At 36.5% G+C, this 61,007-nt stretch overlaps 3 protein-coding genes and 2 pseudogenes across 4 annotated transcripts; 3 read left to right on the forward strand and 2 right to left on the reverse strand.

The window, feature by feature from the left end:
* Positions 1-9,647: 9,647 nt before the first annotated feature.
* Positions 9,648-19,467, forward strand: LOC143553758 (putative (S)-N-methylcoclaurine 3'-hydroxylase isozyme 2; annotated as a pseudogene). The gene is made up of 4 exons (XR_013138894.1): positions 9,648-10,525; positions 10,672-10,865; positions 11,808-12,063; positions 19,271-19,467. The product of XR_013138894.1 is annotated as a putative (S)-N-methylcoclaurine 3'-hydroxylase isozyme 2 (transcript).
* A 14,385-nt stretch (positions 19,468-33,852) lies between these two features.
* On the reverse strand, positions 33,853-35,339 carry LOC143553736 (large ribosomal subunit protein eL24-like). Its single transcript, XM_077043656.1, has 3 exons — positions 35,242-35,339; positions 34,220-34,368; positions 33,853-34,132 (listed from the first exon to the last, which is right to left on the reverse strand). The coding sequence occupies exons 1-3, from the start codon at positions 35,263-35,265 to the stop codon at positions 33,985-33,987; spliced, it is 321 nt and encodes a 106-aa protein (XP_076899771.1). The 5' UTR covers positions 35,266-35,339; the 3' UTR covers positions 33,853-33,984.
* Positions 35,340-38,461: 3,122 nt separating this feature from the next.
* LOC143553763 (uncharacterized) lies at positions 38,462-39,829 on the forward strand. Its single transcript, XM_077043676.1, has one exon. It carries the CDS (start codon positions 38,462-38,464, stop codon positions 39,827-39,829), a length of 1,368 nt encoding a protein of 455 aa, XP_076899791.1.
* A 238-nt stretch (positions 39,830-40,067) lies between these two features.
* On the reverse strand, positions 40,068-43,985 carry LOC143553764 (uncharacterized; annotated as a pseudogene).
* A 5,852-nt stretch (positions 43,986-49,837) lies between these two features.
* LOC143553737 (protein ROOT PRIMORDIUM DEFECTIVE 1-like) lies at positions 49,838-51,842 on the forward strand. Its single transcript, XM_077043657.1, has 2 exons — positions 49,838-50,446; positions 51,122-51,842. The coding sequence occupies exons 1-2, from the start codon at positions 49,872-49,874 to the stop codon at positions 51,840-51,842; spliced, it is 1,296 nt and encodes a 431-aa protein (XP_076899772.1). The 5' UTR covers positions 49,838-49,871.
* The last annotated feature ends 9,165 nt before the right edge of the window (positions 51,843-61,007 follow it).

Genomic DNA, 61,007 nt, shown 5'->3' on the forward strand with positions numbered 1-61,007 from the left:
GCACCCAATGAAAGAGCATACAACTCTGGGTGGAATTCTAGAGAATTTTGTACTTTCATCGAATATAACAAACAAATACAGAATAATGCATTACTTCATCAGGTAAATGCAAAACTAAATGAAAGGGGAAATACTTAACAGATTATATGGATAACCTTCTCGAGAAACCACTTCGGAAATTTGGTTTTGACGTCATCTTGGGGATGTTCATATTTGAATTCACTGCATTTATGACAAAAATTTAGCCCCAATAAGGAAAGAGAAAATACTTAACAGATAATTAAAGGTTAAAGAGAAGAACACTTACTATATGTAGTCTCTAACTTCTTGACCACTATCGAGGACAAACCATTCGAAATTGAGATTTTCGTTGATAGTAAGATATTTGACCTTCTTTGCGCTAGCTGGACGACATTTAGACTCAACACCCACAGCTTAGTTTTTTTTACAACGGCATCTTCGTTTCTGTCGGGGCGATTAAACCGAGTTTGAACATCTCGAAGGTACATCGAACAATATGATAGAGCCTCTTCAGCAACATAACCTTTAGCTATAGAACCTTCCGGCCTTGCCTTGTTTCTGACATAATGTTTTAGTTTTTTCATATACCTTTCAAACGGATACATCCATCTCATACAGACTGGACCTCCACAAATTGCTTCATCTGGTAAATGCAAAACTAAATGAACTATAATGTCAAAAAACGCGGGAGAATATATCAACTCTAACTTGCAAATATCAAAAGAATGGCTTTCTTTGCTTTCTTCATATCACTTACCAACAGTGTTCTTGAACAAAGCTGCTTAAACAACGTGCAAAGGCCTACTATAGGCATATAAATATCTTTGGTCAAAAACCCTCGAACACCAATCGATAGCAAACATTGCATGAGAATATGAAAATCATGAGATTTCAACCCAGTAATGTTAGTATTGTTATCCATGACTCTTTTGTTGATATTAGATCCAAACCCATCCGGCAGTTTAACATCTTTTATAGACTGACAGAAAAGCTTCTGATCACCGACCTTTAATGAGTATTTTGGGTGGGGCTATACAACTTTTTACCCTTTCGTTTCAACCATTGTGTTCTTCGAATCTTTAGATTTTGCAAGTGGACTCGTGCATTTGGCGTGTCTTTGGTTTCATATTTCATTAGAAGAGTACCCAGTAAACTATCGCACACATTTCTTTCTATATGCATTACATCTAAGTTGTGCTCCAGCTGGAGAGAGGACCAATTAAGGTACTTTTTATCAAATTCTTTCCATGAAGATCCATCAACAGGATGACGTATCGTACCATCTTCTGATCGTCCGGTACTATGCCATATCATTTCTTTTGCCGTGCGCTTTGAACAATACAAACGTCTTAGTCTGGAGGTCAAAGAAAAGTATCGTAACACCTTATGAGGTACCCTTTTGCCCTCTGTTCTTGTATCAACCCACCGACTCTCGTTACAAACAGGACAATTCTGCAACGATTGGTGTTTTGCCCAGAAGAGAGCGCATTCATTTTTTCACACATTTATCGACTCACACCCTAAGCCAATCTTCTTTAATGTCTTTTTCTCTACATGATGCGAAGGGGGAATCTTGTTGCCTTCTGGATGTGAAGATTGCAACAACTCGAAGAGCTCATCGAACAAACTATTAATCCATTTGTTTTTCACCTTTATATGCATAAGCTTTGCTAAAAAGTCGAGGGAAGAAAACTTGGTACAACCAGGATATAATTCTGACTGGGCTTCCTTTAATAACTCTTAAAAATATCACGGACATCGCTACTGTCTAACCCAAGTCCTTATCATCAAGGTTGGTATCCTCTTCCCTACGCTCATCCATAACGTCGGCCATATCGTTAGTTGGCGTAATCTCGTCTACAATCACAACTAGAGGAATTAAACTTTCGCCATGATAGATCCACTCAGTGTACATCCGACAAAAGCCATATGCACGCATATGAGCTTTCATATTTTTGTAAGGTATTAATTCAGAATTCTGACATTTTGCACACGCACATCTTACAAGGCCTCTGCTATCAACATGGTTTTTGTACATCTCGATAAAAGACTCAAGTCTTTGTTGATACCCAGTTGATCTAATGCTTGGATTGGTAATCCAATTTTTATCGGCTGGCATGATCATGCAACTGAAACATAATTTAGGGTTTCAGGCTACGGGAAAATATTAGAAGATTGTTTGGACAGCGGGTTGAGTATTTACAAGGGTAGGCTGCTAAACCCACCTTTTGAATACTTTATCTCATATATGAATATGTATTACACGATTGTTTGTTTAAGAAAAATTTGGCAGCATTTCCCCTTAGCTCCCAAGTATGTGTGTGTTTGTGTGTGTGTATTTGAGGAGCAAAAGGAAAATGACAACCGAATCTTTCTTAAATAAACAATCATGTAATACATATTCACATCCTAAATGAGATATAGTATTCAAAAGGCAATCCCAAAACCGGGACAACCCAAAACTGATTTCTAAATCAATTTTGGGCGGGTATTCTAAGTTGTGATGATTAAAATGAGTGGAAAAAATGTAAACAAAGATAAAAAAAATATATCAATTTCGTAACAATGAAACTTGACTATAGACCATTTCAATCAATGGGTTTCTCTTTGTATACATGAAAACAATAATCGTTTCTCTAATACCAGCTTGCTGTAAATGGATCAGGATAGTTTATTAAATGAGCTAACACACAAACCATGTAAACAACAAAAACCCTATAGTTTGCCATATATATAATTTCCATTCATGAACCAACGATACAATGACAAATGTCACACTCAAGTACTACACTTTTTTTTTTGTTTTTCTACAATATCTTTTAAAATATGAGGTTTTAAAAAAATTCTGGACATATCGTTATGACATGCTCGTGACTACTTAATTCTAATAGCTTGGTTTTAATTCTGTATGCCATGGGCCTTGTACAATTGATTTATGTCGATCCTTGTAAAATATGATTGTATTTGAATAAGGATTTAGGCCCTTTCCTTTCCGTCCTTTGTTTTTATTGTTTTTGGCAATTGTTTACACCGGTAAAATCAACTACAAACCACCAAAATAAATTCATCACAAAAGAAATTAAACACACAGATTCAGTCCAAAAATCAACTACAATCAACAAATTCACCCCCAATAGCCCTAAAATTTTACATAAACAGAGAATTTCTTACAGATGTTGAGAGTGGCCGATAGCGTCGTAGTGGTGGCCGGCGTCGGAGGAGCAGCACCTAACGGAGTGGTGGCCGGCATCGGAATAGCGGAGTGAAGGCCGGCATCGGAGTGGCGGAATGGTGGCCGGTGTCAGAGTAGAGGAGTGGTGGCTGGCGTCGGAGTAGTGGAGTGGTGGCCGGCGTCGGACGGCTTTGGAGACGAAGAGAGAGAGAGAAAGAGTTGCAGCTCGATTGTGAGATGAAGAAAAAGAGAGGGAAGATGATATATTTTCCCGGTTTGTGCCAATTATTTTTAGCGGCGACAATTTTGAAAATTACCCTAGCCGTTGGATCAAAACAGTTATCATCACCCCAAATGTGTTTATTAAAAAAATTGCGGATCAGTGTTTGTCGCCGCTAAAGAGCCTGTCGCCGCTAATACTGTCACCGCTAATACGCAACTTTCTTGTAGTGAAAACTCAACTTAAAAATATTAAGTAGCATGGTTAACCCGACTAACCCGAACCTCGAATCTTAATAGGGTTGGGTTGCAAGTTAGATTTTATTTTGTAAAAACCCGTCTAACCCGAAACCCGATCGGGTTGACCAGGTTAACACCCTTACTCATATCATTAGACTAGAAAACGAATTCAATAATCATTCCATTAATCGACTAATTTCTAGGTAATATGTAATATTAACTTGTAGAAACAAATAGGTTCAATATAAAAGAACAAAACATAAAATTAACATATTTTCAAATGGCAATTTGTAAAAAGTATATATTAGAGTAGATGTATTGATATGAATATTATATCATTTATCATTATCTATGTCGATGGCTTAATTGATCTATTTAAATATTCAACACTATTGATACTAAAACTACCTTGTTAAAAGTGTTCTTTTAATATTAGGAAGAGGAATCTAGCCTCATGCATTGTAAGTATATTGTTTTTTATATTTAAAAAAAGTATATTGTTTTATTAAAAACTAGGTAAAAGAATATAGAATCATATGTAGTGTCTTGGTGTCCACGAATGATACGTGAAATAAAATGCATTGAGAATAGATGTTTGATTGTTCAATCAATCAAATTGCATATTACACAATGAATCACATTATCATTAAACACATCAATAAAGCACTCCTCATTCCTCAAATTGAAAATCCCTATTCTCCCATTTTGACCAGACTATGTTGTCTTAACCGGATTTATGATGGCTTCAGAGTCTGGCTTAGACGTTCCTCGGAAAACCATACAACCGGCTTGCAGCATGTTATTTTAATACAGACTAAATTATATATATATATGTGTGTGTATATATATATAGGGTTAGGTTAGAATAAAAACACACTTGAGTTATGAAAATTTTATAAATTCATTCTCAACCACATGTTTTTAAATAAAGATTAAATCTTGTGGTTCACAATTAAAATTAATAAAAAAATGTAAAAGTTAATTTACATTTCTCTCTCCTGAAAACATATATAAAAATTAGCAAAAAAATAGCAAAACATTTTTTTTATGTTTTGTATTAAATGTAACAACATATATTACATGTAACAAAAAGGAAAGAAAAAAAAAAGAACCGATGTTGCATTGAGTTTTCACGGGTTTTCACAACTCAAGTGGGTTTTCATTCTATACTTTGCCTATATATATATATATATATATATATATATATATATATATATATATATATATATACTTATTATACTAAAAGCACTCATGGTAGGCTGCCCTTATTCATCCCTCAAATCTTATTAAAAACTAGTATTTACACCCGGCGTTGCGGCGGAGGTGTAAAGCCGTGTATTTGCACATCCAGTCCACTCAAAAGCATGAAGTTACCACCATCGCCGCCTTCATTCATCATCCCCTCTTCCACAGCCAGCGACTAACGTTAACCATTAAGAAAACTGGACAAAAAGTAGACGTAAAAACGTAAAACCACACACGTTCATTGCATCGTGTTAACACACAAAAATTAAACCAAAACATAAAATATAGAAAAAAATTACTAAGTCAACTTAACATTTACGCATTGCCATGGAGCTGTTGAACGGGAAACTAGACATAAAAACGTTCAACCACACACATGTGTTGCATCGCGTTAACTCGTTAAATTCAAACGTAAACGTTAAACAAAAAAATTGTAAAAGATGAAAAGTATAGGACACCAAAGTTGGAAGTGAAAAAATATTGACGACTAAAACTAAAATATATTTTATGACATATTTGTAAACTATGAAAAAGCGTAGCGACCAAAAGTAAAAAAATGAAAGTTATATAAAAAAGAATATAACATGATACAAAGTGAGATGCATAATATACAAATGGCTAATGCATAATCCTTTCACTTTTATTATTATATAAATCACTATCTTTTAAATGTATCTCCTATTATTTTAAAACCTTCCGCATCTCACTTCACACATAAATTACTATTTTAATTAAATAATACTTCTTTATTTAATTTTTATTATAATTTCTCTTCATTACACTCAAGCAATCACCAAAAGATATTAAAAAATTGGTTAGGACCGGGTGAATAATTTAGATATGATGTTGTTTTCCTTAAAAGTCTCGGGATTGAGATGAGGATGAAATATTTGATGCAGTAGTGAGAACAATTTTTTTTTATTGATCTTTCAAAATAAAATTCTTTTAAAATTTAGATATGAAGTTCTTTATGGGCGTCTATTGTTGAAAGTCTTAAATTCTTAATAATAATGGAAGGAATAAATAGTAACAAGTTGCAAGTAGTAAACTGAATATGTGGCTTAGACCATGTATAGTGAGCTATGAGTAAAGTTATGGTTCATAACTCTCTCTCACACCATCTCTTCCAAAGTTATGGATAAAGTTATATATATAATTTTGAAGTGTGGTGTTTGTTGGCTCAATTGTTGTTTAGCCTAAGTGTAAGGCCCAGTCTAAGAATTATTAGGGTTTATTATATTTGGTAATGTCTTAGCTAGCAAGTTTGGTTAGTCTATATAAGCCGAGTTATGGTTAGACATTAGAAAAAGAGAAGTTGGTGTAACCGAGTTAGGGTTCATCAAGAGTCAAACCGAGTTAGGGTTTGAGAGTTTGTAATCAGTTTTTTGAGTTATATTTTCTGATTATAATAAACAAGAGTTAGTCGTTTTATTCGTGCTAATTATCGATCTGGGACTTGAATCGGTATCAGAGCCAAGTTCAAGAAATCGATAATCGGTATCGTGATCGGCGGCGAGCGGTGGCTTGAGGAGGAGCTATCATCGGCGTATATCGGAACCAAGTTGGGTTTCCGAAATAGGGTGGTGAACTTGGAGAACAAGCATGTTCCTTCAAGGCTTCAATCGGTTTGTTGTGTGGAAAGCAGTTTCCGGTAAAGGTTTGAGATTGCGAGGATAATTGTTCTTTGATTTTTTCTTCTATTTTGTGATATAAAGAAATTGAAAGGTGTTACAAGAAGTCCAACGAATTCAGATTTTTGGAAGGTTGCAATACTCTTTAATTTTTTATTAGCTCAGGTTACGAAGGAAGAAAAAAAAAACCACATTATATATATATGTGTTGCAATTATAGTTTTTGCATACAATTTGGTATTTAGAGAGATATTTGTGATCGGTTATTTGCGAGCAAACGGTACGGTTCTGAAAAGTTGTTCAGATTATTTGGTTTGTGTTTGTTCCAAAGAAGTGGAGCAAAGGGGGTTTGTCGACGTCAATGGCAGGTGACGAAGAAAGACTAATAATCCAACCCAAAGCGAGCGGGGGGATATCTCTACAGGTTCCAAAGTTGAATGGAACTAATTACATCACATGGGCGATTGTGGTGGAAGCGATATTGGATGATCAAGACCTAATGGAAGTTGTTCAACCAGAAGAGGGTACGATTATTGATGCGAAGAAGAATAAAACGGCAAGATCGTTTTTATTTCAAGTGGTGAATGGTGATATTCTTCTTCAGATTTCTCAATACAAGAATGCCCGGGATATATGGACGGCTTTGAAGGCACGGTATGTTGGGGCCAAGCGAGTTCAAAAGGCTCGACTGCTAACTTTGAAAAGTGAATTTGAGAAACTCAAGATGGCGGAAAACGAGACTGTTGACGAGTTTGCAGGAAAATAACAAGTATAGTTTCAAAGGCAACGAGTCTAGGTTACGTGTTCGAGCAAGATGTCTTGGTGAAGAAGTTGTTGGATGCGGTTCCATATAAGTACTTTCAACTCGTAGCCTCAATCGAGCAAAGTGTTGATCTCGATAGTTTGATGTTTGAAGATGCTGTTGGAAGACTTAAGGCGTTTGAGGAACGTCTACGAGGGAGAGAACGCGCTTCAAATTCACAAGGTCGGTTACTTTTCAATCGATCGGAAAGTAGTTATAAAGGCAAGTCGTGTGATCAGTCCGGTAGCCGAGGTAAGGGTTAGCCGAGTTCACAGGGGCGTGGAAGAGGCCGTGAAAATGGAGGTCAAGACAGAGACGATGAGGACCAAGATGGTTGCGAAAACCGAGGTGGTCAAGATCGCGGGTCAAGTAATAAGGGACAAAGAAGAACCAATGATCGTCAAAGGGGAAGAAAGGATAGATCACAAGTTCAGTGTTACCATTGTGATGAGTTTGGTCACTTTGCATCTATATGCCCGGAACGTATGAAAAAGAATAAAGAATCTAATTTGAACAAAGTTGATAATTTTGATCCATCTTTATTTATGATTAAAGGTGATCAAAAGACGGTTTTACTGAATGAAGACGGGTGTGATTCCAAAGCGTTTCGAAACTGAGCCGATGGAGAAAGATGTTTGGTATCTCGACAATGGAGCATCGAGTCACATGACGGGTAATAAAGCGCACTTTTATGAATTGTATAAAAAAGAAACGGGAACGGTGAAGTTCGGAGATGAATCTTGTATTGATATTAGGGAAAAGGGTCAGTATTAATTGAAGGAAAGACAGGAGAACAGTGTCTGTTGACCGATGTCTACTACATCCCGAGCCTACAGTGCAATATCATAAGTCTTGGTCAAGCAACGGAAGGTGGATGCGAGATTCACATGAAACATGATTTGCTAACCATTAAAGATGATACAGGTAAGCTTTTGATGAAGGTGACAAGGACCAAGGACCGATTGTACAGGATTAGTCTCAAGATAACAAGTCCCGGTAAACGAGCTATTATTGGAATGAAGAATTTTGCAGGTCGGGATCTTCAAAGTGTTGGACTGAAAGAATACAAGCAGGTTGCGAGTCAGATTCCAATCAAAGATCCAAGTTCCAAAATTCAAAGTTCAAAGAAGAGTGTTCAAGAAACTAAACGCATGGTCAAGGAAGAGATTCAAGCCCAAGGGAAGGTGTCTAATGATCAAACGAAGCAAGTGTTACTTCAAGCTAGGTGGAGCTCAAAGAACATTGCAAGAGATCAAGAAAATCTTCGGGAGAATCAAGAGAATGATGACAAACGTGAAGTTGAAGATCCGCCAATTTCGAGTAGGAAATTAAGGGGTGAGTCTGGTGAGTTGGATACAACAATTGGGGGGTGATTGTTGGCTCAATTGTTGTTTGGCCCAAGTGTAAGGCCCAACCCAAGAATTATTAGGGTTTATTATATTTGGTAATGTCTTAGCTAGCAAGTTTGGTTAGTCTATATAAGCCGAGTTATGGTTAGACATTAGAAAAAGAGAAGTTGGTGTAACCGAGTTAGGGTTCATTAAGAGTCAAACCGAGTTAGGGTTTTAGAGTTTGTAATCAGTTTTTTGAGTTATATTTTCTGATTATAATAAACAAGAGTTAGTCGTTTTATTTATGCTGGTTATCGATCTGGGACTTGAGCGTTTTGTGTTTGTGTGTGTGTGTGTGTGTGTGAGAGAGAGAGAGAGAGAGAGAGGTAATAACTACATGAGAGTTATGTGTTTTTTATCACTACATCTCTTTTTACAAAACTCTCCAATGATGACTGTACCGTCACGTGTCGCAAAACATTTTAAGTGTAGAAAGTTTCATGATGTTATAAATTGGTGGCTAGAAAGTTTCATGATCTTATAAATTAGTGGCTTTTATGATGTTTAGTGGCTTTTATGTTGTTTTCATGTATTTCAAAATATAAATTACTATTCGCTCGAGTAACATTGGCCTTTTCAGAAAAAAAAAATTAATCGTTCCTATAACCATATTATTATTATTTCTCCAAAGCAGATAATAGTTTAATTTTACGTTATTAATATATTTTTCACACGAGATGAGTAATTGTCCGATAACGACATTGTTATTATTATTTTTCCAAAGCAGAATTTTTTTCTAAAAGATTGTCCGTATATTTTCATCCCTAATAACTCAAGTCAAACAATCTGGAAACCAGTCGATGGCTAAATTATTTGGTCATTAAATATTGCTCCATGAAGAACTCGTTGTATTTCTGGTAATCAACTTGCCTATAAAATGCACATGTTCATGTACAAATGGAACCACTCAACAATCTCAAGTAGATATGTTCACATTTGTTTCTATGGAGTTCCTTAATCTCTTAAGTTCTCTTTTCCTTTTTGTAACACCTCTCTTCTTATTGATCTTGGCTCACAAATATTACACATCCGTCAAAAATCTCCCACCAGGGCCGCGACCATGGCCGATCATTGGGAACATGCACCAAATGGCCAAGAACCCTCATCTCGCAGCTGCCAAATTCGCTAATGAATATGGCCCTCTCATCTCTCTCCGTCTAGGCACTCGGTTTCTTGTGGTAGCCTCTTCTGTAGAGGCTGCCAAGGAAGTTCTCAAGACTCAAGTCCGTCTTCTTTCTGGTCGCACCATACCTGATGCACTTCACCTAAGTTTCATGGACTACTATGTTGTTTTTGCAAGGGACTGCAACGAACACTGGAAAACATGTAGAACCTTGTGTCGGGCTGATTTGTTTTCCGCTAAAGCAATAGAGGCGCAATCAAACTTGAGAAATGAAAAGTTGAGTCATATGTTGGATTTCTTGAATAGTAATCAAGGAAAAGTTGTGAAAATTGAGGAATTAGTTTTTACAACATTGATTAACACTTTGAGCAACATTTTGTTTAGCAAAGATTTTCTTGATTTGAAAGATGAGAAAACTGCTCATGGACTAAAATATAGGCTCTAGATTTTGGAGAATTCTGTTACACCGAATGTAAGCGACTTTTTCCCCATAGTTGGGGGGCTAGATCTTCAAGGGTTAAGGAAAGACTGCATGAATCATTATAACAACTTGTCTAGCTATTCAGAAACTATAATAAAAGAAAGGAGAGCTGGAATCACCAAAAACGTGGCCGGGGAAAAAGATTGGATCGATTGCTTGAAAATAATTTCACGAATGCTCAAATCTGCATTTTGGTCCTAGTAAGTCTTTTATACTTTTATTAAAGTCGATTTTTATTTATATTTTAAAAACGCTTTTTGGATAGATTACAAATATTACTAAAGAACCAAAGCATCTAATGTATTCATTTATTTTAAATTGACTGATAAACTTCCTCCGTATGCAGGAATTGTTCACCGCTGGTACGGATACTATGGTAACAACCATTGAATGGGCTATGGCGGAATTGATAAAGAACCAAGACGTCATGCACAAAGTCTACAATGAGCTAAAGAGAGAACACGATCGTAACAGTATCATGAAATCCAACCTTTCTAAATTGGCGTATTTCAATGCTTGTATCAAGGAAACACTAAGGGGGTGTTTGGTAGAGGGATTTGATTGGGGAGAAATGAAATTAGAAATATTTCTTTTGTTTGTTTTCCACTTTTCATTTCTATTTCTCTTTCTATTTCTCTAAAACTAGAGAATTCCATTTCTCTTTAAAACAAAGAGAAATCCATTTCTCAGCAGCCTCCTCATAGCATGTCACCACCTCGTCTCCGGCCACCACCTCGTCTCCGGCCGCCACCTCGTCTCCAAGTCTGCAACCGCCACCTCGTCTCCAAGTCTGCAACCACCACCCCGTCTCCGCCGTTCGCAGTGGTGAACACAGAGATGGTAACCGGTTGTAGGTTGCAGGTGGTACGGGTGAACGGAGATTAGGGTTTCAAGTGGTGGTTCGTGGTAGGTTAGGGTTTTCAGATGGTCGGGTGATTGTGGTCGCAGGTGGGTGACAGTGGTGGTGGAAATCGGCGGTGGTCGCAGGTGGCTTCTGATTATCATCATCATCATCGCCACCACCACCACCACCACAAAATCTCCAAAGAGGCAGTGATGACAGATCTGAGCCTCCTTTTTCTATATCTTTTGTTCCAAAAATTTGAATCTTTTTAATTTCTTGTGTACTGTGGTTGAAGAAGGGGATTTGGTGGCGGCAGCCGGTGGTGGTGGGCTGTGGTTGAAGAAAGGGCTGTGGTGGTGGGGCTGTGGTGGTGGGGCTGGTGGTGGTGGTGGGGCTGTGGTGGTGGGGCTGTGGTGGTGGTGCTGTGGTGGTGGGGCTGTGGTGGTGGGGCTACGGTGGTGAGTGGTGTCAGGTTGGGTGGAGGTGGGGTTGGGTATGGTAGAGTTCTCTGTTTATTTTCTCGTGTACCAAACAAGAGAAATGATTCTCATTCTCCATACTAATTCTCTTTCTCTACAATTCCATTTCCATTTCTATTTTCTCTCCTTTTCCATTCTCTGTACCAAACACCCCCTAAGATTACACCCTATTGTTCTTCTTCTAATTCCTCGACGCGCCCTTGAAGCTTGTGAAGTTATGAATTATATGATTCCTCAAATTGCCCAAGTTTGGGTCAACGTTTGGGCGATAAGTCATGACCCAAAAATTTGGGAGGACCCTCATTCTTTTAAACCAGAGAGGTTTCTTGGCTCAAACATTGATTTTACAGGGCATGACTATGAGTTCTTACCTTTTGGTGGTGGGAGGAGAATGTGCCTTGGTTTGCCTTTGAAAGTTATTGTAATCAATTGTATATCTTTCAATAATGAATACATTACATTATATAGGAAAAGATATCATAACAAACTAGCACTATTTTAGTAAACAATATAATTCAAATAACTAAGATAATATCTTCTACTAATATTCCCCCTCAGCTTGAGCGTGTGTAGGACGTGACGTTCAAGCTGTTCCGAAACGTGTCAAACAAGTGTCGAGGTAGTCCTTTTGTGAAAATGTCAGCATATTGAAGAGAGGACGGTACATGGAGGACTCGAATATGACCGATTTGTACCTTTTCTCTCACAAAGTGTATGTCCATTTCAACATGTTTGGTGCGCTGGTGTTGAACGGGGTTCCTTGACAGATAGACTGCTGAAACATTATCACAGTACACGATTGTTGCTCTAGTGATCGGCGTGTGTAGCTCAAGAAGCAGGTTACGGATCCAAGTAGCCTCTGCAACCGCGTTCGCCACCCCCCTGTATTCGGCTTCAGCACTAGATCTCGAGATGGTTGGCTGACGTTTAGAAGACCAGGATATGAGATTATCCCTGAGGAAAATACAATAACCCGAGGTGAACCGACGTGTGTCCGGACAGCCGCCCCAGTCAGCATCAGAGTAAGCCACAAGAGAGTGAGTGGGGGAAGCCGAGATGCGAATACCATAATCTACCGTCCCATGAATGTACCGTAGAACTCGTTTCATAAACGTCAAGTGAGAGTCCCGAGGAGCATGCATAAATAAACAAATCTGTTGAACCACATAAGATATGTCAGGCCGAGTAAACGTAAGATACTAAAGTGCTCCGGCCAAACTTCGATAAAATGAACCATCTGGTAATAATTCTCCCTCTGTTTCACTAAGTTTAGAGGTGGTGTCAACAGGTGTGTGTGATGGCTTACAAGCAGTCATGGAGGCTCGGTGTAGGATGTCACGCGCATATTGAGCCTGAGATAAAAACAAATCACGATGATCTCTAGTAACTGTGATGCCCAAAAAATGATGTAACGGTCCAAGGTCAGTCATGGCAAACTCCGCAGACAAACGGGAAATAATATTATTAAGTAGACTCGAATGTGACGCCGTGAGTACGATGTCATCGACGTACAAAAGTAAATAAGCAGTCTGACCCCCATGTTGATATATAAATAACGAAGTGTCACATAAGCTCCCCCGAAAACCCATGGATAAAGCGAACGTGGAGAACCGGTGGTACCAAGCATGAGGCGCCTGCTTTAAGCCATAAAGAGACTTATGGAGGCGACACACATGGTTCGAATGATTTGGGTCAACAAATCCCTGTGGTTGCTGCATAAAAACTGTTTCCTGAAGCGTACCATGTAGAAACGCATTTTTAACATCTAACTGACGAATATCCCATGCACGCGAGGTGGCTATAGAAAGAACTGTGCGAATAGTAGCCGGCTTAACAACCGGGCTAAAAGTATCAGTACAATCAATACCAACCGTTTGTGATTTGCCATTACATACCAGACGAGCTTTATATCTATCGAGTGAGCCGTCCGGGTTGAACTTGTGTTTAAACAACCACATAGAACGAATTACCGGTAGGTCGGTGGGGCATGGGACCAGTTCCCACGTACTATTTTCCTGCAAAGCACTAAATTCGTTGTTCATGGCTCGCAACCAATTAGGGTCCGACAAGGCTTTTATATAAGAGGTCGGAACGGGAGAAATATTAGTGGTTGCGGATAAGTTATACCGAGGGTTTGGTTTATGGAGACCGGACTTTGCACGAGTTTGCATGGTATGCGTATTAGACGTAGGAAGGGGTGGGGGCGGGGGTGGGGGTGGGGTGGTAGGGATGTCGGTGGAGTTTTTTGGGATGGTGGGTGTGAATGGAGAGGGGTTAATGGAGGAGGTGGGAACTGTATATGTGTGTTGTCACACCCTCAAAATCCACTAACGGAGTTTTACCGTCAGAGGGTGTGAACTAACAGGATCGGAATCATTAGTTATTATCAACCCGTAAACACGTTTAAATGAAATTAAGTGCGGAAGCGTAAAAACCAAGAGATAAAAGTTGTGTCACGCAGGACGACTCAAAACCCCATAATAACAGTTTAAAATCAGGTTGCATAAACAAAAGCGTTTCAAACAATGCATGATCCTATACCGCGCGCCCACCTCGGCTACCTGAGAATAACATACTAAAAGTGTCAACACGGGGTTGGTGAGTTCACAAGTTTATATAAAATAAAGCGTTTAGCGTTTGCGTTCAGCGTTTTGCGTTCAGCGTTTTGCGTTACCAGATAGTGTTAAATCAATTATATATCTATAGGTAGCTAGCCTATAAAACAAGTATTACTAAGTGTTCGACACCGAAGCTGACTGTTTATCATTTGCCTTGCCACCAGGTCTATCCCGATCATGGTATGTGTTTAGCCAAGATTACACCCACTCGACCTCCAGTCGAGTTTAGCGTTGGGTGGGGTTTGTCAAACCCAGTAGTACTACTCAACAATGACTCGCTATTATCCAATATTAAACGGTTCGATGTGAATGAAGGACTTTAGTTATTGCGTTTGCCACTTAGTCTTTACAAGTGATATATAATCTATATTAACAAAATCTTAAATGCGTTTTCGGAGTATGTTATCTCCCCCAAGTGAAAAGCGTTTGAAAACAGTTTAAAAGGGGTAAGTGAACTCACTGTTTGCGAAGTATTCCCAAAATAATTCACCAAGATGCGCGTCACAGAAAAACTCTCTCTAGCGTTCTAAAACAACAAGGAGATTTTCTAAGTGTCGGAACTATTATCGAGTCTCTAGACTCGGCACATAATACCTATGCAAATATCACGTTTCGTGTTTCGTTTGTGAATCGTGTGTGACTTAACAAGTACATTTGTGATACGATACATGTGTGAACAATTATTTACGTGTCATGTATTAATAATGTACATCACTAGCAACTATTCCCCACAGGGGCAATTTGGTCAAAACACCACAATTATTTAGCAAGTATTCCCCGCATGGGCAATTTGGTCAAAACATAACAATTAACTAGCAATTATCATGTTTCATGCATTTTCACAAAATTCAGCAGCTAGTTTCACCGAGACAGAAATTCTACTTGAAAGATTATACTATACCACCGATCATAGCATCTCAATTAATTCATCAAAAATCATCACAAAAGCATACATGTATTAGGTTTCCAGAACATATTTTATTTTATTTTTATTCCACATATGTTTCTCACAATGATCAAAACATTACAGAAAACTCATAACAGTCAAATTCATGCGCAACAGAATGTTATTTGAAATTCCCGTTAAACTAAAAACTCAACAAATGCAAGACCACTTGGGTTAGGTTCCTAACTCAACAAGTCAATTTCCAGAAGTGGAACCAACCCAATTGGTCTCGTAGTTCATGAGATATAACATTTACAAAACAACCTAACAGCAGGTCTAACAACTCAGCTTTGCACAACGTTTTTGTAAAATCATAAAGGTTAACTTTTACATGTCCAAAAATTGCAAATTTATATTCTTTAGAAACTAGACTCAACCTAGTTTACTGTAGTATCAATAATCTCAACCAATTTTCACATTTACACCCCGTTACAGTCAATTGAACATCAACAACACAATCTGTCCAGAAACTGTTTGCAACAAAACTCAACCTATTAACTATCTATGGACCATAATCCGTTCATATGACCTTATAGACACCATAATCATTATCCATGCACATCAAATACACATTACATCCATGATTAGGGTTTTACTTGAACTCAAAATCAAGAAACAAACGATTAACATGCAATAACACCAATACTAGCTATCAATTCAACAATCAATACATCTTTCAATCAAAACAAGACATATGAACATCATGTATATAATTTCCAGATTCTAGGGTTTATAATTATACCTTCCAAAGCACAAAAAAATAAGCAAGGGGAAGGTAGAAGATGACTAGAATCGGGTGTAGGATGCTTCAATTGTGAAGCCCAAGATCAAAAACCAAGCAATATGTGTGTGTGTGTGAGCCGATCGTGAAGAGAGGGGGGGTAGCTGCCGTCAGTTTTGGGGAGGGAGAGAAGGAGGTTAGGGTTTAGGTTAATATTAATAATAATAATATAATACACTTTGGTCCCTTAACTTTCAAATGTTACTTTTCTAGCTTAATTAACTAGTTCTAGCACATTAAGTTAATGTTTATAAGAATGTTATCACATAACACATAAGTCTAACACATAATTATCACATAATTATTGTTTTGACGTTTTTCGTTTATTCACCAATCGTTTGCGTCAACTCGTTTGTGTTTCGGTGCAATTCCCGAAAGACTACACATGTAGTAAGTGTTAAGCGTCATTTAAACCCTAGTTTAAATGTAATGAGGCGTGCGTTATGGATTCAATGATCTTAAGTTTGAATTGACGGAGTTGAGTTAACGGAGTTAACCTGAAATTAACGATTGTCACATGTGTTGTTGGTCAGGAGGTTGGTTGGTATCAGGTTGGTGGGTGGGTTGATTGGAAGCATTAGTGAGGTGGGTAAGTCATCATCCAAAAACGAATAGGTGGTGTGGGATGAGGAAGGGATGTAGGTAAAAGGAAATGTCTGTTCGTCAAATGTAACATGTTGTGAAACATGAACACGTCCGGATAAGGGGTCGTAACATCGGTATCCGCGAAAGTTGGGAGGATAGCCTAAAAATATGCAGCGAACAGATCGAGGAGCCAATTTATGGGACTGTGTGGCAGAAAGATTTGGATAACATGCACAACCGAACACACGTAGGTGATCTTAAGTTGGTTGGCGATGATAGAGAGCAAAAGCGGGAGGTTGAAAGTGTAGTTGTTTTGAGGGTAGGATATTGTGGAGGTAGGCGGCAGTGTGTAAAGCTTCAACCCAAAAGACCGAAGGTAGGTGGGAATGGATGAGAAGGGCTCGTATGATGTCATTTAATCTACGAATCATGCATTCGGATTTTCCATTTTGTTGGGAGGTTTGGGGACATGAGAAACGGAAGACTAGGCCATTTGTGTGAGAAAATTGTTTAAATGCATGGTTGTAAAATTCCCCCTGAGATCAAATTGAAAAGTTTTAATTAATGTATTAAATTGGGTTTGAATAAGCTTGTGAAATCTGCAAAATGTAGGGAATGTGTCAGATTTATATTTAAGTGGATATACCCAAACATATTGAGTGTAATTGTCAATTAAAACCATATAGTATTTATAGTCAGAGTTACTTAGAACAGGTGAAGTCCAAAGATCACAATGTATAATATCAAACGGGCGAAAAGTAACAGAATGAGATTCATGAAAAAGTAATCGTTTACTGCTGGAAACATGACAAGAAGGACAAAAAAATGACTTAATAGTCTTATTACAATTAATAATGAGAAAACGACTAAGATAATCTAGCACGTTCGCGCCGGGGTGACCGAGACGATCATGCCAAGGAGTAGATGTTGATGACGATAGCAAGGTAAAGGCCGGTGGTGTAAACGGGTAAAGATCTCCGGTACTATTGTGACGGGAAAGGTGGCGTCCATCCTTGAGGTCCTTCAAAGTAAAACCAAAAGGGTCAAATTCAACAGAGACTTGATTGTCAATAGTGAATTTGCGAACAGATAAAAGGTCTTTTATAACTTGGGGTGAGTGTATGATTTGATTTAATTGGTATGTTTTATTGGGTAAAGTATAAAAACCATTGCCGGAGCCGTTAATTAATAAGCGTTGACCATTACTAACAAAAATAGGATTTGAGGAAAAAGACAAGGGAGATGAAATTTTACCCAAGTCTGATGTGAGATGAGACGATGCACCAGTGTCCATGTACCAATATGGATCCCGATAGTTGAGTTGCATGTTGTTGAGGGCGGTACTGATGTCGCTCGGGCTAAGAGCATTGAAGGCCAGCTGAGCAAAACCGGAGCGAGGGGGAAAATTGGGCCGGTTGAATGTTGGTTTGGGGCTGGGCCGATGGTGAGGGGTATGGGGCTGGTGGGGCAGACGAGTATAGAGAGGGTGGTGGAGTTTGAAGATTGGGTTGTTGGAATGGGTAGTAATGTTATGGCGCAGTGGTGTTAGGATGTGGGTATGTGGGATATGAGGCTTGGGTATGGTTATGTTGATAGTTGGGTTGGTGGATTGGGTAGTTCGCAGTATGACCTGTTGGTCTTGCGTTTGAATTTTGGTTCCGGCCCCCGCGCCCCCGATTGCTACGACCACCTCGTCCCATACGAAGGTTAAAAGTAGGGTCATAATTATTTCCCCGATAATTACTTCCCGGGTATATTTGACCGGTTCCCAAGTTAGTGTTATTAGACTCCGCTTTATTTTGGCTACGGGATGTGTACAGTAGAGACTCACTATTGGTACCTGTTGATGCATGGGTTTGGGCTGACAATCGGCGCATCTCCAAATCGATCATGGTGCGTGCTTCGTTCCAACTTGGAGTTCCGTTATTGATTATTGTACCGATAGTGTCTAGTTCTTTAGGGAGGCCATTAACTAGTTGAATGATGAGTGAAGAGTCGTCAACCGGTTTGTCGACATCAGCAAGTTGTCTGGAGAGATCCTTAAGCTTTTGACAATATGCATCCATGGAGGCACAATCTTTAAGGGTGGTGTGAGTGAATTCGTGGAGTAGGGCCGCCGCACGAGCTTTCTTGTTGCTTAAAAATACATCTTGAATTTTTAGCCATGCCTCATGAGCAGAGATGTCGTTTTCCATGACACGGTCGAGAGTGTCATCGTTAATGGTACTGTATATCCATTGAAGAATGAGGGCGTCTAATTCCGACCATTCAACATAAGTGGGGTCGGTTTCGGGTGGAGGTGGTGTGCCGTCGATGTGTGAAAGTACTTTGTAGGCTTTAAGGTGAAGTTTAAAGAGTTTTACCCATGACGAGTAGTTTGTGGTTTTGCCGTCTAGGGTTCGTATTTTGGATTGAATGTTTGTGACACTATAAGCGGGATGAAGAGATGGTTTTGAGTCTTTGCCGGACGAAGAAGCATCGCCAGCCATGGTTTGAAAACCAAGAGGAGGATGATGGCGGCTTTGGTATTAGGTTAAACCTAGAGCTCTGATTACCATGAAAGTTATTGTAATCAATTGTATATCTTTCAATAATGAATACATTACATTATATAGGAAAAGATATAACAAACTAACGCTATTTTAGTAAACAATATAATTCAAATAACTAAGATAATATCTTCTACTAACAGCCTTATGGTGTTAAGAGTTTGCAAACTTTGTTAGCATTATTGGTTCTAGAATATGATTGGTCTCTTCCAAATGATGAGGATCCAGCTAAACTCGACATGGCTGAAAATTTTGGAGTGACTTTGTCGAAAGAAAAACCTCTTAAGCTTATCTTCAAACGTAGAGAAGAATCAATTAATATCTAATTTTAGAAGTTTTGCACTTTTATGTCGCAGTTTATAACCCTTATTGTCTTTGTCTTAATAACAACCAATAAATGTTTCAAATATTATGTTATCAAAGGATACGGTGTATAATACACTTGTCCTGCTTGTTTTGCCGGAACGAATGGCCCTTTGTTTATAGCATTAATTTCAGTTTGATGTCGACCAAATCATTTTTTGAATCTACTCTAACACTTATATTTCAGTTCAATGTCTCCAAGACCATGTTTTGTATGGCATAGTCTTTATTCAAATGTTAAGTTTCTAAAACTTATCTATTAAGAGACTTAATGGATCACTAAGAGGTATCTATTAAAAGAACCAAACACACCATATTGCTTACCGATCTAATTATAAGGTAGCTGCTTAATAAAATCATTAAAAGACTACTAAGCAGCCCCTTGTAGATAAGTGTGCCAGAAATCTATTTTCATCGACTAAAACCTGAAATTTTAACTACCCTATATAATGATTCTGTTGGTAGATGTAGATATTTATGGCTGAGTTTTCTAGTTAAATGTCATTCATGGACTTGGACTTTCTGAATAAAATAATTTTTTCAATGTGAAACTTCATTAATCTCTCTGACTTGACTTCAAATAGCAAGTTAGTCAAATATACTGGCTGCTTGTTACCTAAGAATTTTTAACTTTTTATTCGTATTTAATGTGAAAGCCAACATTCAAACAAGAAGACTCAAAAAATCAAAGTCCATATAATATATATGTATCGTGTGGCTCCGTTTTATGAAAAACATAAGAACCTAATACGCTTATTTATTCTGTTTTGATTGTTTCCAACTAATTGTTGGCAGCAGTCTACGTGTAATTATTTTCATAGTTGGTTTATATTATTGTTTAGTAGTTGGGTATATTGTAGAGTAATATTATTATTATTAATAAGTGTCGCGGTCGTGAGCCCACCGCCATAACGCCGTCAACCGAAGAAAAAGAATCACACAATACTGCCATCGGATTTTGAGAAACCTTATGGAATTATTAAGAAACCTATGTTTAATGAATTCCGGGGATCGTGAAAGTGGCACCCTTCATATATGAAAATGTTTTTTGAGTTAGTCGATGCTCACCGACAAATAGCTGACGTAGTTTAAAATTGTTTGCAGGAATTCAGTAAGATTAAAACCTGACAGAAAAACAGAATAGAAGATTGGGGATATAAATTATATGATATCTAATGGCTTAGATATTTGAAATTATAAGTATTGTATATTTTGTCTTGAACCAAATAGATGTTTTAAATAAAAGAAGGGTATTAAATCCTGATATTTTATAAAAAAATATTTTTTGAAAGGCTTTTGCTAAAAGAACATAACTCTGATGTATTTATAAAACCGATACCAACTATCAGTCATACGGCTAGACCCCTGAGGTCGGGCATGGCATTTTGCTTTTAATAATCATATTCATTCCCTTTTTAACAGCGTTCCGAACTGCCCCAATACCCGAGGGAGTCCTCCTGAGATAAGATTTTAACCGTCCAAACTGACTTTGACGCTTCATACCTGATTCACTCAGGAGTACCATCAAGGAGGAAGCCGACACACCGTTGTGAAAAAGCTGTCTTGAGTCAGGTTTCGAACATAAGACCTCAAGAATCTCATGTCTTAATCGTCACTCGTATCATTACACTAGAAGGCCAATTCAATGATCGTTCCATTAATCAATTAATTTCTAGGTAATATGTTAAATTAACTTGTAGCAATAAATAGGTTTAATATAAAAGAACAAAACATAAAATTAACATATTTTCAAATGGCAATTTGTAAAAAGTATATATTAGAGTAGATGTATTGATATGAATATTATATCATTTCTCATTATCTATGTCGATGGCTTAAATGATCTATTTAAATATTGAACGCTATTGATACTAAAAAAACTTAATTGCAGTTATGGTTTCTATGATAAATCCTAAAACACAGCTTTTAATTACGTGATGGTTATTTCACAGTTCTCTGTGGTGGTCATTTTTTTGCAATCAGGGACCAGCCGTTTGATGAAAGGAGACTATGAGTTCTTACCACTTTTTGCAATTGGGGACCAGCCGTTTGGTCATTTCACAGATGATGTCTCTGTGGTGGTCATTTTTTGGCTCAAACATTGATTTTAGGCATGACTATGAGTTCTTAACTTTTGGTGGTGGAATGAGAATGCGTCCTGATTTACCTTCTGGCATTAAGAGTTTGCAAACTTTGTTAGCATTATTGATTCTTGAATATGATTGGTCTCTTCCGAATGATGAGGATTCGACAAAACTCGACATGGCTGAAAATTTTGGGGTGACTTTGTCGAAAGAAAAACCTCTTGAGCTTATCTTCAAGCGTAGAGAATAATCAATTAAAATTTGCATCTTTTAACAATGTTTGAATTAATCAAACTCTTGATTTAAATGGGTTTGTTAAATGTATTTATTATTCACATGTTGAATCACTATGCTATCAATGTCGCGGAATATATCGTCACTGTCTTTGTCTTAATAGCACCCAATAAATGATTCAAATACTATGTTATCAAAGGATACGGTGTATAATATATTTGTCCTGTTTGTTACACTATAACGAATGGCTTTTTGTTTTTAGCATTAATTTCAGTTTGATGTCGACCAAACTATTTTTTCAATCTGCTCTAACCCCTTAAATTTCAATTCGATGTATCCCAAACCAAGTTTTCTATCGTATAGTCTTTATTCAAATGGGCAAGTTTCTAAAACTTGCCTATTAAGAGATTCCATAAATTAATAAGATGTACCTTTTAAATGAACCAAACATACTCTATCTCATACCGATTAGAGATTATCTCTTAATAGAATCATTAAGAGGCCACAAGCAGATGTCTTGTAATTTTAACTTCACCATTACCGATTATTATCCATGAAGTGATTTGGTGTTAACTACCCTATACAGGGCCGGCCCTTGGGGGTGGCAGGGTGGTCGACGGCCACAGGCCCGACACCCCGCTAGGCCCGAATTTTTATTTTTATTTTTTTGAAAAAAATTATATGTATTTTTATTAAAATCAATATGTATATTTAATGTTTAAATACAATTACAAAACCATTAACTTGGTCTAGTGGTAAAAGCGTGTTACTAACAACCAATAGGTTGTGGGTTCTAACCTCACTTGAGACATGTTTAATCTTTTTCTATGCAAAACATTTTTACACAACCCAAATTATAGCCAACTAAGAGGCTGTGGGTTCTAACCTCATTTGAGATATGTTTAATTCTTTTTCTATGCAAAACATTTTTACACAACCCAAATTATAATTAAGTAAGTCCATATAAAAATTAAACTGTTTAAACCAACTAAATGCTCCTTTTATTTAAGGCCAAAAAAAATTTCGCCTTTAACCCATAAGTTTTTTTGCTCGCAGCCGGCCCTCACCCTATATATAATGTCTCAGTCGGTAGATATTTATGCTTAGAGAGTTTTTCTATAGCTTAGGCTGTGTTGCTAAACGTCATGCATTGACTTTAGACTTTCCGAATAAAATATTTTTTCAATGGGAAACTTCATTTAATTTCCCTGTCTTGACTTTAAATAGCAAGTTAGTCAAATATACTGGCTGCTTGTTATCTATGAATTTTTAACTTTTTATTCGTATTTATTGTGACAGCCAACATTCAAACAAGACTCAAAAAATCAAAGTCCGTATATGTATCTTGTGGCTCCGTTTTATGAAAAACATGTGTACCTAATACGCTTATTAATTCTGTTTTGATTGTGTCCAACTAATTGTTGGCAGTAATATAATCTACGTGTAATTATTTTCATAGTTGGTTTTAGTATATTATTGTTTAGTAGTTGGGTATGTTGTAGCGAGTAATATTATTATAACTAATGAGTGTCGCAGTCTAAAGATTGGATCTTCCGGTCTTAAGATTCTCTTTAGATCTTATGGTGTGGTTAGAAAATTCGGTGTTAAATCTAACCGAAAAAGAGATTGTGGGAGCTATATTGTTTGTAGCGTGGAGGGTTATATGGAAACTTTGAAAAAACATGGTGTTCTTGAAGAATCGTATTAACAAAGAATTGTTTTTTGACAAAGTTGTTCACTTTTTTTTTATTGGTACTCGAGTAGAAAAAAAAAAGTGTAAGTTATCTTGGACAGGGTGGTTGAAAAACCCTCTTTTAGTCATGTAATTTTTCTGTTTTAGTACGTATAGTTTCTTGCCAGTCGATGCTTATATTACCTCTGTTCAAAAAAAAATGAGTGTCGGGATCGCGAGCCCATCGTCATAGCTCACACTATCAACGGAAGAAAAAGAATCACATTTACTCCTATGGATTTTGTGAAACCCTCCGGAATTATTAAGACAACCATATTTAATTAATGGATCCCAGATCGATATCGTGAAACCTTGGTGTTTTCATAGGATGTCCTCAAGGTACTAAAGGGTACAAGATATATGATATAGAACACGACAAAATTCATCACATCTTGTGACGTTCGATTTATAGAGGATCAATATCCCTTTGAAGTAACGATCGCTAATCATTTGAACCACCTATCATTGATGAAAGGGAATGGGAAGTGGGAACTACTATCAACCCACTGTTGAGATCAATGGAGAACAAAATAAAAGCATGCCCAATAATGATGAAAATGGCAATAACCAGAAGCCACAACAAGAAGATGATGGACTTGGCCCAAAAGTTTGATCCGAGAACTGTTGATTATCTTAGTGCTATTGGATTAACTTTTCGATCGAGAAAATAACGTTAGAGATTAAGTGAGTTAGGTGACGCAGGAGTGCGGGCTCTATTTAATCCTATAGGTTATTTGGGCTTTATAATAACACTGGGTTTGTTATTTATTCAGTTAGGCTTAAGTGGTATGTGAAGTGAGCTTAATTAATGTTTGGGCTCATGTGATAATTGATCAAATTAATTGATCGATATTTTCCTGATGAGGACCTCTCGATCGCACAGATATAGAGCAGAGAAGATGGTTACATCCTCTCTGGTTCTTCATCAATTCATAGAAACAATCAAATTCAATTCCATGTGTAGAAAAATCTCTGTCTTATCCGATAAATCATTGCGTGTAATCCGCAAATAGGTTTATCTGAAAGTGATTCACAATTCAGAGATTAATTCAGGCAATTGTTCAAGAAACCAAGATTGAAATCAATATTATAGGTTTGCATCATTGATTGAATTCATTATCCAAGTACGCAAATTTTACAACAAGAACCATAACCAGGAAACTAAAAATAATGAAACTGGCAAGCCAAGACAACAGACTAATGACCTTGATCCACATAATGATGACACTGGCCCACAAGAGCCCGTTATAACCGAAATGGGTCATTCGACAGAGTATGAAAATATTAATCGTCGCGAGAAGAGAAACATTTTTCCTCCCAACGAAGTTTGAGGGTTTTGATGTGAAGTTACCACCATCCATTGACCATTCACGTGCCACAAACTATCAATCTACTTCCACAGTGCACCCTCTTTCTAACTATTACTAATATATATATAAAAGAGAAGTTTGGCAACGCTGGACTATGATTGATCCATTTGGCAAGATTTCATTGGACCAAGTTTTTTTTGTTTGTTTGTTTTTTTTTTTGGTTTGTTTTTTGTTTTAAACTTTGATAATTATATTTCTAATTATCTTTGTTATGTTTGTTTTTTATTAGTTTAGTTCCAATACCAATATACCGTAACGGATGTGATAAAAACTGACATAATTTGCATAGACTTAGCGCATTTTGTTTTAGTTATAGTACCGTAACGAAACTGACCGAATGACAACTCTTTTTTTTAGTCCGATTTTATAACGGACGTGAAAAACCCAACCAAATTTGCATAGACTCACCGCCAGGGACCAACAACGCTCGGGTATTACCAACGCTCGAGTTTCACCAACCAACGGTATCCCAATGTTCCATCTCAATTTTTATAACTTTTTTTTGTTTTAGTTTCCGTACAATAACACATGTAACAGAAACTGACCGAATTCACGTAAACTTACCGCCTCAACACTTAGGACCGGTAATGCTTGTGTCTTACCAACGTTCGGATTTATCAACCTGCCCGGCGCAACGCGCCGAGTTAAAAACTAGTTTATCTTATAAAAGATTTTCCGATTGCCATAAGGCTTTCTTAGTGGGCATTACTTCCGGTGATGAGCCAAAATATTTCCATCAAGCCATCAAAAATAAGAACTGGGTTGAGGCTATGAAAAGAGAAATTGAAGCGCTCGAAGAAAATAAAGTGTGGGCTTTAGAGATTGGGATTATAAAATAAAATATAAACCAAATGGAGAAATTGAAAGATATAAGGCTCGCTTGGTGGCGAAGGGTTTCACTCAAATGGAGGGTGTTGACTTTCATGAAACGTTTGCTCCAGTTGCCAAACTTGTAACGGTAACGACTCCTCTTACTGTTGTAGTAAAAGAGACTGGGTAATTGATCAACTTGATGTGAATAAAGCCTTTTTACATGCAGATTTGGATGAAGAGGTGTATATGAAGATTCCTCACGCTTTGTCAAAGAAAATGACACTAGAGTTTGCCGACTTCGTAAATCACTTTATGGCTTAAAACAAGCTTCTAGAAATTGGTATCATAAATTCACTACAGCTCTAGTGAGTTATGGCTATATTCAATCAAAGGCGGATCATTCTTTGTTCACTTTTACCTAATGAAACACCTTCGTTGCAATACTAATATATGTAGATGACGTAATCATAACGGGAAGCGATGTTAAGAAGATTAGAGAAACCAAACTGTACTTAAATGAGCAATTCAGTATCAAAGATTTAGGGTCTTTAATGTACTTCTTGGGAATTGAGGTTGCTCGCTCATCCGACGGAATGGTTTTAAGCCAACAAAAATTTACATAGGATATTCTTGAAGACAGCGGCCAAATCGGTTGTCATCCGAGTCAATTTGTGATGGAGCAGAATTTGAAGCTTGATCAGTATAGCGAAGTGTGAAAAGGTTGACGTTTCGTTGTATCGTTGTTTAATTGGGAGATTGTTGTATTTGCAAGCAACTAGACCCGATATTGCTTACTCGGTTAACGTTTTGAGTCGGTTTGTCTCAGATCCTAGACACGAGCAGATGGAAGCTGCTCGTGTGCTTCAGTATTTGAAAACCACACCTAGACAAGTTATTTTATTGCCCAAAGAAGGAGATTTAAACCTTGTTGCTTACTGCGATGCAGACTGGTTGGGTTGTCCCATCACACGAAGGTCGCGCACTGGTTACTTATTAATTAATAGGTGGTGCAGCCGTTTCGTGGAAAACAAAAAAGCAGTCTATTGTTTCCCGTTCTTCTGCTGAAGCCGAGTATCGTGCTATGGGCAACACTATTTGCAATTGAAATATAAAGAATTGTAGTTAAAGGGTAAACAGATTGTATATTTCTTTGATATGTTTGCATAGAAGGCAAATAATACAATAAATGGGGAAAAAAAACTATTGAGCTAAACAAGGTAATACAATTAGTGTTTATGGCTGGAGATTTTTAACGGCTCAATGATTAATTATAGGCTGGCATGATCTCTTGATTAAGAAATGATGAAATATTGTTGATCCTCTTATTTTTCTTAATGAAATATTTTATTTTTCTAACAAGTACGGTAAGTGAAGTTTTATTAATTAGATGGTTGTTGAAGGATATGCAAGTATATTGCACCACTGCCACTCTGTTGTATTGTGACAATCTTGCAACCAAACATAACATATTGCTAATAACCCAGTTTTTCATGAACTCATGAAACATGTTGAGATTGATTGTTGTTTCGTACGAGAAAGGGTTGAGTCCAAAGAAATCTTACCTATTCATATTTGACCCTAAAGAGCAGATAGAGACATTTTTACTAAGCCATTGGGTGTGAATTAGTTACGTCTTTTGCTTAGCAAGTTGGGTGTTCGTAACCTGCACACTCCAGCTTGAGGTGGAGCATTGGATTCAAAATCAAATTAATAGCCTTATCTTGATTGACCTTTGAGGTGTGATGAATAAGAAGAAAATCACCTATTTTCAGACCATGCATTTTATAATTTGCGTTTTTTTTTTTGGAACGACCAACTAAGCAACGCCGGGTACTTCGTACGTGGCCCCCAATAGCTAAAGATAGCCCGAGCCAGCCACGAGTCCGGACGGACGGAGCCCCTAGCGGTCCACCTATTGAGGGATTCCCCGGATAAAACCCGACCCCCACGCCCGCCAAACAGCACGACAGCGAGGATTTGCTAATATTGTTATTAAATATATTACAGTAAGTTGTTTTTGTATCTCATAGGTTCAAGAAGCTAGAGCTTAAACAAGGTTAAAGTCTTACTGAAAGTTGGATCGCATAGAGTGATGCATAAAATTCGATCAATGGTAAACGATGATTATTTAAAGAACCTAAACGAATTTTTTTGAAAAGTAAGAGAATTAATTGCTACCAAACGAATTTTGTATGGAGAATTGTAGCATGGGCTTCAATAAAAGTCTTAGTGGGCTCCTATGAAAAGGTGAGTTATGGGCCTGATTAAATATCTTTGTGGGCTAGATCAGAAAACAAGAAGAAGCAATTAAAAGGCCTGATTAAATATCTTTGTTATGCTTATCTAATGTACCTCAAGTTCTACTAATCTTACGTTGTCATGTCATTTACAAAATTACACTCTTAATCACCTTAAAGCGCCTTAATCAAATGCAACATTCCTCTCAACAACCCTAAAACTATTTTCTTTAAAAAAAAATTATATAAAATAGTGGATAATTGGTTAAGGGCTCACTTGGAATCCGCATCAACACCACCCTAATCAAGTACTAGTATCCCAAAAGAGTACCCTTTTGCTCCTCTAATTGTACCCCAACGAGATAATACACACGATTCTTTTGGTATATATTAAAATGTAGGGATGAGCTCGGTACCGTACCGGTACCGACCGGTACTGATATCGAAAATATCGATCCCGAAATTTACAAATTCTTGGTACCGGTATTGGTACCGAAATATTCGGTTCGGTACCGGTATTGAGGGTAAAAATTCGGGAAATACCGGTACCGTATTGTACCGATCCCGAAACTCAAAACTTTGGTACCGACGGTACAATATCGGTACTGATTTCGGTACCGGTACCGAATTTGCTCATCCCTATTAAAATGATCATAAAAGTATTCTATGTAATTTTTACTAGTTTAAGACAATTAAAATAAAGGTTATTGAATTTAAAAACTCACACTTTCACTTACTTTCACTTATTAGCTAAAAGACAAAAAATATTTATCATCACTTATTCTCTTTAAACACTTACAAACTAACAGACTAACTCCATCTATTATTAGTATACTTTAGCCGCCTTGTTTGAATGTGAAAGTGGCAAGAAAAAAGTGTGTAATAATCCTTTCGTTGGACTTTATGCATGGGAAATTAAATACAGTCGTTTTCCATAGTTGCAACTCTTATATGACACGTTTCCCTTCTTGTGGGATTGTGGATTTGAGTAGTAGTGTTTTTAACGGTGGATTAGAGTCATACTATATTAAAAGTTGTTTCATACAAAGTGACCAAACACGAGAAAGTATGTCTTGACAAACAATACGTGTTTATACACTTTGCGTTTGATACTTTTGTTTTCCTAGCGCTTAAGGCTGTAGAGCTTTATAATCGTGTCTGACAGTCATCAATAGTAATGTTATCACCCTCACGATAGAATGTTATTTTTAAACGACTTAGTTTGCTATTAAAAAAAAGGCTAGTGGCGCAGCTTGTTACCCGTTTTCCTTAAGTTACCAACATATCCATCGAAACATTTCGGTACCATGTTAACAGCGACCTTGCACGGTTGCCATATGTTTTAAAATACTTAAGAGCATACATTACGTCAATAATGAATAACCATGCAGCCTCGTATATTTGACTAACATGCTAAAGAATACAATTGTGATATTATTTGATGAGAACATATAACTTGACGAATTCGACCTGCAGCCCTGTGTAGGGCTGCTACTTTTACCTGAAACCCGACCTGAAAAAACTCGTAACTGAACCCGAGAAAAGACTAACCCGAATCCAAATCGAAGTAATTCGGGTTGGTTCTTAGGTCTGATTTATGGGTTTCGGGTCAACCCGAAAAACGCGAATAAACTTCTAGATTGTTCATTGCAATTTATGTTTTACGTTTATAGCTAATAGCAACCGTAATCGAGGAACCAAACCACATATGATTGAAGACGATTATGGTTGTAGTTTGTTTTACTCTTCTTTTGAATTGTTTTATCAAGTTATGTTGGTTTATTATTTGATTATTTACGTTATGAGCAAATAAGAATATGTGGTTTTTAATTCTAGCATTATAGTTTTTAATTTTGTTTTCTAGGATACTCAAAACCCAATTAACCCAACCAAAAAATCCCGAACCCGAAAAACCTATGAGAGATTTGGGTTGGGCTTCGGGTCAATATTTAAAATCTTTAAACCCAAAAAACCCTACCCGAAAAACCCGACACCCAAAATGCAAAGCCGAATAACACCCCTAGCCCCGTGTTAAAACGACATCAACTTAAAAACATGTGAAATATCTAAATTGAATGTGCCATTACAAGATTCAGTAGACGTGCACAAAAAAACCGGTTCCGGAACCTAACTGGTGGAACCGAACCGGAACCGGTTCCAATTCCAACCCGGTTGGTACAATACCCGGTTTGGGTATTTTTGTACCCGAAAATCGTACCCGGTTCTCATATTTGTATGTTAGTATCAGTTCCAACCCGGTTCCTACCCGGTTCTTAATTGTAACCGGTTCGGCTCGTACCCGGAAAAACCGGTTCCGGCGGGTTTTTTTTGAAGAGTCAAACAAAAGTCAAAGTAGCCGTTGGAACCGGTTCCAACGGTAATATAGCCGTTGGAACCGGTTTTTTAGCCACCAATTAGCCGTTGGAACCGGTTCCAACGGTAATATAGCCGTTGGAACCGGTTTTCGAGAGACAATAGATCCGTTGGAACCGGTTCCAACGGTAATATAGCCGTCGGAACCGGTTTTTGATGCCCAAACCTATATATAACTTGTTTTCCACCACTAATTTCACCACCAAACTCAAAAACAAACTAAAATACTACTCCTTTAGCAAACCCGTTCCGTTACCCAACCATCCAACTAAATATTATTATGGCACCCATCAAAAAAACTAACAAGAAGGCTAAGAAGAGTGTTTTTGTTGCCCCCGTTCCTGTTACGGAGGACCCAAGGGTTGTTACGGTAGTCAACCATAACCGCAACCAAGACATATGGAAGAATTGGGATTTGATTGTGGATGACGAAGGTTATCAAAAGGCTCGTTGCAAACTATGTGGTTCAATATTAAAGCACGATTCCAACTCTACTTTGAGAAAGCACATCGAGAAGCCATATTGCAAGTCGTTGAAAGGGATTGGCGCGACCGATCAAATTGACTTGGGTAAAGATGGTACACTATTTCGTTACAACACGACTCAAGTTCAAGATAGAATGGCAAAGTTCGTTATTCAACGAGGTTTGCCGTTTAACCACTTTGATGACCCGGAGTTGACGTCGTTGATTCGCGAAACTCTACAACCGAGATACACACATGTAAGTCGTACTACCTTAAGACGTCATTGTATCAGGTTGTGGGAGTGTGCTAAAAAAGAGTTAATCGAGTCTTTTCATTCTTTAGAAGCCATGGTTAGTTTAACTACCGATGTTTGGCCGGCACCACACGGGTTGCCCGAATCATACATATGTGTCACCGCTCATTGGGTTGATCCGGTGACATGGCAATTGATGAAACGCACCATCGCTTTTGAAAACTTCCCGTTCCCACATACCGTCGAAAAATTGTTTGAATTACTTGATGAAGTTATAACGACTTACAACTTGAGAAATAAAATATTTTCGATTTCGTTTGACAACGCTTCAAACAATACTAAGGCGGCTGAAAAATTTATCATTAAATATTCACCACCTTGTTTCGGGGATTTTTTTCATGTCCGATGTGTTGCACATATCATCAACTTGGTTGTTCAAATAGGTCTTGACAATGAAAACATTTGTGATGATTTAAAATACTTTAGACTTATGTTACAAGATGTCTTCAAAAGTGGTAAAAGAAGACATCTTGAATATAAGAACTATTGCAAGTCGGTTGAAAGAAAGTATTTGGGGCCGAATTGGGACGTTCCAACCTGTTGGAACTCAACTTGTCATATGTTAAAGTGTGCTTTTGCCCAACGCCAAACTTTACAAGCTTTTCATAACAATCTTGTTGAAGAACGCGAGGCCGATATGTTTCCGGAAAGTGTTTGGGTCCAAGTCGGTTATTTGTTGGAGTATCTTGACGTGTTCAAAAAGTCAACAACAAAATTATCGGGAGTCTATTACCCTACTAGTTGTTGGGTTTTGCAAGAATTGTACTATATGTCTTGTGTTTTTAAAAGCTTTGCGGAGAAGAACAAACTCTTCGAAAATATTGTTGCGGTGATGAAAGAAAAGTTCATAAAATATTTTGAAAACATATCGCCGGTCTTTACTTGTGCCGCCGCATTAAACCCCTATTGGAATGTTAATGGGGTTGAAACAACGATTGAGGAAATATTCGACAACTTAGGTATGCACGAGATTGACCCGAAGTTGTCGACGGAAGCGAAGGACAAGTTCAACAAAAACCTTCAAGACCTTTATGACCATTATTTTCAAATGTATGGTCCAAGCACGAGATCGTCTTTTGTGAAAAAAACAACAACTAGTAGGCCGTGCAATGACCCACTTATAAACTTGATGAATGGGATTCGTGAATCGGCATCTAAGAGGCAAAGAGGAAACACACCAAGTAGCGAACTTGGTCGATATAGTGGAGCAAACTATGTTGAGGGCGCAACAGTCGACGAAATTCGCAATATTGATTTGTTGGCTTGGTGGAAAGGTAAACAAAACGAATTTCCCATTCTATCCGCCATGGCTCGTGATTTGCTTGCCGTACAAGCCTCAACGGTTGCTTCCGAATCGGTTTTTTCTCTTAGTGGGAGGGTGTTATCTATGCGAAGAACAAAACTAACTCCCGAGTCTCTAGAGGTTTGCATTTGCCTAAAGGACCATTTGGATGCGGTGGATCGTGTACAACACAAGGCGAACTTTGAAGACGAAATACCAATAGAGCGTCATATTCATGATGAGGAGGCGGAGGACGGGGTTTCTTCCGATAACGAAGACAAGGGTGAAGACGAGAATGAAGACGGAGAAGAGTTGTAATTATTTGTTTTGGTAAAATTATTTGTAACTTGTTCAACTAATATTTAGTTTTGATTTGTTTTATTATAATTACTTTTGTTACTCATGATTAATTTTTGTTACTTTTTTAATAACGACGAACATTTTATTTATTTAAAAAATAACTATTACAAACATTATTAAAACATAAACGATACTAAACATAACAACTAAAACATAAAAAACAAAGTCCGTCGTTTTAATCCGGGAATACTTATTTTTGGGTTGTAGAGCCGGACGACTCTCCCACTTCCGTTTTTTTAGCTTCCAAACTTCTTTTCTCTCGACAATACTTATTCGTATGTTTTCGTAATGTCGAGTTGGACCCTGCTTTAAGAAACTTCGAGCAATATTTGCAACGTGCCAACTCATGTGAGTCGGTCATGAGACACAAATCATAATGAACCCAAGCATCGGGACATCTTGTTGTTTCGATCACCATAACAACGTCATCATTAGTTGCCATTTGTTGTCGGTTTAAGGTTAATTGTGGTTTGGAGTGTGTTTTATAGTTTTGGAAGTGGTTTAACAAGTACACAAACAAACCTTGCTATTTAGAGTAAAAAAATAACCTATTTATAGTTAAAAAACCGGTTCCAACGGTCAAAAACGGCTATATAGCCGTTGGAACCGGTTCCTAACGGCTATGATATTTAAATTTCAAAAAAAACCGGTGGAACCGGTTTTTACGTAAAAACCGGTTCCGGTTCATACCCTACCCGGTTCTTAAAAGTTAGCATATCTAGGCATCGGTTCGGGTCGAGAACCGAACCGGTTCTTGATTGGAACCGGTGCCATTTTACAACCCGGTGTGAAAAAACCGGTTTCGAACCGGTTCGGGTTTTCCAGTTGAACCCGATTTGTGCACCTCTAAGGTTCAGCTGGTTGTCAATTCGTTTGGCGACAAGTTTGGTTTTTAAGATTCCCACGACACGCTGATGATGATTTAACACTGCAAAACTCGTCAGCGGTATAGACCGCAATAAAATGTAAAAAGCTGTGGTCAATTTTAACAAGCCAATAAGCACACCAACTATGAACCGAGATCAGCCCGTTCACTACAGGCATTTTCGTTTATAACTAGATATCAAGGTGTACCAAAAACATAAAAAAATACCAGAATCAAAACAAAACTTAAATCTCAAAAAACAAATATTGTGGATAATCAAAAACATCTAAAACAAAGTTTTGTCTCAACAACATTAACAAATCCAAAACACTCAAAACAATAATCTTAGGAAAACACCTATTGATATTCAACGCTTTCCACCACCACCACCGAGCTTAGGTCCCTTACCTTTAGGCGCATTGCCAGTTTTGCCTTGAATTTTCTGTTTTGACACCACCTCTGCTTTCTTCGCCTTCTTCTCGTCCTTGGTTTTCTTGATCCTTTCCTTAATTTCACTGCAATTTGAACAAAAAAAAAGTCAAAAGGTAATCGAACACAGACCAAATTGACCAAAACCCATATTTAAGAGTCAAGCACTATACCGAAGGGCAGCCTCCCTAGCGGCATCACGGACTTCAGGTTTCTCGCTTCGTTTCTTCTGAATGACTTCCAAAGTGGCCCCCACAATAGCCCTTGAGTAAGGCTTCTTGGTAGCACGACGTCTCTTCTTCACAGCCTCTTGAGCTTGATCCTAATGAAACCCATTAAGCCATTATTAATATCTTGATGTTTAGGTCCCAGAAACCAAAGTGCAAGATATGAGGCGCATATCTCGCTGATTTTACATGATCAGCATTTTTAACAAGTAAACCACTCATAATCTCTTGATCACTTTGATATGCATAAGGTGTCACCACGAGGCCCTAAGTCGTTTACTTGATTGCCTCAAGCCTAGGCTTGTAAAGAACCAAACGAAAGTAAACTGGGCATGTTTATAAATGATCAAACACAAACAACTAACCGAACAAGGTTTTCTTGCTCGTGTTTGTTCGCTTAAAAAATGAGTGAAATTGTGTTCTTTTGTTAATAGTATAAACAAACGGTGCACAAACGCAAACCAACAAACATAACTAAGCATAGATGAACGAACACCAACTAAAAGTAAGCGTGAACCTTAATATGTTGTGAAGTTAAAAATTAAGAAAAACTAAACTAAATTATTACGAGTATATGTTAATTTATTAAATCTAGATCAAATTGTCCTGTACATTAAATGAATTGAATATATAAAAAAACGAACTTAAAGACGTAAAATAATGAAAGTAATCAAACAAACATAAATCAGCTTATATGAGTAGTATTCACAAAGATAAACAAAAGAGAGAGGCATGTGTTAATGTTCGATCATTTAACTAAATGAACAAAAACATGTTCATGTCCATTCGTTTATTAAATGAATAAAGATAAACAAACTTTCAAGCAAACAGTTCAATGAGCATTCGATTTGTTTACAAGCCTATTAATGCCACATGCACATATGTAGACCAAGAATAACACAATAACCCAAAGCATTATATAAAACTAGCAAATAACATATGTAGCTTTTCCACAAAAATTATCTTACCTTCTTGTGCTGCTTTCGGAACATTGCGGTCCATGTGAGCTTCGAGGGCTTCAACTTGTTATGGAAGTACCTCTTACATTTGGAATTTGCAAACAGGAAAACCTAAATTTTAAGCATAAAACACCACAAAATCAGAATCATTTAATCAAAACGATAACCAAAATGCATGCAAATTACGAACCATAAACGAATCAAATAAAGATTATATACCTGTGAGTCGGATCGGATAAACCTAATACCCTTTCCCGGATAAATTTTCTGGCCACTGAATCTGCATAGCTCAGTCCTATAACAAACAAAAGTAAATTAAAAACCAAAACCTGCAAATTCGCAACGTATCTAACACGGAAGACAAATCAATCACTAGAAAACCACGGAATCTAGAGGTGCAAACAAGCCAAGCCGAACCTACTCGAGCACAAATCAATAAAGAAAGCTTGAAACAAACCGAGCTTTAGTTATCAAGCACGAACTCAAGCATTGTTTGAAAGCTCAATTCGGCTCGCCGAGCCTTGTTTATTTTTATGTTTTACCTCTTTTGGACTTCTATGTATTAAAAGTGGAAACCAATCGATCACTAGATAATCGCTAACTCTAGGAGTGCTAACAAGCCGAGCCGCTCGCAAGTCGCAACCTACTCGAGCACGAATCAATAAAGAAAGCTCAAAACAAGCCGAGCTTTAGTTATCGAGCTCAAACTCAAGCGTTGTTTGGAAGCTCAATTCGGCTCGCCGAGCCTCGTTAATTTTGAAGTTTTACCTCTTTTAGACTTCTAGTTCTATGTATTAAATGTGGACGCCAGTCGATCACTAAAAAACCGCTGAATCTAGGAATGCAAATGAGTAGAGCCGAGCCGCTCGCGAGCTACTCAAGCTCGATCGGGTTGATAGAAAGCTCGTATAAGTATCGAATCCGAACACTAGCCTTGTATGAGAAGCTAATTTAGGCTAACAGAGCATTATTCATTTTTTATTTTTTATGTTTTTTCTCTTTTAGACTTCTATGTATTAATTTCACACTACACAGCCGAGCTCGAGCCAACCTTTAGCTCATTTAATGTCCTACATTAGTTCGATTTAAGCTCGTTTAAAGTTTTTCTCAAAATATATTAAAAAAAAGCTTAAAATGCATATAAATTTATTAATAGCTAATAAACAAGCCGAGCCGAGCCCGAGCTTGAAACAACAACTGACGAGCCGAGCTCGAGCTTTAGAGAAACGGCTAAATCGCCATTTGCGTAATCGCTAATTAATCTATGGCGTTTGAGCCCTAATTTTGCGAATAAAACATGTAATTGTGAAATTGTTACACGAAGCACGTATAAAATCATGTTAGAAACACATATCGAGTAATAAACAATTGATTGAATATGAAGAGTTGAATGAAGGATTGAAAGATTAGAGATCGTACTTGAGAACCATATTGGCGGCGGCTGCTTACTCTACCTGTAATGCGAAAAGATAAAAACAAAACCCTAGCAACAGGAAAACTTAATGCCCTATTTGTAAGTTTTATGTTACAACTTTCGTCCTAGTGAAATGTAAAAGATGATGTTTAGTCCTTCCATTTATCCATTAAGTAAATCAGTGTTTTAAAAACCGGTTTCAACCGGACGGTTCAAACGATTGAACCGGATTTCGATGAGTTATCCGGTATTTTGTACATGGTATATTTGAGCGGTTTTATGGAATATTAAACCGGTCGGTTTTCATATAAAACCGGTTTGTCCCGATTTACCGGTTTAAAAGCCCACAAAATTTTTTATGTTTCAAGCCCAATTTATTGTTTGTATATGTTAATTCATATGATTTTTGTATATTATGATTACATGTAACTAAAACTTTTTATTTATTATTGTAGAAAAAGAAAGTATTTATACTCTTATTGATGAGGATGGCGATGAGAGTGAATTTCATCTTTTAAGCGATCGTGAACTCGATGCATACAACACCCGATGATATAAATCTATTGCGAACCTTTATTTTAAAATAACTTTCTTTGAAAATCAAGTGCTTTTGTATTGTTTTTTGAATATGGATTAACTTTTGAATGATATTTTTATTAGGGAATTATGTATTTTTGTTGTTTATTTTTGAATTAAAGTTGTATTTATATGAAATTATAAGGTAAACCATACAATCCTGTTGAACCTCTCAGTACAACCCAATTCAACAGGTTGTACTATTTTTAGTTCAATACGGTACGAATAAAATACCGGTTTTTAAAGCATAGAAGTAGATTGTTAATAGACTGTTTGACGGTAAGATCCATTCATTTGATAAATGAACAACATAAATATAAACCTTTTTTTTCTAACAACATGAAAGAGCATGAACATATATCCTTTTGTAAAATGTAAATGTTTATTCCTTTACATCCATCTATATCCGTAAATTTATGTTTCTTAGTTTATGTTTTACGAATTTTAGATTTTTTATCACTGATATTAATTTAAAATCAATTTTATTTCATTATTTTAAATCATTGAGATCAAATTTAAGTATAATGACTTGTTGGGTTTTAGTGGTGCGTAATAACATAAATGGATTTATGATATAGTGATTTAAAACATGTATTTAACTTAACTTTTTAAATTATATAATAGTATTTGGATTAAAATGTTAAATAAGGCTTTCTCTTTTCATGTAGAGTTCAAAATCCACGAGTGTCAAAAACAAAAAGGAAAAAAGTGTAATTTAAGTCGTTCATATATATCTAACAATGTATTGAGACTGTAACTTAAAATTAGAATATCTTGTAGGGTTGAGTTATTTTACAAAGAGTAACAAAAATGAAAATGATGAGAAACCATAATTGATTGTCATGTGTCAAGTTGGGATCAAAGTAGGAATGATATAAAAAGAAAAACAAATATTTTCTCTAGTCATATGTAAGGCGCATGTCAATTCTCACATTATTTTAAAACGTTATAACGTTTTCGTACGAAACTTAAAGAAAAAAAAGTTTTATCAACAAATATGCTTCATTTTTCACTTGTTCCCAAATGAAATTGCTAATCCGGCCAAGATCCAACAATAACAAACATCATTTGGGCTAGAAACATAATACCCAAGAAGATTTACCAACAAACCCAAACCAAAAAAGACACCAAATCTAAAGTGATCTCACCATCTCACTCTTCAATCTCCAAATTCAACTCTTTTCTTGAAACTCATTCAACTCTTTTCTTCAAATCAAACACCACAACACCAACAATACAATGCCATCACTCTTGTCATCAACCAACAACAATAACCTCATAATTCAATCACTCTCCTCACTCTTCCTCACACTTCTCCTCTCCTTCACCAACATCCCATCTCTCTTCCTCCATGGCCTCCACACCTACATCCACCCTGATGACGTCACCCCTCCCAACCCTAACTCCTCCGGCATCAAAGCCGCCATCCGCCGCCCCTCCGATACCGGATCAAAACCCAGAAAGAAACCCACCAATCATTTCGAATTCGACGAACAAAAAGCTCAAATCTTTAGGCTCAAACTCACCCACAATCACCTCCAATCAAGACTCTATTTTGACCAGTTTCGTGGGGCGTTTAACTTCACAATTGTTGGGTGTTGTTCGATTGTTATACACAACTTCTTGCCGGTGGTGAAAGACTCCGCCGGAGTGATTTCAAACGGTACTTTGATTCCGATCTTGTTAGGGTTTCTAGGGTTTTTTAGGGTTTTAATTATACTCACTCGGGTTTCGTTCGAACGATCGGCTTCCAAACAGTCGGATAAGCAATTGAGTGTGTTAATTTCGTGTTTCGCGACTTTAATTGCGTTTTTAATCGTTCTTGAAGTTATCCCCAATTGGGTTCTTGATTTGGGGTTAGGATTTGGGTTTGGATCATTAGACGGTTATGCGAAAGTTTGTGCCGCGGGGTTTATGGGTTTTGTTGCTGGGTTGTTGTGTGTCCCAGCGAGTAGATTTGCTCGTGCGTATTGGCTCGGGACGGATCAGATTCGGTGTAATTTATCAATGATTTACTGCGGGTGGTTCGGGAGGATATTGTTGTACTTTAGCTACTTGTTAACGGTTTTCACTTCGTTGCTTTGGATCAGCCCGTTTACGGATCTTGTTGTTAACGAAAACGTTAAGATGAAAAACGTTCGACATAGGAATCATCTGACCGGCAATGTGGGTATGTCACGGTTGGATTTTGAGTCGTTTAGGTTATGTTGTTTGCTAGCGACCGGAGTTTTGAATATGTTAAGTTTGCGTGCGAATTTGCAAATGTTTTTGAATGAAGCGGTGTTGTCTTGGTACCAAAGGTTGCACGCGAGTAAGGTTCCGGATTTGGATTATAGCCGGGCTAAAGTGTTCTTGCATAACCATTATTTGTGTCTTGCGGGGATACAATTCTTTTCGCCTCCTGCGTTGGTATTGTTTTTTCTTGGTTTGTCTCGGATTGATGATAGTGTTCTTGATCATTTTAAAGGGTTGTGTCATTTGATCCCGTGTTCGGCTTTGGTTAAGGAAATGGGGTTGTTCATGAGTTGGTGGGTTGTTTTGGTTATGGCTGTTTTGGTTTCGGTTAATCTTGCACTTTATAGGCAAGGGATTTTGTATGTTTCTTGATTATTGTAGGGTTGTTTCACAAGTTTTGTTACACGTTTATTTCGTTACAAGGGTTTGTAACTATCGTTTCATACGTAGTTGGATAAACATGTTTTGAGTTTGATTATTGACGTAAAACGATTGTTTGTAGTACGCTCTATCCGGACGACAAAGTGTGGTAAAACTAGTACTAACAGTAATGGCAATAAACTAGCAAGAAGTACTACCCTCTTTACATCCTCACTTTTAAAAACAAACATTACATGAACTCATTTTTAATTGCTTTCAAGAACTTGAGCACATGTTGCATAGTGGGCCGACTAGCCGGATTCTCCGAAAGACAAATCGGGACCGTCTTTAACATCCCTTGTTTAGAATCCGCATTCGCAACCATTGGACCGTCTTTAACATCCCTTCAACAATCCTTACTTTCTTAATCTTTTGAAACACCCACCCCACCAGATTCCCCCCTTCAGTATCTTTAAACTCGGGCCCGGTGGGCTCTTTTCCCGTCACCAACTCAATAAGTATCACTCCAAAGCTATAAACATCGCCCTGAGTTGTTGACCGCCAGGTTTGACCATACTCGGGTGGAATGTAACCAAACGTCCCGGCTAAATCCGTGCTCACGTGGGCCTCACATGCACTTATTAACCGGGCTAACCCGAAATCTGCCACTTTGGGCTCAAACTCTTCATCAAGTAAAATGTTACTCGCTTTAATGTCGCGATGAATAATATGTGGATTGAACCCATGGTGCAAGAAGGCTAGCCCACGAGCCGCACCCACCGCAATCTTGAACCGTTCGGTCCAACCCAAGATTCCCAAACCTGCAGTCGTGGTCCCGGTTCGGTTTCTTAACCAACCGGGTCCAACCCAAGATTCCCAAACTTCCATTAACCATATACTCGTAAACGAGCAACTTTTCATCACCAAACGAACAATAACCGAGTAAAGAAACAAGGTTTTGATGTTTGACTTTCCCGAGTGTTTCCATTTCCGCTAAGAACTCGCGTTGACCTTGCAGTTTTGACTTGTTCAACTTCTTGACCGCCACGGTTTTCCCATCTGATAACCGGGATTTGTAAACAGTCCCGAACCCACCGTCTCCAACAATGTTGGACTTATTGAAGTTGTCAGTAGCTTCTAAAATGTCAACTAAAGTCAACCATAAAAGGGGTTGCTCAAACATTGCTATGTTGATGCTTAACGGCTCCTTTGACCGGCTGCTGGTCAACAAATACACATTTTGATCAAATGGGCTGTTGTTTAACTTGCTGGCATCATCGTCTTCGCAATCTTTCGTGTTCTTGACTCTCTTCATTCGTATTTTTACGAAAATCAAGATTCCAATTAACAAAATCCCTAGCACAATCGAAGTCAACGCCACGACTATAAAGTTTGACCCTTTTTTGAAACTTTGAACCGGGCATTGCATTCGGAGAATCCCGCCACACAAATCTTTATTCCCCGATAACGCAATCCTCGAAACATTGCTACAGATTCCGTTCCTTGGAACCGGGCCTTCCAACTCATTTCCCGCCAAATTCACAAAATTTAAACTTAAAACATTGCACAACTTCTCGGGTATTCGACCCGAGAGCTTATTATTGGAGAACTCAAGATACTCGAGCCCGATTAGGTTCCCGAGATCCGAAGGAATCCCACCCGTGAACCCATTCCCGTGTATATCCAAAGAAGTCAGGAATGACATATTCGCTAATGATACGGGCAACTCGCCAACAAATAAGTTTAAACTCAAATTCATTAACTCAATCTGCCACACAATGTTATCACGAAACAACTCGTTTATTCGACCCGAAATCTTGTTTTCTTGCACGAAAAAACCGACTAGATTCGACAAACTTTTAATGTTGGAGGGAAGTTCGCCATCGAGCCGATTGCTGCTTAAATCCAAATGGGTCAACCCGGTTAACCCACCAAATGTGGCGGGTATCAGGCCCGAAAGCTTGTTCCCGGTCATATTAAGCTTCACTAACCCGGTGAGTTGACCAAGTTGGGCGGGTATGGAACCCGTCAGATTATTATTCCCCAAATACAATCCTTGCAGCTTCAAAGAACCACCTAATGCAACCGGTATCTGACCCGAAAACTGATTGTTTGACAATTCTAAGGTTGTAAGGTTGGTCAACTTGGTCAACGAGTCCGGGATTTGACCCGAAAGAATGTTATTATTGAGCAATAGATCCACCACAACCAACCACTCCCCGAGCCCATCGGGGATCGAGCCCGTTAACCGGTTGTTGGAAAGATCAAACAGCCCGTGATGCTGAACGAAACTCGAGTCAGGAATGCTGACTTCCCGAAAGTACTTTGACTTCGTTGACCACGGGATTGACCCGGTCAGATTGTTGTTAGAAAGAACCAAGCATTGCACTTCGGGCAAGCCCGGAATCTCCACCGGGATCGGCCCATTAAGCCCGTTACCACCGAGGTCTAACATGGTGATCGAAATGCAGTTCCCAAGTTCAACGGGAATAGAGCCTGTTAACCGATTCGAATTCAAGTTTAAAACCGAAAGGGACCTCAGTTTCCCTATCTCTTTCGGGATTTCGCCAGATAACCGATTGTTACTGAGAATCAACCTTTCCAACATTATAGCATTCCCAATCTCTGGAATCAGTTTACCTTCCAACATACTATTAGCAGCAGAGAATTCCAACAAGTTAACAGATTCCCACAAACTCCCGGGAATCGGGCCCGTTAAGTTATTTGAGTCAACATCAAGAACCATTAACGAGAGGCCCGATAAGTAGCCCGGTACGGGCCCAACAATCTGGTTATCCGACAATATCAACTGAGTAACCTTCCTGCAGCCCACAAACGTGTCGTGAATCGGGCCCGAAAGTAAGTTACTCTCAAGATCAACCTCGGTCAACGAAACCGCATTGCATAGTTCCCTAGGAATCAGGCCCGTTAACAAGTTATTGTTTAGCCCAATAACATTAAGCAGTGAGCAGTTCCCGAGTTCGGGTGGGACCCGGCCCGTGAACCGATTACCCGACAACAAAAGCGAGTTTATTTTATCCCATTTTCCCACCCAAAATGGTAACGGGCCCGAAAGTTGGTTATATTCAGCTGAAAACAAGAGCATTTTGAGCGCCGAAAGCTCGTCGGGCAAAGAACCCGATAACGAGTTAAACGAAAGAACCAATGTTTTAAGGCTCCCACATTTTCCAAGCTCACTAGGTATCGGACCGTTGAGTTTTGAGTACACTAGGTTTAAGATCGTTAAGTTTCGTAGCTACCCGATGAATTTCGGGATGGTACATTGTAACGGGTTATATGAAAGGTCAAGTTTCGATAACGATTTGAGATTCGACATTGTTTTCGGTAACGGGCCGGTTATTAAACAAGACGGCAAAAAAAAATTCCGTAGTTTTGTCAAATTTCCGATCTCGGGCGGAAGTACGCCCGAGAAAAGGTTCATTCCGATGAAAAGATCGGTTAGATTCGATAGCGTTCCGATCTCGGAAGGAATGTTACCCGTGAGAGTATTATTAGCAACATCTAAAAACATTAAGTTTGTAAGGTTAGCGAAAATATTCGGGCTCAAAGAGCCCGAAAGCATATTATTACCAAGCCCGAGTGATTTAAGTTTTCGTAGGCTTCCTATCTCTAGTGGCGGGATATTTCCCGCTAGAGAATTAGAGGAGAGATCAAGCGACTCAAGGTTTGTCAACCTCCCAATATTTTTCGGGATCTGGCCCGAAAAATAATTGGGGCCCAGCTTTAATATTCGCAGCTATGTCAGCTCCCCAATTTCGGGCGGGATCTCGCCCGAAAATTGGTTTTGGCCTAAGTCTAGCACACGGAGCTGACAGAGCTGCGAAATGCTAGTGGGGAGTTTACCAAAAAATTGATTCGACGACAATTCAAGGATGGTAAGGTTGGAAAGCGAAAATATAGACGCTCCGAGGGGGCCTCGAAGCACGTAATGTGAAAGATCAAGGATGGTAAGTTGATTGTTATGGCAAGTGACACCTTCCCATTGGCACATGGAAGAGTTAAGGTTCCATGAGTGTAACACATGGGGGTTTAAGAGTGAGTTTTTGAAGGAGATTAAGGGTTTTGCATAGGGGTTTTGGTTAATGATGGTGGATGAAACATTGATTAAGAAGAAAATTGTGAATGTGAATATTAAGAAGTTTGCCATTTGGGGTTTTGAATTTGAAGAATGTGGCAAGTATTTGGTTTGAATTTGTATTATTTCTGTGATTAGGTGGAGGTAGTGGTGGTGGTGGTGGTATTCATTGAAGCAGTACATACACAGAGATTCGATGCTTTTTTTAGGGTAACAGATAAATGAGTTGTTTTCATGTGAACACAACGTTCGTTCAATGCAGTAAGGAATAGTACTTAAAGGTTGTTAGGGAGCCAAGGCCAGCTCTAGCTCGAGCTCGAACCTCATACCGTGCTTGACTCAAGTTCGTTTTGATTATTTTGATATTTTTATAATGTGAGTGTTGTTAATCATATTTTTATAATATATATAAGAACAAAATTAAAAGTTAAATAATATTTAGATAAACATGAAGGATCAAAGTTGTAAGTATTTTTAAAATTTCGAATTGTAACAGGTTTGCTTATGTCTTTTTATCAAAAAGATGGGCTAAGCCCTAAACCAAAAAGAATAATATTGAGTAAAAGCGGGTAAACATGAGGGGTCAAAGCTGTAACTATTTTTTAAATTAACAAAATTTTAAGTAAAGTTGAGACGCCATACTTGTAATTATTTTTATTCAAATGATCGTGGGTGATATGTATTTAAAAGACAAGTCTATCCTTGTGTATCTTATACATTATAAGTTGTAAAACTCTATTTTGTTTCTTGCTACTTACAGCTACGCCCGATTTTCCACATTGCTACAATCTAAACTTCGAGTTACAATCATTTTTAAGGTTCAAAACATCAAACATTCAAGAATCCAATGCTTGCTCAGCACGGTATTGGGTGTCATTTACATTGTTTAAACGTGTCGTTTCTTCAATCCCCAACTTTTGAAGGTATCCGTTTACATGTTACATATCGTTGATGCTAAAAGGGATCGATTTTGTAGCAAACTTGCGGATATGTTCATACTTTGTGTTATCCAAGCCATAAACGAACGGAATTAGTGTCATAACCTAATAGCGTCATTGTACAGTTAGGTATGTGAAAAATTAAAAATGTTTATATTTCTTATAATTGTACCATGATGCAATATATGGTTTTAGATATATGGTATGTACATATATTATATATATGTATTTTTATTAAACTGTGCACTTGATTTAAAATGTGTACTTTTAAGTTCTAACTTTGTGGTGGGTGATGCCAGAAGTTTAAAAAGGCTATGGTCAACAATTTCGTTTGTGGTTTTAATGTGCATTGGCAATAATGCACCTAGTTGTGAACTGGGAAAGTTTGGGTAGTTGGGTACTTGGGTAAGGATTGAAGGATATTTAACTCAATTAAGGTGTTGTTTGTTTTTTAAAACAAAAACTGTCTATAATTTGATTTCATCTGATTTCATATTCATAAATGAAGATGTGGTCTGAAGGTCTGCAATCTGAAAATATAATACTGTTTATTTTATAAACTAGGTATCGTCTGCATAAGCTGAAAATTAGTTACTTATCATACATATCACATTAGATAAAAGTCATTTAACATCTATAGACTAGTAAAATAGTTGGTGGTGGGTGATGGACGGTGGTGGTGGTGATGGTGGTGGGTGATGGACGGTGTTGGTGGTAGTGGGTGGTGGTGGTGAACGATGGTTGTGGCCGACGGGTTGGTGGGTGGTGGTGGTGATGGACGGTGGTGGTGGGTGGTGGTGGTAGTGGACGGTGGTTGTGGCGGACGGTGGGGTGGTGGTGGTGATGGACGGTGGTGGCGGCGAACGGTGGGTGGTGGCGGTGATGGACGGTGGTGGTGGTGGTGATGGACGGTGGTGGTGGCGGACTGTGGGTGGTGGTGGTGATGGACGGTGGTGGTGGCGGTGAACAGTGGTGGTGATGGACGGTGATGGTGGCGGACGGTGGGTGGTGGTGGACGATGGGTGGTGGTGGTGGTGGCGGTGCACGATGGGTGGTGGTGGTGTTGGACATTAGGTGTTGGTAGGATGTTAAGAAGTGTAAAGATGTGTGAAGAAGTTGACCATAAAAGCAATTTGTAGATCTTATTTGAAAAAAAAAAACAAACAATTTTCAGAAACTTATGTCTGCGCGTCCACAGACATAAGCCTCCTGCAGATGTTTTAAACAAAAACAAACACCACCTAAGTAATGAGAAGTTTGACTGCACATAAGGCTACCATTTCTAAAGATAAAGTCTATAAATGATGTATTAGTTTTAAATAAATAAATAAGGCTACCATTTCTAAAGATAAAGTCTATAAATGATGTACTAGTTTTAAATAAATAAATAACAAATAATGTTGTCTTTCAACTCTGGAAATAGTTATTACTTACCGGTGTAAATGGGTTCAAATAAGCGGTGAGTAGAAAACTGAATTTATAACTAAATTGAAAACCGTAGTTAGTTTTTTTATTTTATGAAAAATCTAATTTTCGGCTTTGGCTCGGTTATCCATTTTTAGAAAACCGAAAAACTAACCGAACCGACTGATGGTGATGCAGATTATGAGAAATATGAAGACGCACCTATTTTTGTTTTTTGAATTCAGTATGTATTATTCTAATACGTTCTTATAAGCTTAAAGTCATCATTTTCGTTATTATTATTATTTATTTTTTTTGCAATGTCTACACATAATTGGAAAAAAACTCGACTATAACCGAACCGAAACTGAAAACTGAACAGTTTGTATATTCAAAAAGCCGACGACTTCGGTTTCGCCTAATAATCGAACCGAACCGTGCTCGGCCCTATTTCAAATATTTTAAAAATATCGAGGAGAGAGACGATGTAACTAATTTACTTGGGAGAGAAGTGCGTTAAGTAAAATTTAATAAGGATAAGTTTATCACATTACTCTATAATATTAAGCTATGGAGGACTAGGTTGGGTCACATAATAAACGTCAAGACCAGTTTAAATTTCAAATATACAATGAAAGTATGTAAGTCGTTATTAAAATGAATAACATAAATACAATACTCTACAATTACTCTCTAATCAAGTAATCAAATACTAGAACAATAAATAAAATAATCAAGATTTTAAAGAAAAAGTTTTTAATCTATGACTGGTCGAGGGACACAGTTGATCAACAAGTGGATGTCACGTGACATCCACTAACTTTTTGTTTCCGTGAATGATTTACTTGGGCCGTTCGTGTGATTTGAGTCCGTGGGATGCTAATTTTGTTTTTTTTTCTTTTCTAATATAAATGTTCAAAATTACCTTTAAACTTTAAAAAATCTTATGAGCTTTCTTCTGTTTGCTAATATTGTTTCATTTGTTTCATATGCTTGATGCCTTGGGTCTACATGTTGTAGTGATAGTTGGCATAATATGTTTTTGTGTTCACGCTTTGATATTCGAGTCTTTGGCTGGATTCTTTGCGCAACGCACGTGTGGAAATTCATAGTTTGTATTATTTTGAACTTGGGTCCTCCTTCACCTTCATTTTATGATTTTTATATATTTTGTTTTAGTTGGAAAAAACCGAAAAAATAAATTAAAACACAGGCAGGCAACGTGGGCATCGTACTAAACTTAGAATTGAGGACTCACATTTGTGTTAGAATCGGCTTGCTTTTATGCTTACATCTCTTGCCAGAATCATATTGTTTTGTGTTGGTAATTTTAGCGTTATCAATATGTATTTTAGTATATTGGATTAACTTGTTGATCAAGTAAATAACGTTAGATATTAAACGAGTTAGGTGACGTGGGAGTGCGTGCTCGATTTAATTCTAGATGTTATTTGGGTCTTATTATTTAGACTTTGTTATTGAAATAATAACATGGGCCTTAATTTATTATTAGTGGGCTACTAATTAGTTGGGTTTTGGGTTAAACCCAATGACATCAATCTTATTTAAGATGATAGAGGCCACATATAGATATACTTGATATAGATAGAAAAGCAGAGAATAGAACGTCGGTTACCATTGTCTGTTCTTCATGGCATTCACATAAACTTACAAATCCAATTCCAATAAAGAGAAATCTCTGTCTTATCCGATAAATCAATCGCGTGTAACCGGCGAAATAGGTTTATCTGAAAGTTATCACACGATTCAGAGATTAATCCAGGCTGCTTATTGTTTATGAAGATTGAAATCAAGATCACATGTTTGAATAGTCGATTGAATACATCATCAGGTACGCAAAATAAACAACAATTTGTCTATTATATGATAAATAGAATTATTATTTGTTTATCTAAAAGGTCTAGTTAAAGAAAATTTTGTTTTAAATATAATAAAAAAATTATACGAAAGTATTTTTGTTGACAGTCTCATATGTAATAAAAACATTTTTTCAAGAAAATATATCAACGTTTCTCACTTTTCAAAATGCGTATTCCATTGTTTTACTCTAAAATATCCTGTTTTTGATTAAAACAATTCTAAATAATAACATTATATGATAAATAAATCATAATAAATTTATCTTCCTAACTTTCCCAAATACCTATTGAGTTGTTATAAAAAAATGGTAATACGTTTTATAAATTTAAAAAACATATTCACACTCTAGGTTTACCAAACAACTTCATTCAATGGCTTGCACTTATAAACCAAAACCTAACCAATTTGGTCAAAATTCGCCAAAAACTTAAGGGTAAACAACTTTAAAAAAGTAAAATACTTTCTATGTTTTCTTGAAAAAGTTTCTAGCAAGTTTATGCACATCAAAAACCAACATACTTTTCTGTTTTCTTGTAAAAGTCTCTAAACAATATTTTACATCTGAAAAACTAACATACCTTTTATTTTATCATAAAAATGCCCCGACATATTATGTTTTAGAAAAGTATCACTTAATTATGAACGTATGAAATCATTATTTGACTCATTATAATAGCGATAAAAACCATTTGTTTATAACATTTCAACAAATTTAAACTTCTAAAAACTATTTTACATGCTTTTTGGTTTTTGTTTAATTTTAAATTACGTCAACCACACCGGCTTACTTTTATAACATAACATTTTTTAAAGAGATTTTATTTTAAAAACATTGGATTTGATCAGAGGTGTACAAAACCGTTTTTTTTTTATTAAACCGAACCGGTTAGGGTTTTACATGTTCAAAACCGGTTTGACCCAAACTTGCTCGGTTTTGAAGACAGTTTAAGCATAGAACTAGTCAAACTGATCCGAATCGGGTCAGTTCGATTTATGCTACCCGGTTTTGGACCCGACCCGGCGGTTCCTATTCGGAACCGGACTCGACATTACGCTACCCGAGGGTACGAACCGGGCCTTGGGTTTCTCCCTGGAACTGTACCCATAACCGGAACCAGAACCGGAACCGACCCGGTGGAACTAGTTCCACCAATACCCCGTCAAAACTCGACCCCACCCTACCCGAAACCTGAAAAGACCCACTCAAATATCCGATTATACCCAGAACCGGTTCATACCCGAATCGATTTTAACTTTTATTGTCCATACCCGAATTTGTCCCTACCTGGTTCCGGCTCATGAAAACACCCGGCTTATACACCTCTACATAAAAGATTCAAAGTTCTAGCATAAGGCCTGACTGGGCTACCGGCCCAAGGCCCAAGTCATCATCAATCAGAGAAACACAAACCTTCACTTTTCACCCACAAACACACCACTACACAGCCGCCGTCCTCCGCCGCACCGCACTGCCACATCAGACGGCAGCTCCGCCCCATCGCCGCCACTAAAAACCCTCAACTGATCCTCTGTTTTGGTAAAGCTTCTTACTTTATTCATTTTAGGGGCTTTCTTGTTCAAATGCTTAATTTCATTTGCAAATTGAAACTTGTTTGATTAAATGTTATTTCATCATAAACCCTAATTCACTAACTTATGCAATTTTAATATTAATGATTTAATTCAATCTAAACCCTTAAACCCTAAACCCCGAACCCGAAACCCGTTTATCAAAATGCACAAAGTCTTCCACCTTTCAATCCAATTTTCAAAACCCATCTCCAAATCTTCAAACCCATTAAACCCATTTATGATTATTATTAATAACTTCTCACAATCAACCTCAATACCGAAGAACCAACAACGCGTTAGAGATCACGCGTACGATAACTACATGGAAATCGAGAAAAAAACCCGCAAAGTCCTTAAACTTCAGGAACTTATTCTGTCCCAGCCCAACACAATGCTCTCGTCGGCCTGTTTAGACAACCTTTCGCGACGACTCGGGTTCAAACAATATGAAGCGGGCCGATTTGTGCTCAAGTTTCCGCATATTTTTGATGTGTTTGAACACCCGGTGCAAAGGATACTTTACTGCAGACTTACGAGAAAAGCCCATGTTCACATTCAGCAAGAGAACGAAGCGGTAGTGGCCCAAGTTGATGACTGCGTGACCCGGTTAAGAAAGCTTCTGATGCTGTCGAACACTAAACGGGTCGGGCTTGAGCATGTAAGGATTGCGAGACGAGAGTTTGGGTTCCCGGAGGATTTTGAGTATTCTGTGATTCTAAAACACCCTCAATTTTTCAGGTATTTGTAGTTCAGTTTTTCAGGCTTTGACTCAAACCGAACCAAAAACCGAGAAATATTTTCAGTTTTTGGTTTGAATTATTTTCGGTTTTGGTTTTACCATTGGGCCAGAAAAGGTTGACCCGGAATAATGAATTTGGGCCTAAATCTTTCTGTTAATTAATAATTAGTTGATTATTATTCATTTGGGTAACACTATTTATTTTTATTTTTTTTATAAATTACTTAAAATTAAAAATTTAAAATGAAATTTATTAATTTGGTTTGGTTTAATTTGGCTTTTTAATTCTAAAAGGCCTCTAGGTTTTAAGGTTATTTGAAGATTAGTTTTTCAAGTTTTGTGCTCAAACCGAACCAAAAACTTAGAATTCGGTTTTTGAGCTTTTGTAAATCATTCAGTGTCAGTTTTCGGTTTCGGTTTGAGTTTAGTTCGGTGTCAGTTTTTACGTTTTTACCATTTGGGCCGAAAAAGATTGGCTCAATGCTCAAAATAACAAATTTGGGCCTAATTTTTTTTTTTGACAATTAATAATTAATTGATTATTATACATTCGGGTAACACTATTTATTAAACTTTCATCAAAGCTAGGAAGGGTATTTGAAAATAAAAATTTAAAAATGAAAACCCGTGAATATGATCCGGGTTTTAATTCCAAAACACTTGCAAATTTTCAGGTTATTTGAGGACAAAGAAAGCAAAAGTAAATACATTGAATTAGTAGAAACCGACCCGAAACTCGGTGTTTGCGCTATAGAAAAAGTTCGGGAACACGAGTATCGAGAAAAAGGCGGAGACGCTGAAAACATAAGATTTTCGTTTATTATCAATTTCCCGCCCGGGTTCAAAACGGGAAAATATTACAAAATTGCTGTTTGGAAATGGCAACGGCTTCCGTATTGGTCACCGTACGAAGATATGTCGGGTTACGATATGCGGTCACTCGAGGCCCAAAAGCGGATGGAAAAACGGGCTGTTGCCATGATTCATGAAATATTATCGTTAACGGTCGAGAAAAAGATTAGTTTGGAGAGAGTTGCACATTTTAGGGTTACCATGAATTTGCCAAAAAAGCTTAAAGATTTTCTTCTTCAACATCAAGGAATATTTTATATTTCTACAAGGGGAAATTACGGGAAGCTTCATACGATTTTTTTGCGCGAGGCGTATAATAAAGGTGAGTTGGTCGAACCAAACGAGGTGTATTTGGCAAGAAGGAATTTGGCTAAGCTGATAACTTTGAGGAGACCGAATACGGATCGGGAGTTTGTTTATTATAGGAGGGAAAGAGGGAGTGATGGTTTTGATGGAGTTGACCTTGACCGGGTCAAAGTGAGCGATAATGAGCACGGGAATGACAGTTCTGAATCTGATTTGGAAAGTGATGGAGTGTGTTGATCAACTTATGAGCAAATGTGTCAAAATTGCCCTTTCTTATCGGCTACACTATATTTACCGGTCTCCCTTGACGTTGCGAGAATGCTGCTTTTGGAAGCCTAATTATGGTCTCCCTTGACCTGAAACCCGAAAGCCCGGCTAGGCCTCCTTCGCGCACAATCAACCGAGCACAATGGATGGGACTCTTGGACTTTAGAATGTTTTGACTAGTTCCCTTTTGTTGTTGTAGTCTTATTTTTACCACCTACACATTTCATTAACTTATTTTCAACATAAAGATAATTTATGGAAAATCATCAAAATGAACACTTTTAACACCATTGGAAATTGTATTTGAATGACACAGGTATATCCTATATACTAAACAAAATAGTCTCAAGTCATGCGGAGCCAACATCCTCTTTTATAGTTAGGGGGTGTTTGGGATTTTTTATTTTACCTCCTTATAACTTATTTAAGACATAAGTTATAAGTTACAAAGTTGTAACTTATACCTTATATACTCACAAAAACGTAACTTTCTCAAACATCTTATAACTTATAACTCATAAGTTAAAAGCTATAAGGAGCTAAAATAAAGAATCCCAAACACCCCTTTATTAGATAATGAGATTTTAAAAAAGGAATATCGATAAAAAGCAATATCCTTGGTGTTTAATTTATGATTCCAACGCGTAAAGGTCATATCTTGCCATTTCAAATGATAGAACTCGATTTTATTAAAAAATGTGGCAGAACTTAATTAATATTAATAATAATATTACATAATAAAAGTATTATCTTTACATAATTACATGATTTAATACAAAAGGAAAAATGAAACATTAAAAGCCGAAGTTGTCAAATCTTGGTCACAACTGACAGGTATAGATATTATTCACACTTACCATTTGAAATGACGAATGTCCAGACAACACTTGCCATTTCAAATGACGGAACTCAACTTTAGAAACAAAAATATGGCAGAACTCAATTAATATTGTATCTATATAAGTAATATTAATATTAATAATACTAATTAATATTAATAGTAATATTACATAATAGAAGTATTAGTCTTTTAAAAAAATAAACAAAAAAGTAAACAGAAGTATATAATTTAATACAACTAGAAAAATGAAACATTAAAAGCCTAAGTTAAGAAGTTGTATCCTATTTTGAAAAGTATTAGTCTCTCCTAAAAACCATTTACACCTTATTAAATATCCTATTTAAAAAAAAATCATTAGACATTTAGACCAATGCATGTTGTTAAGAAGCTGTATCCACATAATAAGCGAAATCGTGGATGCATAGATGTTGACTGACTTTTCTCTTTTTGCGTTGCAATGTGCAAGTTTAATATCTGCGTTTTAACAGTGTTACAAGTTGTACATCTTTAAGGTAAATGCTATGGAAACGGTTAAAAGTAGGCGTAATTTTAAACTGGTTTCGATTCGGTCTTTCACCGAAACTGGATTCATTAAAGACCGAACCGAGATAGTTCTAAGCTTGAACCGAAAACTGAATTCGTTATGTGATTTATAGTTCAATTGCGGTTCATAATATGTGAATTTGGTTGAAAGCTAATAACAAATAATGATTTCTCGAGTTTCTTCTTTGCTAATATCCAATAAAAATTTTAATCCAGTTTCGGTTTTTGGTTCAATCTTAAATCAAAAACGAATCCTTTCAGTTGCATCTAATGAGTGAACATCTTTATTTTTTTTTACTTTTATCAGCTTTTAGCTCGGTAACATATGCTAAAAAAAGAAATAAAATTTAGGTGTACATTATCCGTTTTCAAACCGGTTCGACAAAAAATGAACTGAACCAAAGCCGCTAAAAGCAAACCGAATTATAAATTAAGTTTCTAGCTCAGTCTTAAAGCGAAACACAATTCGTTAGCTGGTGTTTTGTTCTTCGTTTTGTTTTGTTTTTTTTGGGCTTGTATTTGCTGATAGTTAGAGCCATTGCAGTTAAAGGTAAGTCGGTAGTTGTATTACAATATATATAAAATATAGAAAGTCTTTACAAATATTTGCTGGACATTTAATCTATGCTGATTAAACTTGGCACTCATAAATAACATTAATTTATTAAAAGATTTTGTATTGTTTATGTGAAGTATCCGTGTTAGCATATGCGTATTATGGAGTGAGTTTTTAAGTTATTAATGTCGTCCTTATCGAGCAATGTTAACCGAGCTGAGTCCAAGACAGCGTGTGCCTCCAGTTTTTGATGTGCACTCAACAAACGCCTCTGATTCGGAAGGTCTTGATGAGACGATCAACAATCATAGTAGCGGTGTTCTGGCTTTGGGTGCAAAAATGCTATGTGGGTCCTCTATATACTTACGCGTTTAACAATCTGCAGAATCGGTCTGACCGCTGCCTTTCTTTGCCTTCCTTAAGGAGCTCTAACAAATCTCTAACCGTTAAGCCATAGATAGGAGGGACTTTACACAACTTATTTCTTATGTTATTAACTAGTTTGCATATATATATATATATATATATATATATATATATATATATAACTTATTAAAATGGTGTTAGTAAGGGCACTTCTGTCAAATATACTATCTTAATTGACAAGGGCAAACAGTGTTAGTAAAGTAGATCGAAATTACAATTTTTAAAAACCATGAGTACGAAAATGGCTAAAAACAATTTTATTTTGGACGGTTATGACAAAAGTGAGCAAACCATAAGAACGAAAATGACAATTTACTCTATTTAATTAGAAGGGCATTTTGATCATTTCATACTAATTTAACAAACTAAAATTAAAGGAGTTAATGATTTGACAGAAATAGCAATGAAACCAAGAAGATGGAAACGACTAATTTTTTTTTTGGACAGAATTAACAAAAAATGCAAACCACATGGACAAAAATGGCAATTCTATAAAAAAACGGACTCAAGGATATCCTAATATTTTTAAGAGATAATACACAAGACAAAGAAAAAAAATTGCACAAATTTTAAACTTCACAAACGTAGTTGTGAGGTAGCTCGGGCACATCCTGGCCTAGGCATAGATCAGCTCCTGCATTTAATAGTGTGTGTGTATATATATATTGTGTGTGATTACGTAGTATTTGTTTTATATGATATGTTTATTAGAGACATTTTATAATTTTACAGCATTTGTCGATGAATTCGGTTATAGAATGATCCCGGGGTCCTAAAATGGGATTTTGCCCACAAAGGGTTTTACCATAACATTCCCGATCACAAATTGATCGCAAAAGGCTACTACATCCAACCAAAAACATGACCAAAATACTCGTTTTTTAATAGTGACATGGATTAACGTTGGCGCTATATCGCATTTAAAATTTCAAAATTGCCTTTCCATCACATGCTTTATTTTCTGCTGCCTTTGCTGACTTTTGATATGTTGAGTTGTCGAAATTCGAAAACTATAGTGACTGTTGGTTCACTTTCTATGTCATATCCAAGTCTTTTTACTAATTTTATATTTTCTAACAGATATTGCTAATTAATTTCATTTAATAAAATATTTATTAATCAATTGTATAACACTTAAAATGTTTTAAAACTAGCATTATACCCCCGCGTTACGGAGAGAGTGTAAAAGCATGTCAAGTAGCATCCATGTCACACCACCGCTAGCAATCACCAACACTGCAAAAAAAAAATCGTATAAAAAGGAAATAGAAAAAACAAAAAAAATATAACTGAACAAAAAGTATACGTCATAACATTAAACTAAGCACGCGAAACATAAAACATAGAGAGTAATAACTAAGTCAATCTAGACAAAAGTTGATAGCCTTTCATATTTGTAACAATGTTAAACAAAAATAAATAAAAATAAAAACGTCGAAAAACACACGCACGTTCGATGTGTTAACTCGAAAAAATTTAGACCGGAACGTAAAATGGTTTTGAAAATATGAAAAGTATAGGGGACCAAAGTTGAAAGTAAAACATTGAACCACACACGCACATTTCGACGTATTATCTCGCAAAATTTACACCGAGACGTAAAACAAAAAAATTGAAAAAGATGAAAAGTATATGGAACAAACTTGAAAATGAAAAGTGTTGATGTAAAATTGTAAGAACGTAAAACTATTGGGTTAAAAGTAAAAGATTAAAAAAAAGAAAAAAAAACAAAAGTGAGTACAACTCATTAACCCTAATATACAAACCCTAATGAAACAAAAATTGCTAATTGTATATATATATAATGTGCTGTCTACTGATTTCACATCGTGCTGATTCCTAGTGTAGCTTCTTTTAGAAGTGTTTTAACATTACTAACATGCATTTTATTTTATTTTTCATATTACACATTTAATCAATCACTATATTTCTATTTAAGTTACAGTTTTAGATATTTATATTTCTATTTAAGTTACTGTTTTAGATATTTACTACTTCGGGGTAGATATTAGTTGGAGTGTTGTACTTCAATTACATTATTGTGAGAGACTATCATTAGTTGAGACCTACCAACATCTTTTGTAACGTCTTAATGATTACTAGAGATCCTTAATAGGCCGTGGCGGAGTCACATACATACCACCGGGTTCGTCAAACCTGGTAAATTTTTTGTTTTATATATAACCTATAGGTATGAATTAGCGGACGAACCCATACTTTTTTGACAAACGAACACCCAGTATCTTGTTACAAAATATTCAAACCCAACAAAAAAAAGGCCAAAGTTATTAATAAAATAGGATAAAAAGCCCAACCCAATTAACATTAACAAAAATACATAAATAAAAAATTATATTATAATAAAAAAACCAAAAACAACGGTACAATTTTTTATCTATAGAGTATCGACCAGGTCGGAGGTCTATATACTATCATCGATTCACCTCCTTGGCCCGACAGTTCACCTCCTTCAAACTTCAGTGTCCTTCGCTTTCAAATATTCAATATTTACTAGGTATGTAAGTATGTTAACTCTTAAATAGATGAATGTTTAAAATAATAAAAATATTCATATTGTATAGGGCATAAATCGAGTATTCGAGACTATTGTTGAACCCATATAAATTCATATTATATAGGGCCATATTTCTTTTATCTATCAAGATGTTAGTTGCTCAATTTTAAAGATCTTTTAAACGGGTCAACATCGGTCGACCGACTCTTTCTTTGATTGCTTCAAGCCTTCAAGATTTCAATCGATCATTTGATTCGGACTTCACAACGGCTCTTTCTTTGATTTTGATTTTTAAATAACCAAATCAAGTATGAGTAAAAAAAACAAGGTTTTTTTCTATTTTTTGTTTATCTAATCTTGCAAAAAAAAAATGGTTGAAACAAAGAAACATCTTGGATATCAGTTGGTCCATTGTTTTGTTGAAACCAGCATTAGTTATACCGGTTGCATGGCAAGTGTTGAAAGATGTTTTTCTTCAATGAAGCACAGGACGGATTTGCGTAATCGGATGGTGACGGTCATATAAACGATGCTTGCATTTGTTATTTGACAAAAAAATTTCTTTTTGAAAGTCGCGATTGAAGATGCTATGAATCGTTTTCAAAACATGAAAACGCGTAGGGAACAATTGCAATATGTAATATATTTTTATTTAATATGACTTTGTATTTTATTGAATGTTGACGATGTACTTTTGTAATGATACTGATATTGGATTGGATTTTATTTGTTTGACCGACCGACCGACCTGACCCAACCTATCCGGGCCCGAAAAATTTAACACCAAAAAAAATTGAGCGTCAAAAAAACCCGAACACATAGGAAAAAATTTCTGACTCCGCCACTGTTAACAGGCTATGCATTATTATTATTATTATTATTGAAAAGCTAACAGGCTATTTATTTTTTTTAAACCGGCTAACTCATAACCTCTAAAACAGCTTGTAAACTACATTAATGTGCATAACGAAATTAAAACTCTCAACTATTTAAACGAGACCATCTTTACTATACGTCTTGTGCTAGCTATTAGACTAGAAGCATCTGTGTCATGGTCTAGTTTTAAAGACAACCCGAACTAGTTGACGTAGTTGTAAATTGCATGTAACGAAGATCAGGTGACTTTAATTTAAAATGTGAGTGAATTAATACTAAACTAAATAAATATCCGTAACATTAACCACAACCATCATAATCATTATTTTTATCATGACCCCATGCATGCTTTTTAACATGATCATAATGATGTTGTACATGCTAGTTATTGTCACCCTCAACATTTTTTACGTGTCTCATCTGTGGAACAACCTACAAATAACAAATTATAATTCAGGATCTAATAATAATAAGATTAATATTGTCATTAATAATAATAATAGCAATAATATGAATAATATAAAAAACCTGATCGTCTTGAGGAAAATGAGAAGATTGGGTCCGTAACCTTTTGACTCGTTGGTCAATGCCAAAGCTGCCGTCCCGATTATCTGATTAAATTAAAACATTATTTATTTAATAAAGTTTAAATATCTTAATAAAGAAAAAGCAAATAATGTAAATAAAAAATTGACGCTTCAAAATATCGTCTCCTCAAACCATAGAATCTGGTACCAAAACTTACAATTATTTTTTCTTTAAAATATTATATAGTACCAATTTGTAGCGACACTAGAGTTCTATTTTCTTAAAAAGAGTATTATTATTAGTATTAAATTTAGATTATTACATCTAAAATGTCTATGTGAATGTCATGATCTCATGCTTATTTTTAACCCTATTTGACATTTTATTCTTTTAACAATAATAATAATAATAATAATAATAATAATAATAATAATAATAATAAAATATTACCAAATCTTACGTTAGACGAATTTTCCTCTCCGAGAGAAATAAAAATATCATTAAAAAGAACTAAAAAATTAAATATAAAAACATTTGAAAAGTAAAACCTACTCTTCAAAGAAACGATCTTATCGTCAGGGGTGGCAATTAACCGATCGAAATATATCCATCCGCTTTAACCATCATTTCTAAAAATGGTAGTTAGCATTTCGACTGTGTTAAAACCAACTAAAAAGTAACATGAAATACAAACACCCTCTCTTGTTCGACTTGCAATAACATATTTATAAGTTTTTAGTTTCTATAAGCTTATATTATACTAAAATACATAATCGAGTTTAGCTTTGTAGAGAAATAGCTTCTTTCCTAGCATATTAACATTTTGACATACATTAATACTCATCGACACTAAATCAAAAAAATCAATATAGCATTCGGTACACAGTTTCACTCGTTTATAATAATAATAATAATAATAATAATAATCAACACTAAATAAAAAAAATAACTAAATCAAAAAAACCGATACGATATTCGGCATACAGTTTCACTCGTTTTTCAATAATAATAATAATAATGATAATAATAATATTATTATGTACATTATCATACATACCTGCCGGAAAATGCCTTTTTCTAGTCATCCGACCAATAGTTAACTTGGAGTCCAACGTGGACTCGCAAGTGTCCGGCACGTGGCGATCCAACAAAAGAACACGACCGTCAATGTTCTCCAACATTGTTCTAACGAACGAAGCTTCTACAGATTTGAGGAAATTAAGGTGGCGTTCATTTGTCCACTTGTACTCTTTACCATCCATAATTACTATAATTCCGGCAGAATATATTTTCCGGCAAAGAAAGAAAAAAGAAATTATTTCCGGTTGTAGATAAGATGTCGGATCCGCTTTTTATAAGACCGGTTTCACTTTATTATTCGACTTTTGTTCCCACGTTACGCAATGTTTTGATGTAAGTGTCACGCGCTTGGTAAGTGTTGGGAATATATGTGCTTTGTGGTGGTGACACGTGTACTCTGAAGGTGGTTTTGTGAATGGTTATTGGTGGAGAGGCGCGTGAAGGGGAGTTGTGTGATTGAGAGAGTGGTGGAGTTAAACCGGCTGCGAAAATATCCGATTGTTATTTGGTTTATTTTGGATTTTATTAATTTATTGGCTTAAAGATATTTTTGAGGTTGAGGAAAAGATCTTCGTTTCTTTGATATTTGATATTCTTTTGGGTTAATTAGTTAAGGGTAAGGATTCTAAGAAAATTATTGACAAATTAAGAACTTTGAGGACCATTTTAGATTATTAAAAAAAAACTCTAAAAAATATTTAAAAAATTATAAAAAAAACGAAAATTTAAAAAAGTAAAAAAACCAAAATTCTTATATTTCATTCCGGTTTCATTAAAAAAAACAATTTTTTTAATCCGTATTATATCTATACATATATGTATACTTTTATTTAATCATTAGTTACGTAATGTACACATATGTACATTATCATTTACCTTAAATTATACATATGTGTATATGAAAAAACATGTGTGTACATATTATATATATATGTATAATAAAAAAAAACCAATTTTTTTCTTTTTAATTCGTATTATACATATACACATATGTATACTTTCATTTAATTTCTAGTTACGTAATGCACACATATATACATTATTATTTACCTTAAATTATACATATGTGTATAGGAAAAAAACATGTGTGTACATATATGTACATATTATACATATATGCATAATTTAGCTAAACCGAGAATTTTTTTTATGTTTTTTTAGAAACCGGGATGATAAATAAGAACTTTGGTTTTTTTATTTTTGTTTTTTTTTTGTTTTATGATTTTTTTATTTTTGGGTTTTTTTATGGTTCAAAATGGTTCTCATAGTTCTCAATTCTCAAAAAGTTCTCACATGACCCTAATCCAATTACTTAATTCTATATGTATTTGTTTTTGGGTTATCATACCGACAATAAACTGAAAACAATAATATGTCAATGTAGAAAATAGCAGTGATACTGATATAACTTATAATATAAAAAATATATACATTAAAAAAAACAAATACAACTTATGATCAAAACGACACGAATTTGGTTGGTATTGGTTTACTTCGTTATGAAACTGCCACTAAACCTGAAGATTAAATTAGCACATGTCAAGAATACTTGCATAACTTATATTATTGGGTTGGTAAAACTCAGACGTTACAATAGCAAGTTAACGCGAATTTGGTTGGTTTTGGTTACGTTCGTTACGATATTGGAACTGAAATAAAAAAAAGGTTGAATGATGTGTCAGAAGCTGGTGCCGCCACATGGATCAATTATGGTCTTGCGACACCAAACTTCTCAAATGTTATATATAATAATGTATAGTTTATATGTTA

This window comes from Bidens hawaiensis, unplaced genomic scaffold, assembly GCF_021521415.1.
Source record: "Bidens hawaiensis isolate Kalapana, Puna unplaced genomic scaffold, B.hawaiensis_p1.1 tig00017357_1, whole genome shotgun sequence".
Classification (NCBI taxonomy): domain Eukaryota; kingdom Viridiplantae; phylum Streptophyta; class Magnoliopsida; order Asterales; family Asteraceae; genus Bidens; species Bidens hawaiensis.

Coding starts and splice junctions, on each gene's coding strand:
- LOC143553737 (XM_077043657.1), top strand. CDS start 49,872: ATGCACAAAGTCTTCCACCTTTCAATCCAATTTTCAAAACCCATCTCC. Junction 50,447..51,121: donor AAACACCCTCAATTTTTCAG/GTATTTGTAGTT, acceptor GCAAATTTTCAG/GTTATTTGAGGACAAAGAAA.
- LOC143553736 (XM_077043656.1), bottom strand. CDS start 35,265: ATGTTCCGAAAGCAGCACAAGAAG. Junction 34,369..35,241: donor TCCGAAAGCAGCACAAGAAG/GTAAGATAATTT, acceptor GGGTTTCATTAG/GATCAAGCTCAAGAGGCTGT. Junction 34,133..34,219: donor GCTAGGGAGGCTGCCCTTCG/GTATAGTGCTTG, acceptor TTCAAATTGCAG/TGAAATTAAGGAAAGGATCA.
- LOC143553763 (XM_077043676.1), top strand. CDS start 38,462: ATGCCATCACTCTTGTCATCAACCAACAACAATAACCTCATAATTCAA.